Raw genomic sequence first — 72,089 nt, 5'->3', positions numbered from 1 at the left:
GAGGGCACAATTGTTGCCATGTGCTTCTTGGCAGACAGCCCAGACCTTCTCGGTGTCGACAGTGGCTCAGGGGCAGCATGCTTGCCTCTGGGTCAGAAGGTCGTGGGTTCAAACCCTACCCCAGAGACTTGAGCACATAATCCAGTCCGGTACTTAAGTGCAGTACTGAAGGATGAGATGTTAAACTGAGTTCCCGTCTACATTGTTCAGCGTAAACTCGAGGAACAACACCTCATCTTCCGATTAGGCACTTTACAGCCTTCCGGACTCAATACTGAGTTCAACAATTTCAGATCATAACCTCGGCCCCTATTAAATTTTTACTTATATTTTTTATCCACACCTTTGTTTTGGCCCTTTTCCCCCCCCTCTTTTTTCCTCTCTCCCACATGGCAGCTGTCTCTCATTCTGCCAGAACATTTCACACCTAATCTAGAGCCATCTTTTGTCTCCACTAGTCCTATCACCATCTCGTCTCGTTTTGAATACAGGAAACTTTGTTCTATCCGGCACCGACGGGACCGAGCTGTTGCCGTTCCCTCAAAACCGCCGGACACTCCAGCGCTAATGTTGAAAGATATGGAAGCTTTTGAGCTCCGTATCTGTCAACAAACCCTGCTTAGCAACAGCTTCTAAACAGTCCAAGTGTCTCTGTAGCTTAGCAACAGCTTCAGCAGGCCTTGCAGAGCTTGACTGTTGAAAAAAGCAACGAGAAGAAAAAAAACCTAATGAAAACAGCTCCTGATTTTTGCCGGTGGCTCGAGCATTCTGGACAGTTAGCTTCCGGATAACACAAAGTTTCCTGTACCTCTTAATGTCTCTTCATTTCTCTTTTGTTCTCTCCCAGCCTGGCCTTTCAATCTATTTCATTTCCTGTGCCTTTCCAGTCTTGACAAAGAGTTTGACTCGAAACGTTGACACTATTTCTCTCTCCACGGATGTTGCCTGGCCTGCTGAGTTTTTCCAGCATTTTCTGTTGTTATCCCGTCTACATTCTCAGGTGGGCGTAAAAGATCAAGTTGCGTTTTTTGAAGGACAGCAGGGGAGTTCTTCTGGTTTCCTATTATATATTTATTCTTCAACCAACATCACTAAAACAGATTATCTACACAAAGGAAGGTGGTGTTGAAGGCAAGTCATCTCAGCCCCCAGGACATTGTTGCAGGGGTTCCTCAGGGCATTGACCTACCCAGCCAACTTCAGCTGCTTCATCGATGACCTTCCCTCCATCATAAGGTCAGAAATGGGGCTGTTTGCTGATGATTTCAGTGTTCAGTTCCATTCGCCATTCCTCAAATAATGAAGCAGTCCATGCCCGCATGAACAATATCCAGGCTTGGGCCGATGAGTGGAAGTAATATTTGTGGCGCACGTGTCGGGCAATGACCATCTCCAACAAGAGAGAACATAACCACCTTCCCTTGACATTCAATGGCATTAACATTGTCGAGTCCCTCACTGTCAACATCCTGAGGGCTACCATTGACCAGAGACTGAATTAGAACAGCGACATAGAGCAGGTAAAGGCTGGTGCGAGTGGTTCACCTCCCAATTCCCCTAATCCTCTCTTGCCACCTACAAGGCACAAATAGCTCCCAAAACACTCAAGAGTCAACACTATCCAGGACAAAACAGTATCTTGATCCTCATTCCCATCCACTCCCCACCATCAGTGTACCCAGCCTGCAGTTCGCAGGTGTCCTGGCCAATATTTATCCCTCAACCAACAGCTGACGCAGATTGGCCCGTAATTTGCAGTTAGCGGTGAAGCAAAGGTGTTCACCACGGGCCCCAAAGTAAGCTTCGCACAAAGATCTCACGATCTCTGTGTCGGGAAGTTCAGGTTTTCTGACAGGTAATTCAAATCAACAGAGTATAGTATAGTGGGACTCGTATAGTGCGAGCTGCTGTGATGTCAACAAGCTGTGTAAGCAGCCAATCAAAATACAGAATTCTCACAGGCAGTGAACCAGGAAGTGGGTAAGCTCTTAAAATTCTAACTTTTTAAAAATGTTAAGAGAAAGCAAAACAAAGATTGGGGTTCTCGCATGGGGGAAAAGGCAAACCTGAAATAAAGATGAACAAACTTGGAAAAAAAAATTTTTTTTAAGTTTCTTAAAAACTTTAATATTTATTAAAATGGCTAAATTTGACACTGCACAAAATTAAAATTAGTTTGATTAGCAGTCAATATGCTGTTAAAACTCCAGTTACACCTAATGCCTTTGGGTCTAACTTTTAGTGGGGAATTTAACAGTGTAATTACAGCGGAAAAGCCGAAGTTTTTGTCAGTTTCCATGATTTGAGAGTATTCACCGATTGCCGGCCCTGTGGGTGGGGAGGGGGCACAGCGCAGCCTGTGGAGGAGCAGTGAATGACAGACTGCAACTTCAGGATTTCCGCATTCGGCTCTGCACGCGCTAGATCCTGAAATTGCAGTCAGTTTCAAAGGCGAAATGACAGTGAACGCTGCTAGTTCACTGTCATCAGGACCGCAAATCCCGGCCCAATTATCTGGTCATTATCACATTGCTGTCTGTGGGAGCATGCTGTGCGCAAATTCCTACATTACAACAGTGACTTCAAAAGTACTTCATTGGCTGTAAAACGCGGTGGAACGTCCTGAAGTCGTGAAAGATGCTATATACAGTAAATGCAAGTCTTCTTACAAGTAGGGCTGGGCTGCCTGGGGTTGGTCAGCTGGTTTTATTCTTCATTCTTTCTATGTAGTTCTATGTATCTACAGGATGCACTGCAGCAACTCGCCATAGCTTCTTTGACAGTTACTCCCAAATCCACCAGCTAGAAGCACAAGGGCAGCAGGTGCATGGGAACACCAACTCCTCCAAGTCTCACACCATCCCTCAACATTGCTGGGTCAAATCCTGGTGTTTTCTTATCTAACAGCACTGTGGGAGCGCCTTCACCACACGGACTGCAGCGGTTCAAGAAGGCAGCCACCACCACCTTCTCAAGGCCAATTAGGGATGGGCAATAAATGCTGGGCCTTGTCAGCGACGCCCATATCCTGAGAATTAATATTTTAAAATGATCTCATTGCTGTTTGTGGAACCATGCTGCGTGCAGATACACAGGGCAGTGCATGTAACACAGTATACAGCACCCAGTGTTAGGAGTGCATTTTTTTTCAACTATCAACGTAGAGATTTCAGTTCTACTTCTGTAGGCTGCAAGTTCTGTATGGGATGGGGTGTTTTGTGTAAATCTGTTTTGAAATGTGGCTGCTAAACAATTTAGAGACCCGTGTGACATTCCAATTGGTTGTAACCAGTCACAGAAATACCTTTAGATTGGTGTTACATTAATAGGCATGTGTAAGACTATTAACATATCTCCACGCATAGAGCTGGCAAGTAATCAGCCCTTCAGTACAGCAGTAATTAATGGAGAGGCTGAACAATGCTAGTGAAAGATCAAAAGTTCAGAAGCCAGTTTTATGGCTCAACTTCAGATACCTCACAGGTCACAGCAGAGAATTAATGCCTTGGTGGTAGTTGATTTAGAAACACAATTTGATTTTGAAGTTCAAATCCACATTACTCATTGTACTCGCTGTAAATCATTAACCTTTTCACTGAAAAGCTGCCTGAGTCTGTGTCTTTTTTTGTAGTGTAATTGCTGTTGTACAGTCCAGAACGATATTTAACGGGCTTCGGGATTCCTCAAGCGGTGGAAAGGTTTTTCTATTTACCTCTGAGTCTGTTGGAGAAGGCCATTCAGGTAAAGTCAAACATCACACAGTGGTTGCAGTAGTTGCTCAGCTGTCAGCCAGTGCCCACTCTCCAGGAATAAAAACAGAAAATGCTGGAAACAAGCGAGCGTCTAACCACTGCCCCTTGACATTCAACGGCATTACCATCGCCGAATCCCCCACCTTCAATATCCTGGTGGTCACCATTGACCAGAAACTTGACTGGACCAGCAACATAAATACTGTGGCAACAAGAGCAGGTCAGAGGCTGGGTATTCTGCAGTGAGTGTCTCACCTCCTGACTCCCCAAAGCCTTTCCACCATCTACAAGGCACAAATCAGGAGTATGATGGAATACTCTCCACTTGCCTGGATGGGTGCAGCTCCAACAACACTCAAGAAGCTCGACACCATCCAGGACAAAGCAGTCTGCCTGCTTGGCACCCCACCCACCACTTTAAACATTCACTCCCTCCACCACCGGCGTACCGTGGCTGCAGTGTGTACCATCTACAAGATGCACTGCAGCAACTCGCCAAGGCTTCTTCGACAGCACTTCCCAAACCCGCGAACTCTTCCACCTAGAAGGACAAGGGCAGCAGGTGCATGGGAACACCGCCACCTCCAAGTTCCCCTCCAAGTCACATACCATCTTGACTTGGAAGTATATCGCTGATCCTTCATCGTCGCTGGGTCAAAATCCTGGAACTCCCTCCCTAACAGCACTGTGGGAGTAGCTTCACCACATGGACTGCAGCAGTTCAAGAAGGCGGCTCACCACCACCTTCTCAAGGGCAAATAGGGATGGCCAATAAATGCTGGCCTTGCCAGCGATGCCCACATCCCATGAACAAATAAAAACACCCAGCAGGCCAGGTGGTATCTGTGGGGAGAAGGTAGGGTTATCGTTTCAGATCTACGACCCTTCGTCAGAACCAACCAACTTTGATCCCTACTGTGTGCTCAGTTTGCTGATCTCAGCTGGGGTAGTGGTGGTGGGGCTATAATTGGTCTCAGTAAACCTGGGCTAGTGAGGGGAACAAAATCAAGGTTCCTGCTCCTGGTAACAGTCCAATGACTCCTGCTAGAAAGTGAAGGTCTGTGACTGTCAAGATTCGATGGTATTCCTTTATATCTGAATAGATTTGAACAGCACCCCACTGACCTTTCTTCCAGGTTGCTTACAGCAGTGTCCAAGAGGTTAATCTTTCATTGCAGGAGACTCCGCGACAATCCGGGAGAGTTGCCAACCTTAGGATGTTCAGGGAAAGGATCCCAATCTTAGCTCAGGAGTGAAGTTAGGAAACACTTCTACAAGCAAAGGGTGGTAAAAGTTTGGAACTCTCTTCTGCAAATGGCAATTGATGCTGGGTCAATAGTTAATTTTAAATCTGAGCGTGATAGATTTTTGTTAACCAAAGGTATTAATGGATATGAGGCAAATGTGGATATGTGGAGTTAGGTCACAGATCAGCCATGATCTCATTGAATGGCAGAATAGGCTCCAGGGGCTAAATGGCCTACTGTTGTTCCTACGTTCCTATGAATTCAGACTACAGAAGGGGTCCTGATTTCAATGTATCTGCTAAAACCATTTTAGCAGTGCAGTGGTATGTTTATAGTCCAACATGATTAATTTTTCACCAAAAACATGAGAGATTTTTTTCTTTACACGGAGGGTTGTTAGGATACAGAATTTCATAAGAACATAAGAAATAGGAGCAGGAGTAGGCTGTTCAACCCTTCAATAAGATCATGGCTGATCTACTTTAACTCCACCTTCCTGCACTATCCCCATATTCCTTGATTCCCTTAGTATCCAAAAATCTATCGATCTCTGTCTAGAATATACTCAACGTCTGAGCCTCCACAGCCCTCTGGGGCAGAGAATTCCAAAGATTCACAACCCTTTGAGTGAAGAATTTTCTCCTCATCTCAGTCCTAAATGTTCGACCAGAAACAACAGTGTTAAGTAGGGAATTCCAGGATATTGATCCAGCTGCAATGGAGAAATGTCCAAGTCTGGATTGTGCACGACTTGGAAACACTGGTGCTCCTACGATGAGTTTTATTTTCTACACTACACTTCAAAAGTACTTCATTGGCTGTGAAACGCTTTGGGACATCCTGTGGTCATGAAAGGTGCTATATAAATGGAAGTCCTTTGTTTCTTTTTCTTTCATAGTTCCCAAGGGCAGAATAATCTGAACGCAGCCAAAGCGCAGCAACAGCCAGCTGCCCTGATTATGGCTTGCTTTTCAATGTGCTTGAGGGCTTTTATCAATTTTCATTCCACAGATAGCCTGCCAGAAGGTCAGATAGCAGTGATTGTAGAAAAGCATGTCCATTACAGGCACCAGGGCACTACAGTCCCCACAACTTACACCATCCACGCTGACCAGGCAATAGCGCTAACCATTTGTCACTACCACAGGAGTCAATTATAAAGGTGCCACTTATAACATATTAAGCACTCGGGCTATTTCGGCAGTTAAACAGGTTCTTCAATAAGTTTGCACCTCATTAATCCCCTGTATTTGTGAAATCAGCCTTTGTTTTGGTAACTGGGTTCATCAAAGGCATCAAGATAGAGCCATGAAGCGAGAGAGAGGAAGCGAGAAATGCACAATCGAAACTTGCTGTGAATTCATAGGCTGCCGTTTAATCCTTAGCACCTGAATATTGTTTGAGTTCAGCCTGTCGAGAATATGTTGGCTTCAGTCTGTTAGAACAACAAAATGAGGAGACTTATGAGGAGAGTTAACTTATTATGATTCAACTGCTTATAGCAGGCAACTCGCGGAACACCAACATGCCCCGTATAAGCAGTGGGGACTGTATATTCTTTCCTGCACAGCATCCCGAAAGAAGATGAATTTCAATTTTCCAGTTTTATTTATCTCATTAGGTGCTCATGAATTCTGCTAGACCCTACAATTCTTAGCAAAAACTGAGTAGCTTTTAAAATTAGTTGTACATAATCTTAAGAAGCTTGGATCAAAACCTAAAATAACAATTTGAACAATACTATGCCAGACAGGATATTCTGACTATTATTTTGATAAACAAGAACATCCTACTGCTTTATTTCATTAATATCTGGGCTGTAACATCTAATACCTTTAATTATTCATTCTCTAAGTACTATTCATTTTTATCAAACCATAAAAGTGGACACGTGCCTTTCTGCTTAAATTTAAAATTGAAGTTAATTAGGAAAGAAATAAAGAGGATGCATTTTTACAATACCATAACACATTCCTAGGACGTCTCAAAGTGCTTTACAACCAATGGATTGCTTTTGAAGTGCAGTCACTGTCGTTATGTAGGAAAATGCTGTAGCCAATTTGTGCACAGCAAGATCCCACAGGTAGGACCCTGAGACAATTTTGACATGCTGGTTGAGGGAAGTATGTTGGTCAGGACACTGGGAAAGCTCCCCGCTCTTCTTTAAGTAGTGCCTTAGGGCCTTTCACATCCACTGGAGAAACCAGATGGGCCCTCAGATTAAGGTGTTATCCAAAAGACGGCACCTCTGACAATATAGCACTCCCTCAGCACTGCACTCAAATAATGTAATATACTGATTATTAAACTGTGTTTGTAGATACAATGTCCAACCAGGTCAGTGACGAGGTTCTGGATGCCGACATGAAGTTAGACCCAGATGCTGGTGTGTTGTGGCAAGTGTAATGTGTACTACAGAAATGTAAGTTATGTCACGTTTGATAACAATTACTGCCAGACACTGCCGTTCTGTGGAATTATGTTGTCCTCAAAGTAAATTGTTTGCATACCTTTCCTGTTAGACCGGCAAGATATTATTGTGTGGGGAGATCATGTGCAGGGCTATAGTGGATTGTCAGAGGATTGTGTGAGACACCATTGGCAGATGGGCTATAATGGCTCCTTTAAAAGTATGCAGAATTTTTAAACTATGGCCTGGAGTTTCCGCTTTGGGTGCAATCGGCGATCCAAAATTGCACTCATTTTGAGAAGTGTTTTTTTTCTCTCTCAAGTTTCTGCTCAAATTCGTTTGCATATCGACAAACATAAACTCTGCCATGAACCAGTGCAATCGGGCAGCGTTTTAGAACATAACTTTTTTTTAAAGCATTTTTTGCTTTATAAAGTATTCCTTTATATACTTAAGAGTAGTAACCTGGTGCAGCTTGATTAATACAGCTCAAAATGGGTTTATCACAATAAAATAAGCATTTTTAATCTAGACAGTCTAGTTCACTACCTGTGAGTAACCTGATTTTAAATAACTGAAAATGACTTTAAAAGCTATACAGAATCATTTGCTAGTTACATTGATGCAAAGTAGTCAGTTTCATAGTAAATTTAAAAAATAAATTATGTTCAAAAGCTTTTAAAACATGCCTAAAAATCGAGTTTAATTTTAGAGCCTCCTCGAAGGCCCGCAAACAGGTGCAATTAACGGAAACTCACAATGGTGATTAATTCGATCTGGGGGCGTGGCCAGTTTTGTGGGCAAGGCAGGTTTGTAGCATGATGTTTTTTAAACTGGAGTAAAAGATCACGGAAACTCCTGCCCAAGGTATTTCCCTCACCATATAGCCCCAGCGGGTGATTCGGTGTCAAAGTCATGGGATACGCCCAACTTTACTGGCTGCAATGCTGCTCTTGACCAGCAAGTCAGATCAAGAAAGGACTCGAAGGTTAGAACATTAACCTACCATTTTGGGTGCAAAATTCCTGGTGTTCTCGCTAAAGCAGAAATAGTTAGGTTTAATAGTATGTATTTATAGCTTTATAAACCCAAAATGATCTTCAGATGACAATTTATTATCCAACTGTCCCCTATTAACCTTGGAGTCATCTCAGAGAGCAAGAAACAGAGTAATAAAGAGAGAGACAGAGAGTGTAAGAAAGAGAGAAAGAGAGAGGGCATTAGCTCTGGGTTTGTAAGATTGAGAACGAAAAATATTGCTGTGGTAGCTGGTATTTGAAACGAGGAGCAACTAGTTGAAAAGTAAATATATACTCAATGTTATATCTCATTCTCATGAATTTACTTTTTTTATATCTGATGTTTTTTGGTAGAAATATCACTTTTTGTTTACAAGTGTAATAATAATTGCTCATTTACTCCCTGTAGTCCAGCCAATGAGGATTTCCACTGGTTTAAAAGGATTTCATGATGCCTCTTGTTACTGAGCATCAGTTTGTCAATTAGTGAAGAGAAAAATAAAAACAGAAAACACCAGAAATACAAAGAAGGCCGGTTAGCATTGGAAAGAGAAACAACAACAATAATTTGCATTTATATAGCACCTTTTAAAGTAGTAAAACATCTCCAGGTGCTTCACAGGAGTGAAATCAGACAATAATTGACACCAAGCCAAAGAAGGAAACATCAGGACGGTTAAGAGGTAGGTTTTAAGGAGCATTTTAAAGGAGGAGGGAGGTGGAGAGATTTAGTGAGGGATTTCCAGAGCTTAGGGCCTAGATGGCTGAAACCATGGCTGCCAAAGGTGGGATGAAGAAAGTCGGAGATGCCCAAGAGGCCAGAATTGGGGAAACACAGAGTTCTCAGAGGGTTGTAGGACTGGAAGAGGTTACAGAGATAGGGAGGAGTGAGGCCATAGAGGGATTTGAACATGAGGATGAGGATGGAGCTCAGCAGTTCTCAGACTGTGTTTTGGTTCTTCACTGGGTGCGAAGATTCAGGCGAGGTGAAGAGAAGTGTAATTGTGGCTGAATTTGGGAGGAAACAATTCCTTCGAGAAGGCAAAATGTACAGAAATACAACCCCAGATATCTGGAGCTTGGCTTCACATGCCTTTCTGTCGAGAAAAAAAATCTATAACCAGCATGCGTGGTGTGTGATGATGTGCTAGCAAAGCAAAGCCTGAAACCTTCCTAGATAAGATGCAACTTAGAGATAGTTACAATCAATTTTAGCAGCTGTCATTACTTGTTACTACGTGTACATGGGGATTTTCTAACTTCATAGAAACTTACAGCACAGAAGGAGGCCATTCGGCCCGTCATGCCTGTGCTGGCCCTTTGAAAGAGCAGTCGTGCTCAGTCCCTTATACTTCAGGCTTTACTGATATAGTGGGTGCACGGAATGTTGAAAAATGCAGAGGAGCAGAGAGAACTTGGTGTCCATATACACAAATCCTTAACAGTGACGCTTGTTCTAAACTAATCCTTCACCTGCTGTGCTCCACAATGAGATAGATGACCATTTAATAATTTAAACAGGTTCCTTTTTAATAAGAATATGCATTGTGGACACATTTCAAACCTTGATCTTTCAACCTCTATTTTGTTTATATTTGCTATAATTTATGCAATTGAACCATTTTGTAACCATGTGCTCCCCGTTGACTGGTTGCTTTTTGTCCATAACCCTGTGAGTTCCTCATCCTCAAGAACCTGTCCACCTCCCTTTTAAAATTATTTATGGAATTAGCTTCCACCACCTTTTTTGGTAGAGCGTTCCAGATCCCGGCAACTCTCTGAGTGAAAACATTTCTCCTCATCTCCCCTCTAGATCTTTTGCCAATGATTTTAAATCTGTGACCTCTGGTTATTGACCCACACACCAGAGGGAATAGTTTTTCTCTCTCTACTTTATCAAAACCTCTCATCGTCTTGAAAACCTCTATTAGGTCACCCCTTAACCTTCTCTGTTCCAAGGAGAACAGTCCGAACATTTCCAACCTCTCCTCAGAACTGTCCCTCATCCCTGGTAACATCCTGGTAAACCTCCTCTGCACCCTTTATAATGCCTTTACATCTTTCCTGAAGTCTGATGCCCAGAATTGTCTGCAACACTCCAGCTGAGGCCTAACCAGTGGTTTATAAAGTTCTAGCAGGATCTCTTTGCTTTTATATTCTATGCCTCTAGTTATAAATCCAAGTAACCCATATGCTTTTTTAACCACCTTATCAACTTGCCCTGCCACCTTTAAGGATTTGTTTAAATGGACGCCAAGGTCCCTCTGCTCATCTACACTTTTCAAAATTATTAAAGGCATAAATTTGTGACGACATTAAAATTGGGACATAGTGAAGCATTAATGCAGTTCCTCTTTCCAGTCACTAGAGGACTGTCACTCCCTTCTAGCACAAGGGAGATGTGCAGTGAAAAGGGGGGAAAACAAAATAAATGGCAATTTGGTAAAAATAATGGCCCAGAAATTCGTGTCGGGGGCTTCCCGCGGGTGCAAGCCCCTGACCTACACTTACCTAGCGCGCTGGCAGTTGAGGCCTGGGCCTGCGTGGATTTCCTCTCTGTGGCCCGGTCCAGCTCCCGGCGCGCTGTGCTTGTGTGATCCAGCGGCGTACTTAGTGCGATGTGTCCACTGGGATCACGTGAGCACTGGGCAACCAATCGGAGGAGGGAAAAGCCCATTCATGAGATTGACAGAAAGAACTGTCAAACTAATGAAAACTCCGGCCCCCAAAACAGTACTTACCCTTCAAATAAATATTTTAAAAATCACACTTTTTAAATAAACTATAAATAACATTAAATAACTATTTTAAACAATAATTTAAATTTTTGAAAAAAATAATTTTATTAAAAAAAGGGCTAAAAATACACTTACCTTACTTTAAAGTATTTAAAAATAATAAACCTGTGGAAAAAAAATTCTAATTTTAATTAATTGACCACTTACCTTTTAAAATAAAGTCCTTACGCCTGGTTTTTAAATGTGTAAAATGTAGAGGCCTTCATGCACGGAAAAACCTGTAAAAATAAAAAGGAAGTTCAACGCGCACGCGCAGACTCCCGCGCGCACGCGTTCGACCTCTGAACCCCTTCGTTCAGAGGATCGGAAATGTCGGTTTCCCGCGCATGCGTAGTGCATGCAGGAAACCGGCACTTCCATCGGGTCCACGCGTGAGTACTCCGTGCTTACTCACGCGTTGGGACCCGAATTTCTGGGCCATAGACATCAGACTTTGGTAGCACATGGTTACAAAATGGTTCAATTGCTTAAATTATAGCAAATATAATCAAAATAGAGGTTGAAAGATCAAGGTTTGAAATGCGTCCATAATGCATATTCTGTGTAAATTATTAAATGGTCATCTATCTCATTGTGGAGCACAGCAGGTGAAGGATTAGTTTAGAACAAGCGTCACTGTTAAGGATTTGTGTATATGGACACCAAGTTCTCTCTGCTCCTCTGCATTTTTCAACATTCCGCGCACCCACTATATCAGTAAAGCCTGAAGTATACGCTAGTCTCTTTAGAGGGAATTTTCCGGGGGGTCAGCGGGTGCGATCGGTGGCAGGTTGGGTGGGAAAGTGTTTTTTTTACAGCGGGTCAGGACCCTGCTGTCAACCCGCCGCCACGCACCTTTACCAAATGTCGGGTCTGTCAGCGCTGAGCAGACCCGACATGCAGCAGCGGGGGGAGGCAATTCAGGTCATTATGACCTTGTTAACAGAGGATTAACAACAGTTTTGAGCTCACCTTTAGAATTTACCAGCTCGCCAACGGAGTCCACGCTGCTCGGGAACCACGTCTGTTAAGTTGAGTGGGAGTTGAATGGCCATGGAATCATCTCATTACATGACAACTTGAAATGTGCTATAAAAGCTCCCATCTCACAGCTGTTTACTTTACAAGCTCAGAAGCTGTTGCTTACTTCATTTGGAAGACAGATTGAGCTTTATGCAGGTTGCAAGTGTTTGGAGCAAACTCTCTATCCAATCACCTCATTGGAACAACCTGTCTCACCATTGACTGGTTGCATTTGTCATCTCAAGTTCACCTGCCATCTATTCCATCAGCATGGGTACGGTTTATATGCTCTCACCTTGGTCTTCAGAATCTGACCATGATCAGCCACAAAACCAGCATCACCAGGCACACCAGTAGCACCAACAACAACACCAACCTTCTCTGCAATCACCTGATGCTGCATAGGACAGATGGCATCAGCACCCGACCACATTGCTGCATGGGACGCCAGGGATGGCTTCACCATGGCCACATTTACTTCACTTGACACTGCACACCAACATGATGCACCAGGTTGGCACCACCCCACACCAACAACATAAAGCATCCCTACAATGCCCAAGCCATTCCTTTCACACTCATCACCATTGCGGGGGGTGCCATTATATCTCACCACTCACTGCAACTCACTAAGCCACTTCCAAAGGTGCACACAAACCTGTCCAAGAACGCAAAGTGTTGAAAATAAAGATTTCAATGTTTGACAGCAGATTAACAGAAACCTCATGTTAACATTGGCTAAAACACACAAGTGCTTACCCTTGTGTGTTGTTAGTTGGTATGATTGAACTAGGATGAGGGTGAGTGTGAGGGGTGGCTAGTGAGATGAGGAAGTGATAATGTAGATAGAGAGGGATGGGTGGAGGTGCAAGGTAAGTTGGTGTGAGTAAGGATGTGCAGGAGGAGGGTAGGGAAGGCAGAGTGAACGGGATGTGATGAGTGGCACAGCAGGATGAGGTTGAGTGTGGCATTGCAGTAACATTTCGTGATCTATTGCGATCATTGAAAGGTCTGCGCCACCGCAGCCTGGTCCTCCTGACGACATCCCTGCTTGTGTCCTCCTGTGCCATGTGCAATCAGACTGCGTTGGTCTCCTGGGGAGGTCTCTTCCACTCATTGGAAGGGAAGAGGACCTCCCTGTGTGCTATGACTTCCTCCATAAGCATATGGAGGGAGTCATGGGAGAGCCTGGGTGCAGTGCTTGTCAGTGTTTGCAGCAAATGACGTCATCGGACCCGCTTCCTTCAATTGGACTGGGAAACACGCTGGGCGGGCGTAACAAGCCCAATCAGGGGAAAGTCATGTCAGAGGCCGGGATGGAGCCAGCAATATCCAAAGAGCCTAACGCCTGTTTCAGGCGTGGGCTCTGGACACCTATACTTCAGGCTTTACTGATATGGTGGGTGGCGCACTTCTAGCACGGAATGTGCACATGTTCGTCGCCCGCCATATTGGATGCTCAGGCGCCGTAGGCATTTTAAGCCTGTAAAGTGGGCGCGGCATCATCGAATTTCTAGGCCGGCTCCTCTGGTTAACATCTCATCTAAAAGATGGCACCTCCGACAGTGCAGCACTCCCTCAGTACTGCACTAAAGTGTCAGCCTAGACTATGTGCTCAAGTCTCTGGAGTGGGGCATGAACTCACTACCTTCTGACTCAGAGAGGAGAGTGCTACCCACTGAGCCAAGGCTAACACCGGCTATACCACAACATATACTGCGACTGATAAAGCTGAAAACTAACTATATAGCGATTTCATTAAGAGATGTTTCAAAGAGTCAAACGGCTATCAATTACCTCTAAGCCAAGGTCTGGCGCCTTTTAATATCAAATCTGTAAAACAATGGGAACCCTATTTGTGAAAAAGAAGAGGGAGGAGAAACCTAAACATTACTGACCTAAACCACAAGGCCACAGGCCAGAGCCCAAGCAAAAGCACAACAGCACTGGGATGGAGCGCCTCAGCTATGAAGAAAGACTAAACAGGCTGGGGTTGTTTTCCTTGGAGCAAAGAAGGCTGAGGGGGGACCTGATTGAGGTGTACAAAATGATGAGGGGCATAGATAGGGTAGACAAAGAGGAACTTTTCCCCTTAGTAGGGGGGTCAATAACAAGGGGGCATAGATTCAGGGTAAGGGGCAGGAGATTTAGAGGGGATTTGAGGAGGAACTTTTTCACCCAGAGGGTGGTTGGAATGTGGAACTCAATGCCTAAAAGGGTGGTAGAGGCAGGAACCCTCACAACATTCAAGAAGCATTTGGATGAGCACTTGAAATGCCATTGCATACAAGGCTATGGACCAAATGCTGGAAAATGGGATTAGACTGGACAGGGATGGATGGGCGGCGCAGACACGATGGGCCGAAGGGCCTCTTTCTGTGCTGTAAAACTCTATGACTCTATGACTCACTGCAAACGCTTGGCCACAGGGCAGAGATAGACACACAGATACCAGGGCTTTTCTTTAAGATTATCTTTCTCACATTCACAATAAACCAAACCACAAAGAATACGACAGTTGCTGAGAAAGGGAAGTTGATCATGTGAAAACCCAACCAGAACTGTTCCAACCGCTTAGACACAGCTCACACAAACAAGGCAGAACTGCAGCAGAAGGCCATACAAACACCACAATCCAGTCAAATACTGTCACAGAACTGCAGCTGATGCTAAGCAGCGTGCTTTAGAAAGCACAAGAAAGTCTGTGCAAAGAACTCGACCAGATTATGGCCATGCTAGCTGGGGTCTTCACAAAGAGCCTAGTGCTAGGCTACATCTGCAGCTGTTGGACGTTGACAGTGACAATAGTGACAAAGATACTGAGCTAAACATTCCAGAGATTCCATAAAGCCTCACTCCATCAACTCACTGAGCAGTATGGGAAAGCTCCTAGAGAGAGTTTTCACCTGCCATCTCCAGCATATCAGCTTCCTCAATTCAAGGCTAGCAGATTTCAGGCAAGGTCGAAGCACAAGTGACAACTGCCTCCAACGGTTAGAGCATGTATCAATTGAAGGATGCACACTTGCAGTTTTCTTGGAGGTAGAAAGGGGGTAATTTTGGCTTTGGGCAAAAGTGTAAAATGGGCGATATCAGATCAGCCGCCCGTTATACATCTCTCCCGATTTTCATTTCCAGGGGCAGATGTATAACGGTCAGCTGATCCAATGTTGCCCGTTTTACACTATCGTTCAAAGTCAAAAATACCCCACAAAGTGTCTTGGACAAGAGATGGCAGAAAGGCCAGTGATACACAGCTCTCTGCAGCTTGATATCTTCAGTGAATTGATCTTCTGGATATCTAGGTTTCTGTTAAAGAGACAGCTGAGGGTAAATTTTACGAATTTGTGCTAGGGGCATGTGTCGGGAATTTGGGCACGGATGTCAGGTGGCCCTGCAGGATTTTCATAAAATTTACCTTGGGTATCAGAGCGTTTTAGGTGTTGATTGAGGGATAACTGTTGACCAGGACACTGGGATAGCTCCCCTGCTCGTTTTCGAATTGTGCCATGGGATCTTTTATGTCCGACAGAGAGTTCAGACTCAGTTTAAGGTCTCATCAGAAAGATCACCGACAGTGCGGTGTTCACTCAATACTGCACTGAAGTACTGCAGACAGAGGGAGACAATTAAAGCTGATAACATCACTACATTTTAAGAGAGAATTGGACAGGCATTTGGTAAGAAAAAGAATTACTCTGTGCAGGATATAGATAGTGAACAGTGTATTCTATTTTTGAAAAATGATCCTATCCGGTCCTGCCTGTACATTCCTATATTCCTGTGAGTTCAGTTCTTGCTATAGTTGGCAGGATGTTCCTGAAATCATCCCTTCATGTGGTTGAGAGGAACTTTTAACGCCCTCAACTACATACCTTAATGAGTTCATTTAACTTATTCTTGGATTTAATTCTGGTTAGTATCAGCAAAAGCTATTCCTGCCCAAAATAGTCACTTAAAAAAATAATTGGCATGAAAATAGCAATATTTTTAGCTAATTAGATGGATCACCTCAACTGTGGCTAGAAAGCAAGAACAGATTTTCAAAGCTAGATGAAAACCGGCAAAACGGACCTTTCGGACAACTATAGTCTAGCAAGCGGAGGAATGTTGCTCTTGGTTTTAAGACTTTGGAGAGTTCTTTAACCTTATTGGTATTATAAATATAGAACTAAAGACATTTGCAGAGAATTAGCAGCTGGGCAGATGAGAAGCAAATGCATAGTGATCAATTTGAATGGTGATTGGGACCACAACTGTAGATGGAGCAGGAGAAAAATGAATGAGGAAGAATAAAAGGAGGAACATTTGAGTTAGCTGTTGAAAACATTTGCACACGAAGCTATTGTCAAGTCAAACAGAATAAGGAGGTGTGTAGCTTTATATAAAGAACAGAATTCCACAGTAATATTAACCCTCTGAAGAACATTGGGGATAGTGATTACAGTTCCTTTGCCCTTCACCTAGTTGCTGCTTCCGCTATTGGGTCTCTGCTGCCATCTGATCTTCTGGGTCCTCTCTGCTACTGTGCTACTCAATCTACAAGTTAAACCAGCCTTTGGCAGGAGCCTGAAGGGCTACATGGGTGGCATTGAAGGCCCCCTGGACTTTTTGGAACCTTGCCACTTCGAGGAAGCCCAGGACTTGAGCCTATTGCTCCATGCAGTCTGAGAGGAACAATATAATTGTTGGCTCTTTGGAGAAGACATCAGCCACTTCTTGAATACAGTGATGCACTCCTGACTGACTATTGCTACTAATATCAGCAGTGGCCCATGGTGACTCTGGGGTACAATTTTTTTTTAGGCCATCAGTACCTTAATTAGCATTTGCAGCACTGTGCCTGAGCTGGAGTGTGGCTGCAGGTCCTCTTGCAGAATATTGCAGAGTGCCCCCCTGGGGAATCCAAGGCTTCGAAAGCACGACTCTTCTGTAAGGTTGAGAGAACTCCTGCTGAGTCAATAAATTAGTCCTTCTGGATAAGGCTGGTTAGATGTCCTCCTTCTCTCCTATGATACTTCACCTGCCTGGTGTCCAAAATTGCCTCCTGCTCTTCCTCCAAATAGGCTAAGTATAAGGGTGTGCTAAAGGGACCTCCACGGTGCTGGTGTCCTGGCCAACATTTATTCCTCAACCAGCAACACCAAAAACAGATTATCTGGTCACTTATCTCATTGTTGTTTGTGGGACCTGGCTGCAAATAAACTGGTTGCCACATTTTCCTACATAACAGTGACTGCATTTCAAAAAAGCAATTAATTAGCTGTGAAGCACTTCCTGAGAGCATGGAAGGCACAATATAAATGCAAGTTCTCTTTTTATTATTTACCACCAATTATTGTGTTTATATAAAGACTATGACATATTGCATACGCCTGTGATTTTACAATGCATAGAATAGGCCTTACAAATTCACAGACACTTTTTTGGAAGCTACAATGGAAATGTTGCCATAGAACAAACAGGTTTCTTCAAACTTGCTATCATTGATGCATGTGAGGTAAAATCTAACCTCTTCATATCTAAATTATAAAGCTTCATAATGCTGCCATAATATCCTACTTAATTCTGAGGGGAGAATTTATGAGTTCTGAAGTAGAAATTACACCAGGCTCGACTTGGGGAGCCTCTGGGCCCTGATAGATGTTGTCACTTATGAACATTGGCTGGGAGGCTAATTTGCTGCCTCCTGATCTCACTCCATTAATGTAAACAATGTCTTGGTAAATCTTGGTTGCATATCCAAATAAAAGCAAGGCTGGAGTGTATTTTTTGTCTGCTTAATGTAAGGTAGATCTTGCCATCATTATTAACAGGGGATATCCTCCTTTACATATGGAAAGTTGAGAATAACCAAGCAAGGAAATGTAATGAATAAAAAACGTTATTATAGAAAAAGAAAAATTGACGAGTGTTCATGGGTCAGAAGATAAGATCTACAATAGACGCCCAATGGTCAGTTTTAGCCCACCATTTCTCACTTGCCATTTTAACAGCTTTTCTTGCTTCAGTCTCACAAGATGATTACAGTTGAGGGAAATCATTCACCCTATCTTAAGTCATCCATCCAGAAATAGATTACAGTGCCCCCACTGCAGTGTCCAATTGTTGCTTAAATTATTCTAGGGTTTTTGTCTCCACTGCTCTATCTGGAAAGCTATTTCTCAAAACTGATAACTCTGTGTGAAGAATTTCCTAAATGTAACTTTTATTAGTTTCAATCTGTGTCCCCTTGTCCCACTTTCAAAGTTTAATTTAAAGTAATATTCCAGATTCATACTTTCCATTCCCTTAACTATCTTATATCCCTCTATAAGATCACTTCTCAGAACCTCCTTTCCAGGCTGAATAGCCCAAGTTTCCCTAGTCTTTTCTCATACCTCAGACCCTGACACTAGGGCTGTGATTTTATCGCGGGCGGGATCATTCTGTGCAGGAGGCCTGGGCGAGCAACAAGCTTGTATTTCGAGGCCCAGAGAGATTTTGACTCCTGGGCCTCATTTTCATATCCAGGCACCGACTCCCAAGTGAACCCAGCAGAAACCTCTGTCTGGCCAGCGGGAGGGATCAAGAATTCGGCTGGCAGGAAGCTGGGGAAGGGGGTAAGCTCGGGGCAAGGGAGGCCCAAAGTTTGCTTGTGGGGCCCAGAGGAGCACTTCTGGCCCTCAAGGAAACATAATTGTTTTTGTTTTACTTATCTTCTGGCGCCTGATCCAGCAGGTTTGACCCTGCGGGAAGCAGTCACTGCTCCCCCACTCAAGCCTCGAGTTAAAATAGCAGATTGGGCCCCGATGATGTCGGCTCGGAGTGGGCGCCTTTGCTGCCTGCAATTTAAAATTGCCCCTTCTGCCTTGTTTTCACCAGGCGGAGGTAGTTAAAATCGGGGCGTGTGGCTCAGCCTTATGACTCTACTCCGCACAGCCCCCAGCACTTGAATAACCTCTTCTATCTGGGTGACCAGAACTGGACACATTACTGAAGGCACAATCTGACCAGCTCTTGACTCCTTCAGACTTGATTCTGTTCTTTTGGCGATGTAGTTCAGAATTATACTGGCTTCATTGCCTGGTGCTCTGCAATTATTGGACACGTTGAGTGTTGAGTCTACCAAGGCTCCTAGTTCTCCTTCAGATTCATCCATCACGAATTCAGCAACATGCATGTATTGCCCATTTTTTCCACCGTTCCATACATTTACAACAGTGACTACACTTCAAAAGTAGCTCATTGGCTGTAAAGGGTTCTGGGACCTCCTAAGGTCGTGAAAGGCGGTATAGAAATGCAAGTCTTTTTTCCCCCCGCCCAATATGCAGTGCTGGCATTTGTCAAAATTACACTTGATCTACCTACGCAAATGTCCTATTGGTTGGCCAGGCACTCTTGCTCCTCTACCCAACCAATGCCAATTCCAGCTGCCTTGAGCCAGCCAGGCAGTCAAGCCGCGCCGCGCATGCGCAGCTTCAGCAACCGTTGCGTGCGCTTTGCCGCGCGAAACTCCGCCCCCTCCCCCCACAAACTGCGCAGGCGTGCGTTTGCGCACGGCACGAGCCCGGATCCCGCCCCACACTGACGCATACACACACAGCCTTGGCGCTCGGTCCCAGGCCGCGCAGGCGCAGACTTTACAAACCGGCCGGGGGTTTGGGGGTGGTGGGAAATCCGTTAGACACGCGCGCCCTGACCGTTCAAATTCCCCGCCACCAACTGCGCATGCGCAGCTTGGATTGCCGCGCAGCCCGGCGGCGGGTGAGGCGCTGATGTCCAGCAAAGGAACGGTGGTCGGCAGAGGTCTGGCAATCGCGGCGTTACCGCCTTCTCTCTCACCTCACCAGCCCCAACACACAGTCATATGGTTTTTTAAACCCCCCCCCTTCCCCAAATTTTTTTTAAATTTTTTAATTGCCCTGGTTATTGTCGGATTGGACGGTGTGAGGGGAGGAAGGGGCGGGGCAGTGCAGTGCAGTGCAGGTCCGAGTCAGACCGCCGCCATTGTTGGGTTGGGCTCTTCATGCCTCAGGTATCAGCATGGAGGTCAGTCATCTTGTGTCACTGCCAGATGTCAGTATTCTGAAAAAGGTACGGTAGCTTTAGTCGTATAATCTTGGCCCATGTGTTTAGTGACCATGGCTGGGGGGCTGTTTTCTTTGGAACAGAGGAGCCTGAGAGGAGACTTGATTTGAGGTGTATAAAATTATGAGGGACCCAGACAGAGTGGCTAGGAAGGACCTATTTCCCCTAGCAGAGAGGTCAATAACCAAAGGCCATAATTGGTAGAAGGAATAGAAGGAAGTTGAGAATTTTTTTCACCCAGAGGGCGGTGGGGGTCTGGAACTCATTGGCTGAAAGGGTGGTAGAGGCAGAAACCATCATCGCATTGAAAAAGTACTTGGATAGGCACTTGAAGTGCCGTAACCTACAGGGTTACGGACCAAGAGCTGGAAAGTGGGATTAGGCTAGAAACCCTCATCGCATTTAACCGATATTAGCTGTGGCTCAGTTGGTAGCACCCTCGCCTCTGAGTCAGAAAGTTGTGGGTTCAAATCCCACCCCAGAGACTTGAGCACAAAAATCTAGGCTGACACTCCAGTGCAGTGCTGCGGGAGTGCTGCACAGTCGGAGGTGCTATCTTTCGGATGAGAGGTTAAACTGAGGCCCCGTCTGCTCTCTTGGGTGGGCGTAAAAGATCTCATGACACTATTTCGCAGGGGAGTTATCCCTGGTGTCCTGGCCAATATTTATCCCTCAATCAACATCACTATAACGGATTATCTGATCATTTTCACATTGCTGTTTGTGGGAGCTTGCTGTGTGCAAATTGGCTGCCGCCTTTCCTACATTTCAAAAGTAACTACACTTCAAAAGTACTTCATTGACTGAAAAGCACTTTGGGGTGGCTGTGTAAGGTGCTTTATAAATGCAAGTCTTTCTTTTTAAAAAGTACTTGGATATGCACTTGAAGTGCTGTGGCCTGCAGGGTTACGGAGCAAGAGCTGAAAAGTGGGATTAGGCTGGATAGCTCTTTTTCAGCCAGCACAGACATGATGGGCTGAATGGCCTCCTTCTGTGCCATAAACTTCTATGACTGCGTTCTCAATAGTGCTTTCTAACCCTAACCCTAACCCCAACACCCTAACCACTAACCCTAAATTGTGCAGTGGTAATAGTTACTCTCTTAGTTTACACTTTTTTGGGGGGCATCACCGCAACATTAATTCAAATAATGACCACTCGCTTTAAAATGCCTTCTATAAGCAGGTTATCGGTGCAGTTTTCAAAACCCCAGTCAGAGGGCCGACTTGGCCTGCAGAATTCTCCATGTCTAGCTGGTAGTGGAGTGGTGGCTCGGCTAGTTTTCTCTCCTTCACCCATGCCTGGTTTTTTAAAATGTTCTCGGGATGCATTTATTGCCAGTCCTAGTTGCCCTGAGAAGGTGGTGGGCCGCCTTGAACTGCTGCAATCCTTGTGCTGATGGTGCCTCAAAAATCGTGTTAGGTAAGGAATTCCAGAATACTGACCCATCAACAAAAAGGAATAGTGATGTACGTCCAAGTCAGGATGCTGTGCGGCTTGGAGAGGATTCTGTGCGACTTGGAGGTGATGATGTTCCCACTACATTTATGCTTTTGTCCTTTTCGGTGGTAGAAGTCGCAGGGGAAGGAGGTGCAGTTGCGTCCTGCAGATAGTACGTACAGTAGCCACAACGTGCGGTGATGGAGGGATGGATTTGCGTTCAGTGGCAAGGGTGCCGATCAAGTGCTGTGTCCTGGATGATGGCGAGCTTCAAGCGTTTTTGCAACTGCAACATATATTGCGTTCCTTCCTACCTAACAGCACTGTGGGAGTACTTTCACCGCATGGACTGCAACGGTTCAAGAAGCAGGCCCATCACCACCTTCTCGAGGGTTATAAGGGTTAGGCAATAAATGCTAGCCTTGTAAGCGATGCCAGCGAAGGATGAATGATATTTTTAAAAATCCAGGTGAGTATTCTATCACACTTCTGACTTGAGCCTTGTGCTTTACGAAGACCACAACAAAAACAAATTAATATCTTCTGTAGAAGCCTAAGTGCAAATAACAAGAAAGGTTGAATTTTGAATCTTGACTGAAATTTTTCTCGTTAACTTAGCTGGAAAAACTTGTTTTATTCTCACTTTTTTTTGCTGAAGTTATCAACAGGGGAGCTTTGCTTGCATTGCATTTTTCATTTAAGTGATAAGTTTATTCCGTGCAAATTGTTTAGCCAGATTACTTTGAGTTTCAACATCGTTTATTGATAGTTGCAGGTTTGTGACGATGAGTTTAGAAGAGAGTGCAACAACATATGAAAAGATTTTTTACGATGTATTGTGTTTTGGTTTAATTACTTTTATTCTTAAAAGTTTGGTTACATGCCCCTCTGTGCAATTTAAAACTATAAAAAAAAGAGAGTTGTGTTGGGGGTATTCTGCCACTGAAAACTGTACAAATGCACGTGAAAATGTCCCGTTGCATGCCCATTGTTAATGTGAAGCTTCTATCTTTTCAGTGCAATCTGTGAATATATTGTGTAATATAACAGTAAGATAATGTTGCTGCTATAGATTGGGATTGTCAGAAATGTTGCTTATGACCGAGGTGAAAGAAGGCCACTGATCCTAGTAGTACTGACTTAAAGAATTGGGACTTCAGGCTTTTTTTTATAACCAAATGTGAATGCTATTGACATGTTAAAAGGTTCAGGATTGAACGTGATGATTTTAACTGTAGCAGAAAATAAAACAGTATACCAGATAAAAGTTTTCTCGCTTTTGCATCTTATTTCTGCACCAAACTAGTGAGGCTGCAGTTATATTACGCTATCATCTGAGATGCAGCCGTGGAGTACAAAGTGGACCCAGCAAGACCAGAGTTATACTGCAGACTGTGACTTGTACTCTGCCCAGCAAGGAGCCTGGACACAAGCAAAGAGCTTCACATTCCAGTGGCTTTTTATTTTAATGTTCAGTGGCTGGCATCAGTTGCTTTTTCATATGAAACATTAAAAGGACTCGAGCATATAGTGTCCAGGAGATTCAACTGAGCATTTAAAAAAAAAAAAAAACTTTTTTACTCCAGACTAGTGTAAGAGTCATGAAAGTGTAAAGAAGAAAGAAAATACTTCAAAATATTGGTTAAATATTATGGTACAGTATGTATGTACATTTGTTTATTATTGATGCATATTCTATATAATATAGTTAATTTACCTGACTGACTTATTGTATTGAGAAACCCCCTTGTTCCAATAGTATAGTCTGAGAGACCCCCTTTATTCTTGCTGCAATGGTACAGTCCTTAAGCTTGTCACATGATATCCAGCCATTTTGACAGTTCAAGCTCCACGAGGCTGGAAAAGGTAGAAGCTTTGAGGGCTGTGGTGCAATACAGTTTTTGACCTCGTGTGCGTGTTTAACGTGTTTTACTTTGAAATCCTGTTTAAAATGTACTACAGTAAACAGTTAAAAGACAAAGTTACGTTTTGGAACATAGAAACATAGAAGATAGGAGCAGGAGTAGGCCATTCGGCCCCTCGAGCCTGCTCCGCCATTCAATGAGATCATGGCTGATCATCCAAATTCAGTACCCTGTCCCTGCCTTCTCCCCATATCCCTTGATGCCTTTAGCCTTAAGAAATATATCCAACTCCTTTTTGAATATATTTAATGAACTGGCCTCCTCTGTGGCAGAGAACTCCACAGGTTCACCACTCTCTGGGTGAAGAAATTCCTCCTCATTTCAGTCCTAAATGGCTTGCCCCTTATCCTTAGACTATGACCCCTGGTTCTGGACTCCCCGGCCATCATAAACATCTTTCCTGCATCTAGTCTGTCCAGGCCTGACAGAATTTTATAGGTTTCGATGAGATCCCCTCTCAATCTTCTAAACTCCAGTGAGTATAAGCCCAATCGACACAATCTCTCCTCATACGTCATTCCTGCCATCCCAGGTATCAGCCTGGTGAATCTTCGTTGTACTCCTTCCATTGCAAGAACGTCCTTCCTCGGGTAAGGCAACCAAAACTGCACACAATACTCAAGGTGCGGTCTCACCAAGGCCCTGTACAGCTGTAGCAAGACATCCTTGTTCCTGTACTGGAACCCTCTTGCTACGAAGGCCAACATACCATTTGCCGCCTTAACCGCCTGCTGCACCTGCATGCTTACCTTCAGCGACTGGTGCACAAGAACACCCAGGTCTCTGCACTTCCCCTTCTCCCAATCTATTGCCATTCAAATAATAATCTGCCTTCCTGTTTTTGCCACCAAAGTGGATAACCTCACATTTATCCACATTATAGTGCATTTGCCATGTTTCTGCTCAATCACCCAATCTGTCCAAATTGTACTGGAGTTTCTCGACATCCTCCTCACAGCTTACCCTCCCACCCAGCTTTGTGTCGTCTGCAAATTTGGAGATATTACATCCAATTCCCTCGTCCAGATCATTAATATATATTGTGAACAGCTGGGGTCCTAGGACCGATCCTTGCGGTACCCCACTAGTCACTGCCTGCCACTCGGAAAACGACCCGTTTATTCCAACTCTCTGCCTTCTGACCGCCAACCAGTTCTCTATCCAAGTCAATACCTTGCCCCCAATCCCATGTGCCTTAATTTTGCACGCTAATCTCTTATGTGGGACCTTATCGAAAGCCTTCTGAAAGTCCAAATACACCACATCCACTGGCTCTCCCTTATCTATTTTACCAGTTACATCCTCAAAAAATTCCAGTAGATTAGTCAAGCATGATTTACCTTTTGTAAATCCATGTTGACTTTGTCCGATCCTGTCACTGCTTACCAAGTGCTCTGCTATTACATCTTTTATAATAGATTCTAGCATTTTCCCCACTACCGATGTCGGGCTTACCAGTCTATAATTCCCCGCTTTTTCTCTACCACCTTTTTTGAATAGTGGGGTAACATTAGCTACCCTCCAATCCATGGGTACTGTTCCAGAGTCTATCGAGTTCTGGAAGATGACCAGCAATGCATCTACTATTTCTAGGGCCACTTCCTTAAGTACCCTGGGATGTAGATTATCAGGCCCTGGGGATTTATCGGCCTTCAGTCCCATCAATATTCCTAACACTATTTCCCTACAAATACTGATTTCTTTCAGTTCCACCCTTTCATCAGGCCCTATGTTCCCCGGCATCTCTGGGAGGTTATTTGCGTCCTCCTTTATGAAGACAGAACCAAAGTATGAATTTAGTTGGTCTGCCATTTCTTTGTTTCCCATTATAAATTCCCCTGATTCTGACTGCAAGGGACCTACGCTTGACTTCACCAATCTTTTTCTCTTCACATATCTATAAAAGCTTTTACAGTCAGTTTTTATGTTCCCTGATAGCTTACTCTCATATTCTATTTTCCCTTTCTTAATTAATCCCTTTGTCCTCCTTTGTTGAATCCTAAATTGCTCCCAATCCTCAGGATTATTGCTTTTTCTGGCCAATTTATATGTCGTCTCCTTGGATCTTATGCTAGCCCTAATTTCCCTTGTTAGCCATGGTTGAGTCACCTTTTTTGTTTTATTTTTATGCCGAACTGGGATGAACAAATTCTGTAGCTCATCCATTCGGTCTTTGAATGGTTGCCATTGCCTATCCACCGTCAACCCTTTGAGTGCCATTCCCCAATCAATCCTACCCAATTCGCTCCTCAGACCATTGTAGTTTCCTTTATTTAAATTGAGGACCCTAGTTTCTGAGTCAACTACTTCATTCTCCATCTTAATGAAGAATTTGATCATATTATGATCGCTCAGACCCAAGGGGCCTCGTACAACAAGATTGCTAATGAATCCTTTCTCGTTACATAATACCCAGTCTAAGATGGCCTGATCTCTGGTTGGTTCCTCGACATATTGGTCCAGGAAACCATCCCGTAAACACTCCAGGAATTCCTCCTCCACAGTATTGTTACTAATTTGGTTGGCCCAATCTATATGTAGATTAAAGTCACCCATGATGACTGCTGTGCCCTTATTGCACGCTTCTTTAATTTCCCTTTTCATGCCATCCCCAACCTCCGCCTTACTGTTAGGAGGTCTATATACCACTCCCACTAATGTTTTTTTCCCCTTCATATTTCTCAATTCTACCCATACAGATTCCACATCATCAGAGCTAACATCCTTCATTACAATTGTATTAATCCCTTCTTTAACCAGTAATGCTACCCCACCTCCCTTTCCTTTTTGCCTATCTTTCCTGAATATCGACTACCCCTGGATGTTGAGTTCCCAGTCTTGGCCATCCTTGAGCCACGTTTCCGTAATCCCAACCAAATCATATTCGTTTACCTCTATTTGCGCAGCCAATTCGTCCACCTTATTACAAATGCTCCTCGCATTAAGACACAAAGCCTTCAGGCTTGTTTTTTTAACGTTTTATTTCGACACGCGTCTACTCGTTGCTAAAAGCCTCAAATCTCAGTGGCTGCATATTAGAAACTACGGAGCACCATTACATTAGTCAAAAATTAGCTCCCTAAGAAGGAAAGGACGGAATTGTCGGCGAACGTATATACAGGAATGGTCACGGAGCCAGACGGCAATATAAGAAAGCGAAGGTACAGTGATTGTTACTTGCCTTGTTCATTCTATTGAGAAGCTAAATAAGAGCTGCGGGCAAAATGGCCGAGGCCTTATGGAGCCGTGAGGAGCTTCCCCCGGCTGTACGAAGGATTGTTGGCCAAAAGAAGGAAGTAAAGCTCACCCCAAAGGCAATGGAAGAGAAGTTAAATAGAAGCATAAGTGCAAGGAGGGCTAAATTAGCTCAGATAACTGGAAAAATGAAGATAATTGATTGTCTCATGGAAGATAATGCTAATATTAAGAAAGTTGAAGACATAATGCATTATGATTTCTTCAAGTTGTATGAAGAATTTACTGTACTCAATGAAGATGTATTAGCACTTTTGTCTGAAGAAGAGGGAAACGCTGATCGGCACAACTGGTTTGATCTTAAATCATCTAACATTAAGGACTATGTCAAGGCCACAGAACAGTGGATGTTAAAGATTCGTCAAGATGCTGATACAGCAGAGAAAGATAAAGATGACGATGAAGTCAGACCAGATGATAGCATTTCAGAGACTTCAGCCAGACTGAGCAAAAATCGAAAAGAAGGTAGCTCTGTTTCTGGACACAAGTCAGTCGCTTCTACCACATGCTCGTTGTGGCGCATGAGAGAAGAGGTTGAACGGGCAGCGTTGATGGCGCGCGCAGCATCTTTATTGGAGAAGCGAGCTCTTGAACGGGAAGAGGCCCAACTGAAGGCAAAGAAAGAACAGCTGGAGCTAAAAACAGCTATTGCGGTCTCAAATGCCAAGTTGAGTGTGTTTGAAGATTATGAAGGCTCACGGGATGGCATGAACGAATACTGCCAGTCAATGTTGTCACACACAGTTGGATCCAGGGCACCTTCAAGAGTTAAGAGAGTCTGAAGAACATCTCCTGGCATTACAGCGTGGAAGAGAGGCCTTTCCACTAACGGGAGCACGTGATGCTACCCCAGACGTCAAACGGTCTAGACTAGACCCTGCTGATGACCACCAGAGGCCTGAAGACCCAGAGAGAAGTCTATATCGAGTGTTGCAACATCAGAACGAAATTACAGAGATGCTTGTAAAACAACAGAATCTGTTTCGACTCCCTCAAAGAGACATACCAGTGTTCCAAGGTGACCCACTCAAGTATAAGCCCTTCATCAGATCCTTCGAACAAGCCATTGACTCCAAAACAGAGAGCAGCAGTGATAAGTTGTACTACCTGGGACAGTACACCAGTGGTAAACCACAAGACCTGGTCAGAAGCTGTGAACACATGAGACCAGAACGGGGATACATAGAAGCCAGGAAGTTACTGCAGGAGCACTATGGCAATGAGCTGAAGATAGCCACTGCATATATTGAAAAGGCTATCAAGTGGCCACAGATCAGATCAGAGGACGGGGAGGCATTGAACACATATGTTCTTTTTCTCATAGGATGTTGCAACACCATGGAGGATGTTGAATTCATGGAAGAGATGGACAATCCTACGACTATGAGAATCATCATCTCTAAGCTTCCTTACAGGATGAGAGAACAATGGAGAGGAAAAGCCTTTAAGATAATGGAGAGACGGAAAGGTAGAGCCAGGTTTGCAGACTTAGTGAATTTCATAGACAAAACAGGCTAAAATTGTTATGGACCCATTGTTCGGAAACATCCAGGCTGTCAGCCCAACTACTGATGGAAGAGTGAAAGCCAAGCCTGCTGAATCAAAGACTCTCAGGAAAGGTGGTTCCAAGGGAAGCAGCTGTGCAACTATTGTCACTCAAGCTGGGGAAGAAAAGTCTCAGAACTCATCTCCCAAAAAGAGCAGCACAGTGACGCCTGCTAATGCCTTTCAGAAGCCATGTTTATTCTGCCAGAAGAATCTCACATTGGATTTCTGCAGTGACATCAAAGCACAGCCACATAAAGACAGAATTGAATTTCTGAAGTACAATGGCCTATGTTTTGGATGTCTCTCTCAGGGGCACCTGAGTAGAAACTGTAAGCAAAGAACAACATGCAGAGAGTGCACTCGGAAACATCCCAGTCTGCTGCATATCCATAAAGAAGAACAAGTCTCTAAGAAGAGTGAAGAAAACAATACCGACGAGAAGGTTGTTTCAAGTGCTCTGGTGTCGCTAGAACCAGAGACTTGTGGATTCACTGGGGCCGGTGACACTGATTGTATTCTTGCCATCGTACCTGTAAAGATCAAGTCTAAGAGGAGTGAGAAGTTTGTGGAGACTTACGCCTTCATGGATCCAGGTAGTTCAGCAACGTTCTGCACAGAAACACTCATGCGACAGCTGAACGTTAGAGGCAGAAGAACAGAAATCCTATTACGCACCATGGATCATGAGAAGTCAATGCAAAGTTATATCCTGTCAGACTTAGAAGTGTGTGGACTTGAAGAGAAGGACTTCATAGACCTGCCTAATGTTTTCACACAGAGGGAGATTCCTGTTAAAATAGGGAACTTAGCCCTGCAGAAGGATGTGGAGAGATGGCCTTACCTGGAAAAGGTGCATCTCCCATGCATTGAAGCAGAAATTGGCCTATTAATTGGAACCAATGCCTACAAAACTATGGAGCCATGGCAGGTGATAAACAGCAAGGATGACGGACACTACGCTGTCAGGACAGCCCTTGGATGGGTAGTCAATGGACCGGTAAGGAGAGATGATGGCAACAAGTCGAACAAGGAGCAACGACAAAATGTCAGTTAATCGCATCTCTATCGCAAGCATTGAAGAGCTGTTGATACAGCAGTTCAACGCAGACTTCTCAGAATGCAGCTGTGAGGAAAAGACAGATGTCACTAGAAGACCATCGGTTCATGGATTTGATGACAAGGTCTACACAGTTCATTGATGGCAACTATCACATTGGTTTGCCACTGAGAAGACAGACCGCGAAGATGCCGAATAATCGCTGCATAGCAGAGCAGCGCGCCATCAGTCTAAAGAGAAAGCTGAACAAGAACCCCGACTTTCACGAAGACTACAAAGGCTTCATAAGAAACATCATAGCGAAAGGCTATGCTGTAAAAGTGCTCGAGGAACAGTTGAACAGAGAAGATGGAAGGGTCTGGTACATTCCTCATCACGGTGTGCATCACCCAAAGAAGAAAAAGATCCGTGTAGTGTTTGACTGCACTGCTTCATTCAGAGGAACTTCACTGAATGACCAGCTGCTTCAAGGTCCTGATCTTACTAATACCCTCATTGGCATCTTGACGCGGTTTAGACAAGAGCTCGTTGCCATGATGGCAGATATAGAATCAATGTTCTACCAAGCCAGAGTCCCTGATGAAGATGCTGATCTTCTGCATTCCCTTTGGTGGCCAGATGGCGATGTTAGTCAAGCTATGGTGGAATGTAGAATGGCTGTACACTTGTTCGGAGCCACATCATCTCCCAGCTGTGCAAGCTACACTCTCAGAAAAACTGCAGAAGATGGCAAAGGCAAGGCACCATCAGAGGCTGTGGAGACAATCTTCAGAAACTTTTACGTTGATGACTGTCTGAAGTCCGTGTCAACAGAAGACGATGCCATTGCACTGTCAAGAGACCTTAGAACTCTGTGTTCGAATGGAGGATTCCATCTGACTAAGTGGATAAGCAACAGCAGAGCAGTTCTAGCTTCTATCCCAGAAAAGGAAAGAGCCACTGAAGTCAAAGATCTGGACCTGAGTCACGATGTCCTTCCTATCGAGAGGGCTCTTGGTGTACAATGGTGCATTGAATCAGACACGTTCAACTTCAGAATAATGGTGAATGAAAGACCATCCACAAGACTAGGGATTCTCTCCGTGGTCAGTTCCATCTACGACCCTCTTGGATTCCTGGCACCACTCATTCTGCCGGTGAAGCTGATCCTACGAGAGCTGTGTAGAGACAAGAGAGGCTGGGATGAAGATCAAATCAACTTTTATTGTCATTGTTAGTGCACAAGTGCAGTACAACGGAATGTAGGCTTGCGGCTCCCGAGAGAGTACATTTGGATTAAGACATTTAAACATTCAACATACATTTGGCTTGTAGTATATTAACATAAATATAACCATAATAAAGTGCATTGGCAGATGTGCAGGCTTTAGAGTTTATTTGTGGAGTTCAGTAGGATGACAGCCCTGGGAAAGAAGCTGTTCCTAAATCTGGTCATACGAGTGCGAATGCATCTGTAGCGTCTCCCAGATGGCAGGAGGGTGAACAGACTGTGGCTGGGGTGGGTAGGGTCTTTGATGATGGACCGTGACCTCCGTAGACAGCGTTTCTGGTATATGTGCTCTATGGTCGGTAGCCGGGTGCCGGTAATGCGTTGGGCAGTTTTGACTACCCGCTGCAGGGCTTTCCGGTCATAGTAGCTACAGCTGCCATACCATACTGTGATACTGTTTGTCAGGATGCTCTCTATTGTGCAGCGGTAAAAGTTAGAGAGGATCAGGGGTGACAGGTTACATCCCTTCAGCCTCCTTAGGAAATATAGGCGCTGCTGGGCCTTCTTCACCAGAGAGGAGGTGTTGAGGGACCAGGAGAGGTCTTCCGTGATGTGGACTCCGAGGAACTTAAAGCTGTCCACCCTTTCCACCACAGCCCCATTGATGTGGATGGGGGTGTGACTTCCGCCTTTGGACTTCCTGAAGTCCACAATGATTTCTTTTGTTTTCTTGGTGTTACGGGCCAGGTTGTTATCGGCGCACCACTTCACGAGATGCTGGACCTCCTCCCTGTAGGCTGACTCATCGTTGTTGGTGATCTGGCCTACTACCGTGGTGTCATCCGCAAACTTGATGATGGTGTTGGAACCCTTAACAGCCACACAGTCGTGGGTGAAGAGGGGGCTCAGCACACATCCTTGTGGGGCCCCCGTGTTCAGGGTCGGGGGGGGCAGGTGTGGTTACCTAATTTGACAGACTGGGGTCTGTTTGTTAGGAAGTCCAGGGTCCAGTTGCAGAGGGAAGTGTTCAGGCCAAGAGTTTGGTGGCCAGCTTGTTGGGGACGATAGTGTTGAATGCTGAGCTGTAGTCTATGAACAGCATATCCTAGAAGGTCAAGCTCAGAGATGGCTCAGATGGTTGACAGATTTGCAACAACTTTCTAGCTTCAACGTCAGTAGCTGCATCAAGCCTGTGAGTTTTGGAGTTACAAAGACGGCTCAACTACATCATTTCTCGGACGCCAGTGAGGACGGCTATGGCACAGCTACTTACCTCTTGCTGACAAATCAACAGGGCCAGAAACATTGTTCCTTCCTCATGGGGAAATCCAGGGTGGCTCCGCTGAAGCAGGTCACCATCCTGAGACTGGAGTTGACGGCAGGGTTTGTTGCAGTTAAAGTTGACAAGGTGATGCGGAAAGAGTTACAGCTCCCACTAGAAGAATCTGTCTTCTGGACGGATAACACTACAGTGCTGAAGTATATAGAAAATGAGAAGATACGCTTCAAGACCTTCGTAGCAAACAGAATCTCATCCATTAGAGAAGCTACCCAACCATCTCAGTGGAGGTATGTAAACACCTCATTAAACCCAGCAGATCAAGCCTCACGGGGATTGAAGGCTGAAAACTTCATGAGGAGCGAAACTTGGATACAAGGCCCAAGTTATCTGCTGGAAACAGAGAGATCCTGGCCAGAAAGACCCGATATGCCAAGTCAGATTGCTGAAGACGACGTTGAAGTTAAGAGATCAGTCACAGCAAATCTCATAACTACGAAAGAGAACTTTGACACAGTGAACAAGCTTGTTAACCATTTCTCAGGATGACACCAGTTGAGGAAAGCAGTTGCATGGTTTCTAAGGCTGAAAGAGTTGCTGCTACACCTGAGCGGTAAGAGAAAAAAGTATCGAGCCACTATCAGTCAGTCTGAAAGTAACCCTGATTAGCAGAGAATGCTTCTACAGCAGTATATGCACCAGCACAAGACCACATTGGGTAAGAATTCATTGACCGTGGAGGATTTGGCTAAGGCTGAGATGGAGATAGTTTGCTTCAGTCAAAGACAAAGATATCCAGAAGAAATCGAAGCTTTACAGCGACATACTCCAATCAAGAAAGGTAGTCATATCTACAAGCTGGACCCTACACTCCAAGATGGAGTACTGAGGGTGGGAGGGCGACTAAACAAATCTGCTATGTCAGAGGAGGCCAAGCATCCTGCTATCCTTTCGAAGAACCTCCGGGTTGCTGCTACTCATTCTTCAACATATACAACAGAGTATTGGACACAGTGGGAGAAACCACGTGCTTGCGAAGCTAAGAACAAAAAAAAGGGGACATTTATATTGTAAATATGTTGAACTCATTAGTTTATGACTCTTAAGAATGTTTGAGTAATTGCTATGCTTCATGTGCCTAGTCAATTAGGGGCCTGAATGTAAGAGTCATGAAAGTTTAAGAAAGTGTAAAGAAGAAAGAAAATACTTTAAAATATTGGTTAAATATTATGGTACAGTATGTATGTACATTTGTTTATTATTGATGCATATTCTAGTATAATATAGTTAATTTACTTGACTGACTTATTGTATTGAGAAACCCCCTCTTTCCTTCCAATAGTGTAGTCTGAGAGACCCCCTTTATTCGTGCTACAATGGTACAGTCCTTAAGCTTGTCACATGATATCCAGCCATTTTTACAGTTCAAGCTCCACGAGGCTGGAAAAGGTAGAAGCTTTGAGGGCTGTGGTGCAATACAGTTTTTGACCTCGTGTGCGTGTTTAACGTGTTTTACTTTGAAATCCTGTTTAAAATGTACTACAGTAAACAGTTAAAAGACAAAGTTATGTTTTGGAATGTTTAATTTTGACACGCGTCTACTCGTTGCTAAAAGCCTCAAAGCTCAGTGGCTGCATATTGGAAACTACGGAGCGCCACTACAACTAGAGTTGTACTCCACCAGTGCCAAGCTCAAGTGATATTGACTGTCTCCACCCCTGCCTCACCCCATCTGTTGCTGAAACCCTCATCCTTTGTTTTTGTTACCTCCATACTCGACTATTCCAATGCTCTCTTGGCTGGCCTCCCGTCTTCTACCCTCTGAACTTGAGCTCATCCAAAACTTTGCCGTACCATGTCCCGTTCACCCATCACTCCTGTGCTCGCTGACCTACATTGGTTCCCACTCCAGCAACACCTCCAATTTATCATTTTTGTTCCATGGTCTCGCTCCTGTCAGCTCTGTAACCTCCTCTGGCCCTACAATCCTCTGAGAGCTTGGCATTTTTCCCATTCTGGCCTCTTGCGCATCTCCAATTTCCTTCGTCCCACCATTGGAGGCCATGCCTTCAGCTGCCTAGGCCGTAAGCTCTGGCATTCCTTCCCTAAACTTCTCTTTCCTTTAAGACCCTCCTCTTTGACCAAGCTTTTGTTCACTTGTCCTAGTATCTTCTTAAGTGGCTCGGTATCAAATGTTGTTTGATATTGCTTCTATGAAGCATCGTGAGATGTTTTACTACATTAAAGGTGCTATATAAATGCAAGTTATTGATATGAGGCAGTCTCCTGGACAGGTGTATCATTGCTTGACTTTATCGCATTCTGGAATTTGATTTACAAGGAATATTGCTTCAAGGCAACTTAGAGTAGGACTAATTTAAAATAGCAAACAGTAAACTTGTATACATTTCTGCTTCCTACAGGGCGATAAATGTTAGGGATAACCTGCAAACCAAGATAGTCATGCCAAAGATATTTTTCCAGATGCAGTTGGATGCTGGACAAGATAAATTGAAGAGTTGAGCTTTGATGGGTTAGATGTTTGTATTTTGTCTTTGACTGTTGCGAACATTCTTGATTCTTGCATTTCCTGCTTCGTAGATTTCAGTTGAAGAGAATAAAGGATTATCGCAAGAGCTTGAAGAGTTGCACATTACATCAGTTTGCCAGAAAAATGGAAGACCGATATGGAGGCCTAAAGTAGGTATGCTGCATTTTCTCGATGATCATTCATCTTTTCTGTCAGTTTTGACATCTACTAATTAAACTTGTTCCATATGCAGCCATAGGAGTACTTTCCATTTGCAGACAACATTTTATTCCTTATTAAGGCTCTCTATTTTGTTTTTAGAACTTGAGTAAGACCTTTCTATCAGCAAGATTAGACAAAATCCAATCCCCCAGCCTAACAAGTGTTAGAAATTTGGCAGGCATAAGAGGTGAAATCTGGAGGTGACAGTGAAGGGCGAGTTGCAAAATGAATACAGTCCCAGATGTGTATTCTCTAACCTGTTTCATATATAAAAACATACAGGTGGCACACTTCCAACATGCTGTGCTATTCGTACCAGGATAAATTAAGAGTCACATTTGCCCATAGGATGAATTACTGGAGGGGACAGATTAAAAACTTATCCTGTGTCTGTGACAGAGTAAGCTTGCTGTGTGGTGACCTGTACCATAGTGTGCTAGAATTGTGGCTTCTGTAACAGTGGTGGCAGAGTGGTTTTGGAGTGCGAGAGCACTGGGATAGGGGTGGGAGTGGAAAAAACAGTGGAAATTACTGCTGCTTTGCTAAAAATCTTGGCTTCTCTCTCTCTCTTTCTCCCTTGCTCCCCTGCCTCCCTCCATTATATTTGGCAAATACAATACAAGCTTAAAGCTGGTTCCAGTACTGTTCTGGGAAAACAGCTTTTCAAACTTATGGGGAGGTGTGGATGAAAGCTGACGGCTGTAGGAGAATGGACCTCACCACCACCCCCCCCCCCCCCCCACCCCAAAATAAGATATTGCCAAACTCTCTCTGTTGTGGCTCAGTGGATAGCACACTCATCTCTGAGTTGGAAGGTTGTGGGTTCAAGTCCCACTCCAGAGACTTGAGTTCAGATATCTAGGCTGACACTCCAGTGCAGTACTGAGAGAAACATAGAAACATAGAAGATAGGAGCAGGAGTAGGCCATTCGGCCCTTCGAGCCTGCTCCGCCATTCAATGTGATCATGGCTGATCATCCAAATTCAGTACCCTGTCCCTGCCTTTTCCCCATATCCCTTGATCCCTTTAGCCTCAAGAAATATATCCAACTCTTTCTTGAATATATTTAATGAACTAGCCTCCACCGCCCTCTGTGGCAGAGAATTCCACAGGTTCACCACTCTCTGGGTGAAGAAATTCCTCCTCATCTCTGTCCTAAATGGCTTACCCCTTATCCTTAGACTATGACCCCTGGTTCTGGACTCCCCGGCCATCAGAAACATCCTTCCTGCATCTAGTCTGTCCAGACCTGACAGAATTTTATAGGTTTCAATGAGATCCCCTCTCAATCTTCTAAACTCCAGTGAGTATAAGCCCAATCGACACAATCTCTGCTCATACGTCATTCCTGCCATCCCAGGTATCAGCCTGGTGAATCTTCGCTGCACTCCCTCCATGGCAAGAACGTCCTTCCTCAGGTAAGGTGACCAAAACTGCACACAATACTCAAGGTGCGGTCTCACCAAGGCCCTGTACAACTGTAGCAAGACATCCTTGTTCCTGTACTCGAACCCTCTTGCTATGAAGGCCAACATACCATTTGCCTTCTTAACCGCCTGCTGCACCTGCATGCTTACCTTCAGCGACTGGTGCACAAGGACACCCAGGTCTCCCCTTCTCCCAATCTATTGCCATTCAAATAATAATCTGCCTTCCTGTTTTTGCCACCAAAGTGGATAACCTCACATTTATCCACATTATAGTGCATTTGCCATGTTTCTGCCCAATCACCCAACCTGTCCAAATTGTACTGGAGTTTCCCGACATCCTCCTCGCAGCTTACCCTCCCACCCAGCTTTGTGTCGTCTGCAAATTTGGAGATATTACATCCAATTCCCTCGTCCAGATCATTAATATATATTGTGAACAGCTGGGGTCCTAGGACCGATCCTTGCGGTACCCCACTAGTCACTGCCTGCCACTCGGAAAACGACCCGTTTATTCCAACTCTTTGCTTTCTGTCCGCCAACCAGTTCTCTATCCCAGTCAATACCTTGCCCCCAATCCCATGTGCCTTAATTTTGCACGCTAATCTCTTGTGTGGGACCTTATCGAAAGCCTTCTGAAAGTCCAAATACACCACATCCACTGGTTCTCCCTTATCTATTTTACCAGTTACATCCTCAAAAAATTCCAGTAGATTAGTCAAGCATGACTTACCTTTTGTAAATCCATGTTGACTTTGTCCGATCCTGTCACTGCTTTCCAAGTGCTCTGCTATTACATCTTTTATAATAGACTCTAGCATTTTCCCCACTACCGATGTCAGGCTTACCGGTCTATAATTCCCCGCTTTTTCTCTACCACCTTTTTTGAATAGTGGGGTAACATTAGCTACCCTCCAATCCATGGGTACTGTTCCAGAGTATCGAGTTCTGGAAGATGACCAGTAATGCATCTACTATCTCTTGGGCCACTTCCTTAAGTACCCTGGGATGTAGACCATCAGGCCCTGGGGATTTATCGGCCTTCAGTCCCATCAATTTTCCTAACACCATTTCCCTACAAATACTGATTTCTTTCAGTTCCTCTCTTTCATCAGACCCTATGTTCCCCGGCATCTCTGGGAGGTTATTTGTGTCCTCCTTTGTGAAGACAGAACCAAAATATGTATTTAGTTGGTCTGCCATTTCCTTGTTTCCCATTATAAATTCCCCTGATTCTGACTGTAAGGGACCTACGCTTGACTTCACCAATCTTTTTCTCTTCACATATCTATAAAAGCTTTTACAGTCAGTTTTTATGTTCCCTGCTAGCTTACTCTCATATTCTATTTTCCCTTTCTTAATTAATCCCTTTGTCCTCCTTTGTTGACTCCTAAACTGCTCCCAATCCTCAGGGTTATTGCTTTTTCTAGCCAATTTATATGTTCTCTCCTTGGATCTTATGCTAGCCCTAATTTCCCTTGTTAGCCACGGTTGAGTCACCTTTTTTTGTTTTATTTTTGTGCCAAACTGGGATGAACAAATTCTGTAGCTCATCCATTCGGTCTTTGAATGTTTGCCATTGCCTATCCACCGTCAACCCTTTGAGCGCCATTCCCCACTCAATCCTACCCAACTCGCTCCTCAGACCTCAGGGAGTGCTGCACTGTCGGAGGTGCCGTCTTTCGGATGAGATGTTAAACCGAGGCCACTTCTCTCTCAGGTGGATGTAAAAGATCCCATGGCACTATTTCGAAGAAGAGCAGGGGAGTTATCCCTGGTGTCCTGGCCAATACTTATCCCTCAATCAACAAAATATAGACAGATTATCTGGTCATTATCACATTGCTGTGCGCAAATTGGCTGCTGCAATTCTGACATGTCAACAGTGACTACACTTCAAAATTACTTATTGGCTGTAAAGCGCTTTGGTATGTCCTGTGGTCCTGAAAGGCTCTATATAAATGCAAGTCTTTTTCTTTAACTAAACCCAATGCTGCAACATCATCTGACAGTTCCAGACTCTACCCCCTTCAACACTCCTGCACCCTAATCCTCTCAGATCCTCTGATTTCTCACCCTGGGACTACACAGCCTCCAGATCAATAGTCCCAATCCCCAGCAGCTCCTCCCAGTAGTTGCACACCCAGTAATCCCTTTCCCCAATGCTTCCATCCACTGCTCCAACTATCCACCTACTCCTGCTGTTGCTCTGAGGTACTGCTCCCAGATCCTGAAGCGCGCTCCCACTACTTCCATACTCCAGTACCCCTCCTATTATCAGTCCTCACAGATCCCTAATCCCAGTGCCCAATACCACCCTCCATACTGTTGCACCCTGATATCCCCCTCCTACTACTGTCACATCCCCAAGATATTAATACCAGTGCTTCCACACACTGCACCCCTATCCCAGTGCTCTCGCACTCTGCCACCACTGTTGCAGCCCAGCTACCCTTTCCCGTTAATTGTAGACTCACACTTGGGAGTAATGGAAACCTCTGAACACATTCTCCAACAGTCTGCCACCCTTCCCACACCACAGTCCTTGCTGTTGGCCCAAGACCATTCTCAACAATAGTACAAAGCTTCATGCCCCCCACCTCAATACTGCTACATGCCTCCTACCTGTGTCAGCCGTGGCTCAGTGGGTAGCACTCTCACCTCTGAGTCAGAAGGTTGTGGGTTCAAGCCCCACTCCAGAGACGTGAGCACAAAAATCTAGGCTGTGCAGTGCAGTGTTGAGTGAGTACTGCACTGTTGGAGGTCTTTTGGATGAGACGTCTGCTCTCTCAGATGGACGTAAAAGATCCCATGGCACTATTTCGAAGGGGAGTTATCCCCGGTATCCTGGCCAGTATTTATCCCTCAATCAACATCACTAAACCAGATTATTTGGGCATTATCTCATTGCTGTTTGTGGGAGCTTGCTGTGTGCAAATTGGCTGCCGTTTTTCCTACAGTGACTACACTTAAAAGTATTTTGTTGGCTGTAAAGCGCTTTGCGATGTCCTGAGGTCGAGAAAGACGCTATAGAAATGCAAGTCTGTCTTTCTTACAATTTGGAACATCTTGTTTACTACCTTCCAAAAAAAGTGAGGGACGAGTGCATATTGTACTAATGAAGGCCGCTGATCTACATTTCAACAAAAATATGGGCATAATCATAATATGAACCCCAAAATACTGTGAACATTCCTTTGATACTGTAATAACAGCGCAATTTGATGCTATCAGTAACCCATATAATCAATAATGTGTTACGTGGCATAAAACTGCGTGCTAGCTGATACAGTCTGAGCAATGCCATGGAGATCCACCAGTATATTTAAAAAAAAACAAAGTGCGCATTTCTTGTCTGAAGTGTCACACAAAAAGTACAAAGCAACAGGCAATTATCTGGAATGTACAAAGTCTGTCGGTAACTAAAAATACTGTGATTAACACCAAAGCCAGAATTACTAACCTGACTGACCATGCCAATCACTTTTTTTTTAGAAAATCAGGGTTCTGATGCACAGCTTGAAGAACAATTAAACTTTCCATCCTTGGGAAAGGACACAGCCTCATCTTGGCAACAGAATAATACATTGTAACAAAATATAATACTCCTGCCCTTCTGAAACAACAGGGCTACAGTGCCACTCGTCTGCTGATACTGCCGCAATGCCACCTCTTGTGGCTGCTGCCTCCCCTCACCCATCATGAGAGGAATAGCGGGGTGGGTGACTTTTTGGGAGGGTAGATTTATTGCAAGTAGCGGGAAAACCTGCATTATTTAAAATCCAGTACTAAGCCAGGATGTCCTCTATTTGAAATGTCTTAAGGAGGTGTTGCCTGCAGTACTTATTCCTGTGAATGAAAATGAGGAGTTCCACTTTAAAGGAAACAGTCTTTTTCGTTGCACACTCTTGCCCAATCTGATCCTATCCCCCTCCGTATTAACAGGATTAATAGGTGGAAACATGCTACCTGGGGAAGTTGCATAGATAGAAAATAAAGAAAACAGTAATGCCAACACTGGTCCCAATGGTATTTTCTATGAGTCAAATTATGTCCGAAGCCGTAGAATGTAAAATTAGCCACACAAATTCAGAACCTTTAAATTACTTTCAGGTATCTTATTTTTCATGTGAGGATAGCATTACTTAAACCGTTTTGTTTCCAGCAGCTGTTGTGATGGATGCAGAGTGTTTAATATGTCTCGTCTTCCTTCTCTCTTCAACCTGGTAGACCTTCACCGAGGCCACTCAATATAACAATTCAAAAAAAGACTCTTTCATCTGTTTTATACATCAGATGTCATTGCATGTATCATGTGATAACCACGGTTAATTATAAATAAATAAGGCTATCTGTCTATATTTTAACTGGTGGTAGGATTGGACTATTTGTGATGGTATCCCTCATCGCCTTGGCGAATGAGAGTAGCAATTTAATGTCAACTGGTGCTGAACTTTGGGAAGTGTCCATGCCCATAACAAACTGGTTTGAATGTGCCCAGACGTACTTAAGGTCATTCTATCCCTCCAGGCTGGATTTCAATGCAAGTCCAAGCGGTGAAAGGCCAGTGTTGTAAATCACGATGCCACTACCTCTATATAAAAAAAATATATATTTATTTGTCATAATCCTGTTAATTCACGGTAATTTATTTCTAAATGTGCTATATTTTCATTTTTTTTAAAAATAGGACAGACAAAGAAAGAACAGGATAGTACTCTTGATTCAGATTTGCAGCATTTGGAACTGCAGAGCACCTGCATCTCCTCCAGAGTAGAGGATGAAAATGAGCTTGAGGATGAAGATGGAGCTGATTACCACGATTATTTGGGTAGTGACCTGAGTGACGATGACCTGTCTCCGCCCCCAGCGGCCACCCAAATATCTGGAATGGATGTTGAGCTATTTCCTGCGACAGAGGACTGGGAGAAAGAACTCGATGAAGCTTGCCCTTATGGTAATGTATTTGTGAAGGGTTCAGAGATCAGCTGTTTTTTTTTTACTTTTGTAGATCTTCAAAATCGTTTGTACATTGTGCACTGCACTTTCCGCTTGTGCTCTTTCTTGCATGTATGTTTGTAATTTTTGGCAGTTTTGAGTGGAAAACCAATTTTAAAAACTATTCCAGCACAGTGCTTCTCATTAGCCAGTTTTGTTGTGCTGTATTATGTTGGAGACAGCATAAAATGTCAAACGCCTAAGTTTTTAAAAAAGGGAAAGCTTGGCTTGGGTTTTGGGAAATATACCAATTCAGAGATTATAGAGGTGAAATTGGTCTGGGGCGGTAGCGAATCGGCAGCTGGTTTTACACCCCACCCGATTTTGAAATGGCCAAATTCACACCCCCATGCTTTGGGATGACTCATTCTTGGTCAGGGGTGAGGAACTGAAAGAAGAGAGATATTCAGTTAACCTTTCTTGAAGACATTTATGGTGCTGTTCCTTGTCAACCGTTGCTATTCTAACAGTTTACATCAAATGTGGATGTGTTTCTGCCAAAGCATTCTGGAAATTTATACCCGCCTTGAGTGGAAGATCTGACGTTTTGTCCATTATGTGTATTTGTCGGGCTTAATGGTTTCAACAATTCAAATTAAAAATCGCAACTTACATTTGCATAATTGGTACAAATAACTCTCTTGAACTATCTTGGGTTAGATAAACTTTTAAATGAAATTAAAATGAAAATCTCATTTTACATGTAGAATATACCATGAAATGCTTGCGATTTACCAAAAAAAAATGAATGAGTAGTTCGTGTATCAGAAACCATCTCAATTTGGAAATCACCGAGTTTCATTGTGTATCTTAATACTACATTTGTTAAACATATATTGAAATTAAATCTTTGGTAGACTTTTTTTTTTAAATCGTGTGATTGGCTAGATCAGCGGAGTTTTGGTGCAGTTCAGCTATATTTAGTGAGACATCTGCACTTGACTTGTATAGGTAGGTGTTCTGTTGGGATGCTCCAAAGAATACAGCTGATCAGCTACGGTTTCAAGCAAGCCCCGAATTTGTGATAGAGGCTAAGGGATCGGGCAAAGCAGGCTAGGAGGTAGACTTATAGTAAGTGAGTAGACACTTCAGGAATAGAATCTGTATGAAAGGCTAGTTAGAGCTGAAAAAAAGTCCACCTGTTTCTCTCTGCAGTGTTTAGAATGAAATTGTTTCTAATTAGTGGGGCCCAAGTGGATTAAACTAGTGCCAGGAGAAAGCTAACCTGCCACATATAATGATAGATAGATATGAAGGTGGCAGGACTAGTTGAGATGGCTGTTTAAAAAAGCATACTTGGCTTTGTAAACCAAGGCATAGCATACAAAAGCAAGGAAGTTAAGCTAAACCTATATAAAACACTAGTTTGGCCCCAGCTGGAATATTGGCCCAGAAATTCGGGTCGGGGGCTTCCCGCAGGTGCAAGCCCCCGACCTGCACTTACCTAGCACGTTGGCCGTTGAGCTGTGGGCCTGCGTGGGATTCCGATCCTGGGCCGCCTCCAACTGCCGGCGCACAGTGCTTGTGTATCCCAGGGGCGCAGTTAGTTCGATGCGTCCCCTGGGATCACGTGGGCCATGGAGAGCCAATGGTAGCAGGGAATGCTTCATTCAGAAGTTTGACAGGAAGAGCTGTCAAACCTATAAATACTATAAGCCCCAAAACATTACTAAAACTTCAAATACATTTAAAAAAATCACATTTTAAAAATAACTATAAATTACATGAAATAACTATTTTAAACAATTTAGATTTTTGAAAAAATTAATTACATTTTCTAACGGGGCTAAAAATCAACTTACCTTTCTTTAAAGTATTTAAAAATAATAAACCTGTGGAAACAATGTTTTAATTTTAATTAATTCACCACTTACCTTGTTAAAAGCAGGCCTTGCGCCTGCTTTTTAAAAGTGTAACTGCTGGAGACTTGCCCTCCCGGAGAAACCTGCAAAAAAAACATAAGTTCAATGCGCACGCGTTCGACCACTGAACCCCTTCTTTCAGGGGAACGGAAGTGCTGGTTTCCCGCGCATGCGCAGTGCATGCACGAAACCGGTACTTTCGTTGGGCCTGCGCGTGAGTACCCCGTGCGTACTCACCCGTGGAGACCTGAATTTCTGGGCCATTGTGTCCATTTCTGGGCACCACACTTTGGGAAGGATGTCCAGGCCTTCGAGAGGACGCAGTGTTACTAGAATAGTACCAGGGATGCAGGACTTCAGTTATGTGGAGGGACTATAGAGAAGCTCGAGTTGTTCTACTTGGAGCAGAGAAGGTTATGGGGAGGTTTAATAGAGGTGTTCAAAATCATGGAGGGTTTTGATGAGTAAGTAAGGAGAAGCTGTTTCCAGTGGCAGGAAGGTCAGTAACCAGAGGACACAGATTGAAGGTAATTGGCAAAAGAACCAGAGGCGACATGAGGGGGGGAAATTTACGCAGCGAGTTATGATCTGGAAAGCACTGTCTGCAAGGGTGGTGGAAACAGATTCAAAAGGGAATTGGATTAAATACTTGAAGGGGGAAAATTGCAAAGCTGTGGGACTAATTGGCTAGCTCTAAGAGCCAGCACAGGCACGATGGGCCAGATATTCTCCTCCTGGGCTGTATTATTCTACGGCCATAAAGTTCAGTAACTATACAAATTGGATGGTGAGATAAGAAAGGATACCACTAATTACAAACAGCAGGACTTCATGACAGGGAGAGGAGGATAGAATATATTACATTTAAAGAGTATAAAAAGACAAGGAAAGTGAGAGAACTTGATGTTTAGCAGCAAAGGGTTAATTCAGTAACCAAACTCTTCCTGATGGTTTGAGTAACTGTGTACTTTGCAGTCCTGTGGTGAATGACCTTACTAAACTCTGGCTAGGGAGATGCAATTTCCTGGAAACTGCAGGCAATCTAAGAGTCTGGACTGTTCACAGTATTGTATACAGTCCTCCACATTTAAAGGGAACAGTGCAACTCCAGGAGCGCAACACATCTCGCAAAGAAGCTATATGGTCTTGCTCTGAAAAGTATAGGACTGAGGGAGAGAGATTCTGTGGTCCATCTGGCCAGTCCCAGTGTACTGTCATGTTCTCTGACTAATATTGATCTACTTTCCCTTGACTTTGTCCACAGTATGTGCCTCCCCACACAATCCTTTGATACATTCAGCATCTGTGTAAAACAGTTGAATCAAGACTGTCTCTTCATCTTTCCTTTTCTAAGTTTAAATCCATTGCCTTTTGTAGAGTTTGGTTGTCAAGCTGATTAAGGTTCAATTTATTTATACCCTTTCAAATCTTAAATACCTGAATAAGATTTCTGCTGAGCTTCATTTCTCCTGTGTAAACATTCCTTCTGTGTAAACATTCCCAGCTTCAGTAACCTTTTGGTTTTATGCTGCTGCATTTTCTTCCTGTTTTTTAAGATGGTCTCATTTTCTTAAAAGAAAATTATAGTTGCATGTTTTCTTACTGGCTGGTCTGGCCAGGACCCCTGAGGAGGAGGCCATTCAGACCCTCGAGTCTGGTCCGCCATTCAATTAGATCATGTCTGATCTGCATCTCAACTCCATTTACCCGCCTTGGTTCCATAGCCCTTAATACCATTACTGTGTTAAATCTCATCACCATAAAGAAACGACTCATGAAATAACGCTGGATGGTGGCGCCGTCCAAGGAGTATAAATACTCGGGCATGGGCCCAGCTTGCTCAGGGACATTTTGTAAGACAGGAACTAGTGAAGTACAACTAGACCTCCATGTTCTGAAACAAGTTGATTTAAAGCCTTGCTTTATACTCAAACCAAGTGTGTCGTGAGTTTTATTATGTCAATTAACTAACAAAACCTATCAATCTCTGTTTTGAAATTTTCAATTGACCTAGCCTCAACAGCTTTTTGGGGACAATTCCTGGGGGGAACACCACTAGTTACATCCTGACAATTGGAGTTCATACCAATTATCCTTGCTCTCTGCCGCCTGCCTCTTAACCAATTCCCAACCCATGTCAATAGGTTGCCTCCAATTCCACGTGCTTTCACTTTTGCCAACAGTCTCTTGTGTGGAATCTTAGTGAATGCCTTCTGGAAGTCCATATAAATAACATGCATAGACACTTCCTTATCTACCACGTTAGTAATTTCTTTAAAAAAATTGAACTAGATTAGTTAGACATGACTTTCCCATTACAAATCCATGCTGGCTCTCTTTGATCAGCTCATATTTGTCCAGCTCATATTTGTCCAAGTGCTCAGTCACTCTGTCCCTAATAACAGATTCTAGTAACTTCCCCACAACAGACGTTGGACTAATAGGTCTATAATTTACTGGTTACTCTCTCTCGCCCTTATATAATGGAGTGACATTGGCAATTTTTCAATCCAAGGGAACAATTCCTAAATATTCCATGGGGTATATGACACAGATAAAGGGAGGAGAGAGGTAAGCTAAAACAGTACTGTAGTATGCCAATCTTGGATCAATCTTGGATTCATTGATTGTGCTGCTAGTGGGACCTGGTGTGCAAATTGGCTGCTATATTTGCCTGCTTAAGTGCCACTGGTTCAGAAAAGGTCCAGAAGTATATTACAGGCCAGTGAAAAATACATGGTTTAAAAATGTCTTCTCTTTTCTTTGTAATTGAGTTTTGTGATTTCAGAAATGTTCAGTAAAATTTCCACTTGAGAAAGGTACTTTCACCCGCCAGCATCAGATTCCTGTGGGAGAGGGAACAAAGGGAAAGTTTTAGGAGGATTATTGCCTTCAGTGCTGACAATTTATCTTAATTCATGTTAAGATGCTCCCGTTAGATTCCTAACCTGTAAATCATTTTTTTTTTAAAAAAAAGATAGCTTCTCTTTTAACTGTGATGTGTTTTCTTCCAGATGAGGATGACCTAGTAATAATTGTTAAGAAAGATTGTTGCGAAGTGCAGCTTGTTTGGCAGGATGGCGGGACTTACAACCCGAGCTGTGAGCATGCTCCCTCATCAAGGGCAAGTGCAGTAGAAATTCCCACTGTGCAGGGACAGTTTGATGATGCTGATGAAGAATAAGGTCTGGAAATCTCATCCTGTTGGAAGAGAAAAGGTAGACGTTGCTTTGTAATTTGAAATTGTTTTCTTTTTAATTTCTCAAAGTGGCAATGTCCTATAAAAGGAGGCTGCCTTTTTGTGCTGCTGTTCATCGGCTTATCAGGACTTCACCAAGGAAACTCAGAATTTTCACTGGCGCAATTTCTTTTTGGAATTCTTTCGACGGATGTGGAAAATCTTTCAACATGCCAACAGTCAGAATGGAGAAATAAGTGATGTGATGTTTCCCTTATCAGGAATTTACAATTAGTGAATAGGAATGAATGTGATGGGCATTTTTTTCCATTTGCCAAGATTGTTTTTAAAGACATTCTATTTGATGTCTATTTTATTTTTAAATAACTTATTTTGAATCCCTACATGCAGTTGTTTTATTTGGAATTTTAGCAGATAAGTGCTTCTTCATTCTATATAAACAAGTTAATCTGTCATTATAATGAGGAGAGGGAAGGGAGATATTGAATAATCGTTTTTTATAATGGAGCAGTATTTGTCTTGGGGATTTCGCCACACTACCCTATTATGCACAAGGAAATGCTAGCTCAGTGCTTATTTGTGTATCATGTTCTTTTGGCATGTTAGAAAAATGTTCCATCTTCGTTGTCACAACCATTATTTTACATTTTTATGATGTCTTATACATTCAAGCTTTTGTATAAATTTAGTTAAGTATTTTTGAAGAAGCATACAAATAATGTGTTGAATTGGTTGATTGAGGGTCTTTTGTTTATCCTGTAATTAGAAGAGCCGTACAATCCAGTGAAACACTAGGTTTGATTGCTGCTCTGTCCTGACTGAAATCAGTTAACTCCGCACAAGAGTTCGGAGTTCTACAATGCCCTCCGCATCTGGGGCTATGGAGGGGAAAATTGACTACTCTTCACCAGTAACCCAAGTTGGAAGTGGTTGCGTTCAGGAATAGGCTTGGCTCTGATGCCCCTTTGCAGTCAAATAGCATGTCCAGGCTCACTGATGAAGAATGACCACTTTGGCAATGAACTGAAAGGTGCCCATAAGAAATAGGAGCAGGAGTAGGCCAATCGGCCCCTCGAGCCTGCTCCACCATTCAATAAGATCATGGCTGATCTGATCCTAACCTCAAATATACTATCACTCTCCATCCCACCCGAACCCATGTGATCTCCCGGGAGAGGCGAAAAACCAGATTTTAAAAAAAAAACCAATGGCCAATTTGGGAGAAAAAATCTGGGAAATTCCTCTCCGACCCATCTAGGCGATCGAAACTCGTCCAGGAGATCACTCTGTCCCTATATTTTCTACAGTACTTACCTTCTCTAAAGACGATCTCCACCCCAGCCAGGAACAGCAATAAAACCATCTCCTGAAATCTAACAGAATTAGAACACAAGAAGTAGGAGCAGGATCAGGCTACACGGCCCCTGGGCCCGCTCCACTACCCACAGGGCCACGACCATTCCGAACCTGGACTCATGTCCAATTTCCTGCCCGCTCCCTGTAACCCTTAATTCCCTTTACTTCTAGGAAGCTATCTATTTCTGTTTTAAATTTATTTAATGATGTAGCTTCCACCGCTTTCTGGGGCAGCAAATTCCACAAACCTACCACCCTCTGAGTGAAGAAGTTTCTCCTCATCTCAGTTTTGAAGGAGCAGCCCCTTATTCTAAGATTATGCCCCCTAGTTCTAGTTTCACCCATCATTGGGAACATCCTCACCGCATCCACCCGATCAAGCCCCTTCACAATCTTATATGTTTCAATAAGATCGCCTCTCATTCTTCTGAACTCCAATGAATAGAGTCCCAATCTACTCAACCTCTCATCATATGTCCACCCCCTCATCCCCAGAATTAACCGAGTGAACCTTCTTTGTACTGACTCGAGCGCAAGTATGTCTTTTCTTAAATATGGACACCAAAACTGTACGCAGTATTCCAGGTGCGGTCTCACCAATACCTTGTACAACTGCAGCAATACCTCCCTGTTTTTATATTCTATCCCCCTAGCAATAAAAGCCAACATTCCATTGGCCTTCCTGATCACTTGCTGCACCTGCATACTAACTTTGAGTTTCGTGCACCAGGACCCCCAGATCCCTTTGTACTACAGTACTTTCCAGTTTCTTGCCATTAAGATAATAACTTGCTCTATGATTTTTCCTGCCAAAGTGCATAACCTCACACTTTCCAGTATTGTATTCCATCTACCAAATCTCTGCCCACTTACTTAGCCTGTCTATGTCCCTTTGTAGGTTTTTTATGTCCTCCTCACTCACTACTTTCCCTCCCATCTTTGTATCATCAAACTTTGATATGTTACACTCGACCCCCTCCTCCAAATCATTAATATAGATTGTAAAGAGTTGGGGACCCAGCACTGACCCCTGCGGAACACCACTAGTTACTGATTGCCAGTCTGAGAATGAACCATTTATCCCAACTCTCTGCTTTCTGTTAGAGAGCCAATCCTCCACCCACGCCAGAATATTACCCCCAATCCTGTGATTTTTTATCTTGAGCAATAACCTTTTGCATGGCACCTTGTCAAATGCCTTTTGGAAGTCTAAATACACTACGTCCATTGGTTCCCCTTTATCCACCCTGTATGTTACTTCCTCAAAGAACTCAAACAAATTTGTCAAACATGACTTCCCCTTCATGAAACCATGCTGCGTTTGTCCTATTAAATTATGTTTATCCAAATGTCCCGTTACTGTCTCCTTAATAATGGACTCTCAAATTTTACCAACCACAGATGTTAGGCTAACAGGTCTATAGTTTCCAGCCTTCTGCCTACTACCCTTTTTAAATAAGGGTGTTACATTAGCAGTTTTCCAATCTGCCGGGACCTTTGCTGAGTCCAGGGAGTTTTGGAAAATTATTACCAATGCATCCACAATCCCTACCGCCACTTCCCTCAAGACCCTAGGATGTAAGCCCATCAGGTCCAGGGGATTTATCCGCCTTGAGTCCCATTATTTTACCAAGTACCACTTCCTTAGTGATTTTAATCGTATTTAGCTCCTCCCCACCCCCCCCCTAGAGCTCCCTGTTTGTCCAGTGTTGGGATATTCTTAGTATCCTCTACCGTAAAGACTGATACAAAATATTTGTTCAGCGTTTTTGCCATCTCCATTTTCCCACCATTAATTTCCTGGTCTCATCCTCTAAGGGACCAACATTTACTTTAGCCACCCTTTTTCTTTTTATATAACTATAGAAACTTTTACTGTCTGTTTTTATATTTTTTGCTAATTTACTTTCATAATCTATCTTCCCTTTCTTAATCATTCTTTTAGTTATTTTTTGCTGTCTTTTAAAGACTTCCCAATCTTCTATCCTCCCACTAGATTTGGCTACCTTATATGCCCTTGTTTTTAGTCGGATACTATCCTTAATTACTTTACTTAGCCACGGATGGCTATCTTTTCTTTTACACCCTTTTTCCTCAGTGGAATATCTTTTTTTTGGAAGTTGTAAAATAACTCCTTAAATGTACACCACTGATCATGTACCGTCTTACCCTTTAATCTATTTTCCCAGTCCACTCTAATCAATTCCGCTCTCATACCTTCATAGTCTCCTTTATTCAAGCTCAGCACGCTTGTTTGAGATCCAGTCTTCTCACCCTCTAATTGAATATGGAACTCAACCATGTTATGGTCACTCATTCCAAGGGGATCCTTTACTAGGACATTTTTAATTAATCCTGTCTCATTACACAGGACCAAATCTAAGGTTGCTTGCCCCCTGGTCGGTTTAGTTACATACTGCTCAAGAAACCCATCCCTAATACACTCAATGAACTCATCCTCAAGGCTGCCCTGCCCAATTTGATTTGTCCAGTTAATATGATAGTTAAAATCCCCCATAATTATAGCTGTTCCCTTATTACAAGCCTCAACTATTTCCTGATTAATACTCCGTCCAACAGAGTTGCAACTGTTCGAAGGCCTATAGACTACGCCCACTAGTGTTTTTTTCCCCTTATTATTCCTTATCTCCACCCAAACTGTTTCACTATCCTGCTCCTTTGACCCAATATCATTTCTCTGTATTATAGTGATTCCATCCTTTATTAACATAGCCACCCCACCTCTCCTTCCTTCCTGCCTGTCCTTCCTGCCTCAGCAAGGAATCAAGGCCTCCAGAAGGAGAATGTTGGTGAGAGAATAAAGGAAGAAAAAAAATGAAGTTGGTCAGTTGGTTTAGTCCATGGGCTGCCATTGACTAGTGAACCGCAAGATTTGCCTATCTTACTGCGGATCTTTTGTGGTAATTGACAACCACAAAAATAATACTTCCATTGATCTCCATAACCATCATCCCTCTACTTTTAAAGTTGTCCTCATTGAATCTCGGATGGACTCTCTCGCCCCATCATTTCCCCCAGTACAGTAACTACCTCCATTGCCTCAAATCGAATGTACATACTGTGCAATCAGTCTGGCAATTCACTGAGCTACTTTCAGTATCCAGACCTGGCCCATACACTTCATCTTCACTCTGTTCCTCACCAAGATTTCTTGCTGTTTTACCCAGACTAAATGTTCCTACTACAACAAAAAAAATTATTTTGGAGAGTAGAACCAACTCTGAACTATTTTCCACTGCTAACCATCTTCCACGTTCTAATTTCAAGAAATTAAGGGACTTCATGCCCAAAACTGAGACCATCTGCAACATTGGGGTAGATTTTGCCGAACCTGTCGGGAAGAAGGCGGGACTTCCCCTTTCGGGTTTTTGACCCGCCTACTTCGACGTCCGGCCAATCCGCGCGATTTTCCCTTAATTGACCTTGTTGAGCCCGCCCAGCGGGCTCAGCGGGCCAATTAAGGGCCACCCGGCAACAGGTGACGTCACAGACTGAAATTTCATCTGTCAAGAGTTTTTGACAGATGAAATATCAGTGTTTTACAGCTGTTTGAAGCTGTCAAACACTGACGGTCTGAGTTCTGACATGAGTCATTCTGCACAGACTCAGTTAGAACTCTTACCGGCACTCAAAGCTGAAGGCTGTCACTTTTGACAGATCGCAGCCGTTCAGCTTTCAGTTCTGGCTGAGTGATGGGCTCCCGACGGCTACAGGAAGAAAGGCTGTAAAGGTAAGTACAGGTAAGTAAAAGTTCTTTACACACTTTAGACACACCAAACACACTTACCTTTACACTCATGCACCCATCACTCACCTGAGCACCGATATCGCGACCCTCCAACTCCTTCAACCCGACGGCCCGCCTGCTCTAACCTGGCGTGGTTTGGAGCCGTCGGGAAACCCACACGAAACCCCTCAAAATAGGGATTAGGCTAAAAACTGTCTGTTAACTACCTGTTAACAGGCAGTTCATTGGCACTAATCCCTTCCTGCCTGGTTTCGGCGGGTCCCAGTGCGGGGTGGGTACCTGCTGCCCCTGAAATTTACGTGGGGCGGGGTTTTGGGCGGGATGGTGTCGGGACCCCCAAATTCGGGATTTTCAGCCCCCGCCCGCCTGAAACCCCGCCCGACGGCTGGGGGAAAGTCGGGGCCATTGTCTTTGTTCCCAACCTCCTGTTCCCATAACTGCTTCCTCCTTCCTTCCCTCTTCCAAAGAACCTGCCACCTCCCTTTACTAAATACTTTTTCTCCATTCTCCTTCCATCCATCTCACCAAACCCATCTAGTGCATAAAGCCTGGCATCTGCTCCCTCGACACCCACTCCCCTCCAAGCTCCCGATTACCCCTGCTTAGACCCCTGCTCAAAAGGGACATCATTACTCCCTCTCCAAAAAAATAATTCTGCTTCGCATGCAACATTTTGATCATGATTATGATCATATATGCCTCAACTTCTATCCAGCGATTTGCCACTAATGATCTGTTTTTCCTTTGTATTTGTCTTGTTACTGTTTGTGCGTACTAACCTCTGTAATAGGGTGGGTCGGGACATCTGATGACAAGATAAGAATTAGGATTGGAGTAGGCCATACGGCCCATCGAACCTGCTCTGCCATTGATGCTGATCTTCTACCTCAATGCCACTTGCCCGCCTAATTCCCCATATCTCTTGATTCCCCTAGAGTCCAAATATCTCTCTCTCTCAACCTTGAATATATTCAACGACTCAGCATTCGCAGCCCTCTGGGGTAGAGAATTCCAAAGATTCACAACCCTTTGAGTGAAGAAATTTCACCACATTTCAGTTTTAAATGGCCGACCCCCTTAGCCTGAGACTGTTCCCCCTAGTTCTAGACTCTCCAGCCACTGGAAACAACCTCTCAGCATCTGCCCTGTCAACCCAATCAAAACAATGAGGTGTCCCCCCAACCCAGCTGAATTTACAACCCTAGGGTCACTTGCATATAAGAGGTGGGCTCCTGGCCTCTGCTGGGGAGTACAGGAAACTCTCGATTTACCGGCACCCAAACAACCGGACATCTCGGTTAACCGGCAAAATTCAGGAGTAGGTTCAGTTAACTTTTTCTTCATATTAGTGGCCGTTTCTTGATTCTTGGCTGTGTAATCGGAGGTTCCTGCACTTGTTGCTAAGCAACAGGGACGCTTGGTCTGTGGTCGGGCTTCTTGCAGCTGTTGCTAAGCAACAGGGAAGCTTGAATTTGTTGCTGTGTACGAGCTCTCGTACCTTTTAACTGTAACTCTCTGTAATCCGGACTTTTTGATAAACCGGCACCACGCCGGTCCCGTCGGTGCCGGATAAAAAAAGAGTTTCCTGTAGTGCTGAAACTGGGATGGGAAATTGCTGCAGCAAGCCTGAGGCCTGCCACAGCAGTAACAAGCAGGCAGTTTCTGGGAGAAATTTATCTCCACAGTCTGTGCTGGCTAATGTTCTGATTGTCCTATCACGGGCCTTTGCTGCCGGCTCCCTTCATTCATTCCCTCCACAGATTGCTAAACACTAGGCGCTTGGACCCAACAGTCAGCCCTTGCGTACTGCGTCCAACTGCTTCGAATGCCAAGAAGTATGCAGAGGACACATATCTCCGATCTGCAGATGGCCGGGTGCCAGGACAATGGCCTGGGAAATGGGGGGAGGTGGGGGTGTGACGGGTGCGTCCCTAAGCAAGGTTTAAGTGTCCTCCACTCCAGATCTGCTGGAAAAATCCAGGCCATATATTCTTACAAATTGTGATCATGGAGCCTTGCAGCGCAGAAGGAGGCCATTTGGCCCATCATGTCTGTGCCGGCTCTTTGAAAGAGCTCTCCAATTAGTCCCACTCCCCTGCTCTTTCCCCATAGCCCTGCAAATTTTTCCTGTTCAAGTATCTGCATAAAACAAAGAATCAAAGAAGGGGGGGGGGGGAAGCATGTTCAGAAAAATAAAACATTTTACAAGAGCAACAGTTTAGTTTTTTGAAGTTTCATTTCAACATTCCTTCATTTACTGTGGCAATTATCCCTAATGAACTTAATAAATCTCCCTTGTTGCTTCTTTGGTTTGCCGTAACATTTTGCTGACTGATTTATTATTTCCAGTTTTAGGACATTAATTTGGGATTTGGAACATTCCAGTTCTAATTAAATAATCAGCTGTCTCGTGGTGCTGTTCTTTTGACTTCCATTGCTGCTTGGGCGGTGCCAAATCCAGTATAATTCAGGAGTGTCGGTGATTTTAAACTGGAAGGTGCAGTAACTTCAAAACTCATAACTAAATTGAGCATTATTTCAGTTATAAATAAATAAATAACGAGCTCATATCTATTAGACCCGTGTATATCAGCTAATGAGTTAAACAATGTATTTTTGTCAGGAGCAGTAAATGTGCTATATACATGCAAGTTCTTTTTATTTGAATATATATTTGGAGGCATGACCATCTTCACCATTTCCTGTAATTAATGTCAAACATAAGATGCCCATTTGCGATCCAGGGCCATTTGGAAATCGGCTGTGGTGGAAGGTGAGTTAAAGGGACCATGGGAGTGCATGCAAAACGTTGGGCAGAAATGAACCTTGCCGTACTAAGAGAGCGGGGAGAGAGATTAGGAGAAATTCCTTTACACTGGATTGTCGGAGCATGGGATGCTTTGCCATGAGGAATGGGTGAAGCAGAAGGCGCTGCATCTTTTAAGAGAAAACTGGATAACTGAAGCAGAGGGTGATGCAGGACTATGGGGAGAGGGTGAGACAGTGTCATTAGCTTTCTTTGCTCTAGCGAAGAACATACTTGGTGCGCGTAGCCCCAGCCGGGGCCCCGGCTCATGGTCTGCCGATGCACAGGAAGCAGCTGTGCTGAGTCTCCTTCAGACCTAGGTAGTACGCAGGGTTCTCTCTGGCCAGGTATTCGCTGTAGCAAAGAGTCTGCACAGAGGCTGAATGGCCTCCTTCTGTGCTTGGAACCTCAATGGTTGTACAGTTCTATTTTTGCATATAACACTAAAAGCACTCTCCGCCCCGGTGTAACTCCAGTGGGTGAGGAGCTATTCCACCAACTGCCTGCAGAACCCCACCCCTTCTGAGATTTTCCACCAAAAGTGATGGAAGATAGATTAAGGCCCACCATAAAATGGGTTGGCATAAAGAACATAAGAAATAGGAGCAGGATTTGGCCCCTCGAGCCTGGCTGATCTGATCTTGGGCTCAGCTCCACTTCCCTGCCCGCTCCCCATAACCCTTGACTCCCTTATTGTTCAAAAATCTGTCTATCTGCACCTTAAATATATTCAATGACCCGGCCTCCACAACACTCTGGGATAGAGAATTCCAAAGATTTACGACCCTCTGAGAGAAGAAATTCCTCCTCATCTCTATTTTAAATGGGCGACCCCTTATTCTGAAACTATGCCCCCTAGTTCTAGATTCCCCCATGAGGTGAAACATCCTCTCTGCATCTATCCTGTCAAGCCCCCTCAGAATCTTTTATGTTTCAATAAGATCACACCTCCTTCTTCTAAACTCCAGTGAGTATAGGTCCAACCTGCTCAACCTTTCTTCATAAGACAACCCCCTCATCTCAGGAATCAACCTAGTGAACCTTCTCTGAACTGCCTCCAATGCAAGTATATCCCTCCTTAAATAAGGAGACCAAAACTGTACGCAGTACTCCAGGTGTGGTCTCGCCAGCGTCCTGTATAGTTGTAGCAAGACTTCCCTACTTTTATACTCCATCCCCCTTGCAATAAAGGCCAACATCCCATTTGCCTTCCTAATTACTTGCTGTTCCTTTACTGCTAACTTTTTGTTTCATGTACAAGGACCCCCAGATCCCTCTGTACCTCAGCATTTTGTAGTCTCCCTCCATTTAAATAATTAGCTTTTTTATTTTTCCTACCAAAGTGGACAACCTCACATTTTCCCACATTATATTCCATCTGCCATATTTTTGCGATTCTTTGTGTCCTCTTCACAACTTGCTTTCCCACCTATCTTTGTATCATCAGCAAATTTGGCTACATTACACTCGGTCCTTTCATCCAAAATACGCTTGTGACACAAATATGTTATACGTCCTATATCCTCTCATTTGTGCTGTACTGATGCTAGAACTATAGCTGTGTTCCTGGTGTTTAGGGTTGCTATGGGGCAGAAGGGGGACTCTCTATTTTTTGCAGCCACAAGAGCTGGGAACTGCTGCAGTGATGTGTGCATACAGTCAGCAAATACAGTATTAAAATGCAAAAATGCTTTTAAAAAGTCCATTCTCTTTCTTTGTCTAACATGGCTGTGATTTATTAGAATGTTTATATTTCCTAATTAGCAAAGTGCAGGTGACAGAATTAAAGCCTTGACGAGCTTTTTGATTTTTTTTGGAAACAAGATTTCAAATTAGAATGAGGAAAGACACTGGTGTGAAATTTCCAATCTTGAGTATGGAGCAGGTGCTAATTGGTTTTCCATCCATTGGAACAAAAGAGGGCTGATGCCTACAGATGGGCTGTTTATCTGGTGCTGCTGCTATATGTATCTGTTCTAAAAATAGTAACGGGTTCTAAACACGGTCTCGCATATGAATCTGTTCTGCACACAGTGGCAAAGCGCACTTAAGCATCATTGCTCGTCGCCACTCTATATCTGATTGGTGTTTTGTGTACTAAAATGTGATATCAAATGAAAGCTGTATATGGACTTAAAGAAATTAAATTCCTACCAAATGGCACAGTGAGTTTGTGCAGTAGGTACCTGAGCTAAAAGGATGCTAGGTTTTATTCATGGTCTGTGCAGTTAGCTGACTGTAACCAGAATGCTGGTAGGAACACTGCAATGGGCTTTGGTTAAGGAGGGGAAAAAATGTGCCATGGTTCCTGACTTCATTGGCATCCAGTGCCCCTGCTAAAAGTACGAATGCGTGGATGCTCTGGTGAGGATACTATCCACATTGGCTAGAAAGGAGTTGATGCTTTTAAGATGTAACAGGAAGGGAGCAAAAGTAGCAAGAAAAAAATGGGCTGGATTTTTTTTTCCAGTGGCAGGATGGGACTTCCGGCCCACCCCTCTCACCAACATGGCAACCCTGACCCATTTTGCTGTGCCCAGATGGGCACCCACCAGTTGCCAAGAGGAGCCCTGCCAGGGCACAAGAGGTGGTGATGCAGCAGGGATAACTTTAGAACTAGAAGAGGTGTTGAGAGAACTTTTAAAGGAGCAAGAGAGAGTCTGGAAGGAGACACAGCTTTGTATGCCTTGGTATGGCGGAGGCCAAGGGCTACAAAGGTAGGGCAAGATTCAAGGGAAAGTAGGCCTCTACTAGGCCCACTGCTGGCTCTTCGGAGCTATTCCTGCCACTGAACCAGAACTACCATCACCCTTCACCAGGTAATCCCAGGGAGTGAAGCTGAAAGGGATTGGCAGGAGGAAAAGGGGTCAGGAAGCCAGGCATTTATATGGGGCGGGCAGAGAAAGTGGTACCAGCGGTCCCAGGAGGGGAGGGAAATCAAGTTTGGCTTTACCTGCTGTTTCCACTGCTAGAGGAGGAAAATCCAACCCCCAACATGTTTAGAGTAAAATAAATTATGAAAGAATTGAGCCTTCCTAAAGAGAGAAACTAGATGGGCAATTAAAAAAAAAGCAGCAAGTTGAACCGTAAACACTGTGTTCAGGAATGTAGTCACAAGGTGCTTCTTGTAATCAAGTCGTCAACAGTTCAGCTGCCAAAGTATAGTTGATTCTTTCAGGATCTCACATGGACATGTGATGTCTGCTCAGATGACAGGCTCTGAAACAGCATGTGTAATATCGAGAAGAGTCAGCTGGGTGGACAGATCTCATCACAAAGTCCCAGTGCTACTGCAATTTTGTTGTTGCACAGATTTTCGATGCCTTGCCAACTTTTTTTAAAGAAACTTTCAGGGACATTAGCAACAGTCAGCTGCCAGCCTACGTGTACAATGTTTATTATCCATGCAATTTTTGACGGGCGTTTTTTTTAAACCAAAAGCAACCTGAAAGTAACTTGAAGTGCAAACTTTTTTTATTGTCCACTTGCTTAAGGGAACTGATAAATGTATCATTTTAGCTCCACAACGTCGATGAGGACGAATTCCCTTCGTCGCCGTAACTTTGATGGAAGTTCAACGGAAACCCTGTTTACGTACCTAAGTGGGATTTCTACCGAAGTTACAGCGGTAGAGTGGGGAAATTCAACCCCCATGGAATTTTCAAACTTTTGTAATTCTGAGTCTACTTTCTAATCTATCTTTCTTCCGAAACTGGTTCATTACTAAAAATGCAAAATTGTCACGTCAGTAACTTGAAAATGTTTTACCAGATCTTTAACAAGCCCCTCTCCTCACCATGTAGATACTTACCCTCGAGGAACCATTTTTGCACTGAGACTGGAGTTGGCCCTTAGAATTCTCCAAACAGAGAGTTTTCATTCTCAGAGGTGACGCTGTGGGAGGAATTGAGCAGAGATTGTTCTTGGCAGCAGAGGAAAGGGAGATTAACCGGATTGATTGAGTGCTGGAAGTAGTTTTAGAAAGAAGCATTAAAAAGCAAAGATGTTGGAAATCTGAAACAGAAGATGAGGGAAAGACTTAGCAGGTTAGGCACAGCATCTGTGGAGAGAACAGATGAGTTAACATTTCAATTGTGTGACCTCTTGGTTGGAACTGAATGAACAGTACTTTAAAAGAAACCGGACAAGGGGAGAAAACACATGGAATGACCTGTAAAGCGGGATGTGGTTAAATGGCGGAATTGATAAGACAATAGGTGGCACAGAGAGAAATCAAAAAAATAAAAGAGACAGAATTCTAGAATCTTACGACACAGTGGGAGGCCATTTGGCCCATGGTGCCTGTGTTGGCTCTTTTGAAAGAGCTATCCTACTTTTTTCTATAGGCGTCAGCCGTGGCATATGCAAAGGGCCTGCTTCAGGCGTGGGTAAGGGTCTCGTTTGTCGTTACCCAATATGGTGGCTGTAGCACTTCTGGCCAGTCCTGACCCCCATTTTGGGGCCTTGGGAGCTGCATAGCGCCTGAAAAACTGATGCTAAGTGGCCCAATTTCTAGACCCTTGTGTCCTGGCCAACATTTACCCCTCACCAGCACCACCAAAATAGTTAATCTGGTCATTTATGTCATTGCTGGTTGTGGGACCTGGCTGAGTGCAAGTTGGCTGCCGTGTTTCCCTATATTAGCACAGTGATTACAGTTTTTTTTTTTAAAAGTACTCCATTGACTGTGAAAGTGGAAGTACTTCACTACTCCTGTTGGAAGTTCATTCCAAATGTTGATCACTCTCTGTGTGAAGAATTTCCTGATAGTCCAAAAATGACCTTTTAAATGAGTGAACCTGTGTCCCCTAGCTCTACTCTCACAGTTTAATGCTGCCTATTGGTGCCTCTGTAGGTATCACTTGAATTCATTTCTGGGAAATGTTTGTGCTCATCAAGGTGTGTGATGTCAGCGCTATTCTTGGTATACAGCATCAGGCCACACATAGCACAAGGTTAGATGCAGAGTGAAGTTCCCTCTACACTGCTCCAAGTATTTGTCTGAACTCTTGATCTCACACGAACCCCTTCTGCACCAAGGTGAATTTTTCCACTTTTTGCACCAGCCAGCCTCTGTCCTCTCTCTGAGTCTGCTAGTTTAGTGTTAACTTGTGTCCAGTGGTCAAAAGTTTTTTGTGTTGTAGACCTATATCTACTAAGAATTGGGTGCAGACTGGCCAAACTCCACTGGTGCAAAGAGACTTTCATCCTGTCAGTCCGGGCTAAATTTGAACCTGAGGTGAAGAGATAATCTGCCCTGCCGACTCACTCAGCCACTCAATCCACCTTTCAAAACAGCATTGTTTTCAATCCAACAGGTAGTCCTTAATTTTTAAAGGAATATAAAATTAACTATTTTGGGAAAAAATATGGCAGCAATTTTATTTTGATGAACTAGAGATCAGACCAGAGGATGAACAGTCACAATGGCCTCACCTTGAGCACATTGAATCTCATTGCTTCCAATTGCCAGCACGCCAAGTCAGGAGACTATTGCATGACTGTCGACAGTGTTGGGTTTTTCACTGCAGCTCAGATGCAAACTACAGTTGTTGCCTGTGGCAGCAGTGGAAAAATCCCGGCACAGGCACGATGGGCCGAATGGCCGCCTCCTGTGCTGTACGATTGTATATGATTCTTGCACTCATTGGGGTGGATTTTGACTCTGGGCAATCGACCGGCGGGGTCAATGCCCGCGGCAAAGAGGCAGCCACCATTTTGAGGCATCGGTCGCCATTTTGAGGTATCGAGCTGTGGGGGCGCCAAACGGCACTCAGCTGGACAGCAGAGCAGTGTTAGAGGAGAATAGTGTGGTCAGCCGTGTCCAAGGCTGGCAGACCGATCGAGAAGGTTGAGAAAGGACCGTGCACCATGGTCACAGACACCAATAGCTTGATACTGATACTAAGCTGATAGCTTGGTGTTATGCAGCAAATATATTTCCCCCCAATTCTGTCTTTTATTACTTTGGACTGCACTTGAAATTGTGCCAAAAAAGCAATTATCTGCTAATAAAAGCTGGACTGTATTTAATAAAACAGTCACATTGATTCAGATAAGCACTAGTGAAGGATGCATATTGACCCATTCACTGCGCTAATTGGCAGATGTGCCCATTCTAAATGTGACACAATACATTGGAATTTAAACAAGTCACTATGACCCACTGCGGGAAATGTAAGCTTTAAAGGTAGCTTCACTCCTAAGTTATGGGGTGTGCTGTTGCCTTTTTTTAAAAACATTACTGTAAAAGAGTTTGTGAACCTAGAGCATTACACTCTGCATGTTGAACCTTTCTGGGAGAAAGACTTTATATAGCGCCTTTGACGTCCCACAGTGCTTTACAACCAAAGTACTTTTTGAAGTGTAGTCACTTGGTCATACAGCTTCTCTTTTGCTTGAATTCAAATTTTAAGCTCCCTATCTGTCAGTGTTTGTGAACCTGGAGCATTACACTGTGTCAGCGGTGGCTTAGGTTGTAGCACTCTCGCCTCTGAGTCAGAACGTTGTGTTCAATTTCCACTCCGGCGACTTGAGCACAAAAATCTAGGCTGATACTCCAGTGCAGTGCTGAGGGAGCGCTGCACTGGTGGAGGTGCTGTCTTTCGGATGAGATGTTAAACCGAGACCGCGTCTGCCCCCTCGGGTGGACGTAAAAAGATCCCATGGCACTATATCGAAGAAGAGCAGTTGCGTTATCCCCGGTGTCCTGGCCAATATTTAACTCTCAATCAACATAACAAAAACAGATGATCTGGTCACTTTCACTTGCTGTTTGTGGGAGCTTGCTGTGTGCAAATTGACTGCTGTGTTTCCTATGTTACAACAGTGACTCCAAAATGTACCTCATTGGCTGTAAAACGCTGTGGGACATCCTGGGGACATGAAAGGCGCTATATAAAGTCTTTTTAGTTGCTGTATTAGTGGACCAGTTCATTACATCTGTTGGCTAGGGAGAATTGTTTTATAAGCCACATATTACATAGAATCTAGCCTATTAACATATCACTAATACATTTTCATGTTGCTTACCCAGCCTTGCAACCCCTCCATGTGACCTCTCTGCTACTCTCACTCTAGATTCTTGCGCATCCCTCCCTCCCATTGCCCCAGCATTGGTGGCCGTGCCTTCAGCCGCCTAGGCCCCACTTTCTGGAATTCCCTCCCGAAACCCATCTGCCTCTCTACCTCTCTTTCATCCTTTCAAACCCTCCTTAAAACCCACCTCTTTGATCAAGTTTTTTGGTCACCCCTCCTAATATCTCCTCCTTTGGCTTGGCATCCATTTATTTTGATCACACCTCCATGAAGCACTTTGGGACGTTTTCCTACCTTAAAGGCGCTATACAGTTGATGTCGGATTACGTGCTTCGCTTCTGAGGGCTTGTTTTGCAGCATCTGACAAACCACCAGCAAAGTAAATGGCAAATGGTAAATGATCACTTGGGTTTCTATTTACTGTGTTACAGTGAGCCATCTGAAGGTTGAGATGACATTTTAATAAACCACTCACATTTTATGAGTTAGTGTTCTCTCATACACTGCAGGCTGTGCGTTGCCCTGTATCCCAATGCAATATTTTATTGGCTTATAGTAAACCCTTTGACTTTTCACTCAAATAAATGACAATAAACATTTCAACATGCAGAGAATGTGATACAAACTCATAAGCCTCGGAATTACTGTTCGTGGTTTCAGAGGAACAAGACTTAACACGTTCAGATCACATCCTCTCGCCTATTCTAGTGGAAGAATATGAACGTTAATACCGATTGTCATTTCTCAGCTGCAGTTTAGCACCATAACATCTCGGTTTGTTTTAAAAAAAATATGGGGGTGATTTTCAGCCTGGTGGTCTACACTGTTATTTGACATGTTTTCAGTTACCACCTAGGAATTCATCCTTTGCCTATAAAATGACTACATTCAGCTGATAAATCACAGTTGAACACCACAATAAGGCAATTCAACCCTATTGGTCACCAGGTGTGCTGCTCTGTTGATCCAAAATTTCAACCTGGTAGTGCAAAAAGTAAATGTTACTAAGGCTTAGGTGGCCTTGAGTGTAGAGGAGGTACTGGTGGGGGCAAGCTGACAATCGGCAGCATCGCAGAGCATCTTCCTCCAGCCCAATAAGAAATCCACCCACAGGAAACAAGCCTGGAGAAATTACAAGGAGATTGAACATTATGCCAAACCACAGAAGGACTTGGCAGGAGGTCCAAAAATGATTTAATAATGTCAAGACGACAAGTGTTCAGTCATCAGATCAAGAAGAACGCTGGGAGAGACTCACTGCAAGTCCTCACTGTGCTGAGTAAGCTATGTCCTAACTAACCTAAATGTCCAAATCAATAGTTACATTTGAGAAGAATCATACAGTTCACAAGTCAACTGAGGGTTGCTGTCCTCTGAATCCAATTATGTTGCTAAAGTCCTCTGTGGCATTTTGAAATGTAACAATGTTAACATACTAAATTTATTGTACATTGGACTGTTCCTCTATTTGTTTTAATCTTGCATTATCTGGTTGATTAACTGTCTCTGATAGAAATTGAGTTCTGTTTCCAATCCTACATTAGTCTAAGGGTACGAGGTATTGGGATATCAACACGCAATACCACAAAGTCAGAGGACCTGGCACAATTCTTCATATGCCAAGTTCCAGGTCTTGGCTGGCTCGTTAAGGGAAAGTCCTTGGGACCTCCATCAAACCGTGAAGGAAAATCAAAAAGCAGATCAATTCAGGCCAATTTCGCACAGCGCTGTGCATCTGGCTCAAATGAATGTAGACCGTGGCCTTATACGCACCATTTACATTTCATTTTAAGAAAATGACACTCAGTTTGAATCTAATCTGTGTGTAGCTAATGCCATTTTAGATGTTACACCGAAGTTTGTCTCCCTGTTTGGCAAATGGAAACCAGTGACCTTGTAGACTGTTAACGTAGGCTCCTTCTTACGAGAAATAATTTGTGTAAAAGAAGCTCTGTCAGTTCTCTGTGTAGCTCGGTGACTATCATGTTGAGTCCACTTCCTTTCTAGTCTAATGCTCTGCTTCCTCCAGTCTAATATATGCTCAACTCCCTTAATGGTCTGTTCGGGTGCTAGGGGAGAAATAATTTGAATTCTCTGACTGTCTAGTGAGGATACCAATCCAAATTTCCCAGTGGCTGGTTCCTCTCTCTGTCCACATAGCAGCTATGATGTAGCATTGAGGAGTGACATTAGAGAGAGAGAGAGAGGATTGTAAACATATTACGGGATATAGAATGCAGCAATTGCAGATCTTCATAAAGTAAACATTCCCAGTGATCATTTGGAGAGCCAGAGCTTGACAGCTCAAACCAAGAATCTTAGAAACAGGAGTCGGCCATTCAGCCCCTCGAGTTCCCACCAATGTTCCCGTTGAGCTGTGTGGCTGCGCAGCGATCTGGACGTCCTGCGCAGCATGCTCCCCGGCTTTTAAATGGAAAAAAACGCACATGCGCAAAAATATGAATGGGTTGCGCAGCCAAAAAAAGAGAGGGAACATTGCTTCCCACCCTGCTCCCATATCCCTTTATTCCTTTCTCCCTCATGTATGCATCACACCCCCATCCACATCCATGGGGCTGTGGTGGAAAGGGTGGGCAGCTTTAAGTTCCTCGGAGCCCACATCATGGAAGACCTCTCCTGGTCCCTCAATACCTCCTCTTTGGTGAAGAAGGCCCAGCAGCGCCTATATTTCCTAAGGAGGCTGAAGGGATGTAACCTGTCACCCCTGATCCTCTCTAACTTTTACCGCTGCACAATAGAGAGCATCCTGACGAACTGTATCACAGTATGGTATGGCAGCTGTAGCTCCTATGACCAGAAAGCCCTGCAGCGGGTAGTCAAAACTGCCCAACGCATTACCGGCACCCGGCTACCGACCATAGAGAACATCTACCAGAAACGCTGTTTACGGAGGTCACTGACCATCATCAAAGACCCTACCCACCCCAGCCACAGTTTGTTCGCGCCCCCCCTGCCATCTGGGAGACGCTACAGATGCATTCGCACCCGAACGACCAGATTTAGGAACAGCTTCTTTCCCAGGGCTGTCATCCTACTGAACTCCACAAATAAACTCTAAAGCCTGCACATCTGCCAATGCACTTTATTATGTTTATGTTTATGTATTACAAGCCAAATGAATGTTGAATGTTAAATGTCTTAATCTAAATGTACACTCTCGGGAGCCGCAAGCCTACATTTCGTTGTACTGCACTTGTGCACTAACAATGACAATAAAGTTGATTATTATTATGATTATTAAGCCTCCCCTTAAATGTGTAGCTTCCCTTAAATCCGTCAATAAATCAATCAAGATCTGTTTTGGGTCTTGATTGGTTTATTAACAGATATAAAGGAATTTCCCTCCGAGGAACGGAAAAATGAAAGAGCAGTTCAATTCTGGCCACCTTTTGGGCAGCGAACTCGAGCAGCATCAGTAAAGACCAATCGCAATATACACAAGTCGTCATGGGGCGACTGCGGAACAGTAAGAGCTCATTTATCTTCATTTTACTATTTTCTGTGCTGCTACGACCTATTGTTCTCACCATTCATCATCATTGTTCAGTTCATTTACCCAAGGCTCGCCAAAAGCAATAGCCTAACTGCTGACACATGACAAAAAAACTTTTATGTTTTGCAATTAATAGGTATTCACGATCACTCTGGTTTGCTGAGCTACTTTTGTCTCAGAACTGCAGGGTAGTGACAATGCATAATCATAACCATTAATAAGATGTTGCTCATAGTTTTTAGATTTGCTGAACCCGAGAGTGATGGCCAGCCCATCTGTTTCCAATCGGCAACAACACTCAACAGCTAAGAGTTTCACTTTGGACCCTAGGCCCATGATTAGCAAGTCAACACTTAAACTGCTGATTGTGTATTGGTAGATGTTGGCAAGAAGCAGCTTAGTAGAATTCCATTAAAATTACCACATAGGGGAGGAAATGCTGTGTAGAAAAGAATGCTGATAGAATATTAATTAACTCTTAACAGAGTGAGGAGAGGGGTTAGGAGAAAATTTATTATGCAGAGGGTTGGTGCATGGGATCCTTTGCCACAGGGAATGGTTGAGGAGGAGATCATTCCATCTTTTAAGGGAAAATTGGGTAAATATTTGACTACGGGATTATGGGAAGAGTGGGATTAGTTTTAGATTGCTCTAAGAGCTGACACAGACACAATGGGCCGAATGGCCTCCCTCTCTTCACTAAACATCTATGGTCTAATTCAAACTGGTGCATTTCTAAAGCACTTAATTTATTAATCATTAAAAGTGATACAGGGTTGAAATTTCTGCAGCTTTGTAAAATCTAATGGTGTAGTTTAAAGCTTGGGACATTGATTTTATCTCAAATGCTGTAACTGCCTGCATATATTTGAATCCACTCAGTTTCTGAATCCCAATATTCCCTAATGAGGAAGTGATGCTTCAGTTGTACAGAGCCTTGGTCAGAGCCCATCTGGAGTTTTGCATTCAGTTGTGGCACCTCAGGAAAGATATGTTGGCCTTGGAGGGGTACAGTGCAGATTCACCAGAAGGATGCCAGGCCTTAAAGGGTTAGAGTATGAGGATAGATTGCATAAATTTAGTTTGTATTTAGTTTAGATGGTTGAGGGGTGATCTAATCGAGGTGTTTAAAATGATAAAGGAATACGATAGGGTAGATACAGAGAAACTATTTCCTCTGGTGGGTGAATCCAGAACAAGGGGGCGTGATCTTACAATTAGAGCTAGATCAGTTAGGAGTGAAATCAGGAAGCACTGTTTCACACACAGTAGTGGAATTCTGGACCTCTCCCATAAAACTGTGGATGCTGGGTCAGAAACCTGGGAGTGTATGTGCACAAACCTTTGAAGTGGCAGGACAAGTTGGGAAGGCTGTTAAAGAGGCATATGGGATCATTGGCTTTATAAATACAGTACAAAAGCAAGGAAGCTATGTTAAACCTTTATAAAGCACTGGTTAGACCCCAGCTGGACTATTGTGGCCAATTCTGGGCACCAGACTTTAATAAAGCTGTCAAGGCCTTGGAGAATGTGCAGAGGAGATTTACGAGAATGGTACCAGAGATGCGGGACTTCAATTATGTGGAGCGACTAGAGAAGCTGGAATTGTTCTCCCTAGAGCAGAGAAGGTTAAGGGGAGATTTGATAGAGATATTCAAAATCATGAAGGATTTTGATAGAGTAAATAGGGAGAAACTATTTCCACTTGCAGAATGGTCACTAACAAGAGATTTAAGGTAGAAGAGCCAGAGGCAACATGAGGAAAGAAATTATGCAGCGAGTTATGATGATCTGAAAAGCTCTGCCTGCAAGGGTGGTGGAAGCAGATTCAATAATAACTTTCATAAAGGAATTGGACAAATACTTGAGGGGAAAAATGTGCAGAGCTATGGGGAAAGAGAGGGGTAGTGGGACTAATTGGATAACTCCTTCAAAGAGCCGGCACAGGCACATTGGGCCGAATGGCCTCCTATGTTCTGGCATTCTATGATTCTATAATTTAAATTTTCAAGACTGAGATTGATGGATTTTTGTTGGGGAAGGGTATCAAGGAATATGGAACAAAGGCGGGTAAATGGAGTTGAGGTACAGATCACCATGATGTAATAGAATTGCAGAATAGGCTCGAGGGGCTGAATGGCCTCCTCCTGGTCCTATGTTCTTAAGTGTTATTACTCATTCCATTCTGATAACTGTTAAGTCTGTGTGTTCTAGTTGTATTTAAGATTAATTACTGACACAGACTACAAGAATAACGTTTCAACAGGTCTTTACTAGTTGGAGGTCAGGGCTATACTAACAGCAATATCACTGCACAGTACTTATATACCGGTGGTCACCACCGGTATTACGTATACAGCAGCCAGAGAAAGTAGTACATCTCTTAAGGTGGAACAGGCTTAAGTTCTCTTAGGGTGGAACAGGTTACATACACCACAATCCTCCCTTTTTAGCTTAACAGTCATATCCCCATTTAACATAACATAACATATATAACTTCAGGTATAAACAGTTCAAAGGTTCAGTTTCTCAGGAGGCCTTCTGATTCGGGTTGGATAACGCCTTTCAGTGGTCTCTGATTCTTGTTGCTGAGGTGACTCCTCTAGTTGGTTTCCTATGTTATTGGATGTCATCATCAGGTACATTCCCTGCCGAGGTAGATGCTTCAGGTTCATTAACGTCTTCCACAGTTGTCTCTGTCGCAACCATGGGTTCGACCCTTGCTCTCGATTCTACCAGTTGATCCGCATGACGCCTTATCACATTGTTACCAATATCTACTGTGTACATCAGAGGTCCTTGTCTGGCCCGAATTGTTCCGGACTGCCATTTTTCGTTTCCATAGTCCCTTGCCAACACTGGTTGTCCTACGTCGAAACTTCGAGTGGTCTTGTTATTAATATGCCGGAACTGTTTGTTTTCCACTTCCCTCCGCACATTTGGTTTTAACAAGTCCAACCTGGACCGCAACCTCCTGTTATAAAACATCATGGCAGGACTTTGGTTAGTTACTGCATGAGTGGCGTTTCGATATGCCATTAGGAAATTGTCCACCTTGTGTTGTAGCGGAATCTGATCATCGTTCATGGCCTTTATTGCCTTTTTGAATGTTTGGACAAATCTCTCGGCCAACCCGTTTGTCGCCGGATGATATGGGGCAGAGGTATAATGTTTCACCCCATTCTTCTTTAAGAATTTTTGGAATTCTTCCGACACGAACTGTGGTCTGTTGTCCGAACATATCTGTTCTGGCAATCCGTTCCTTGCGAATATTGTTCTTAACACCGCAATTGTCTTTTCTGAAGTAGTGGTATTCATCTTGATCACTTCTGGCCATTTGGAATGTGCGTCCACCGCAATTAGGAACATGGAGTCCATGAATGGACCAGCAAAGTCAATATGTACGCGTTGCCATGGGGCTGAAGGCCATTCCCATGGGTGTAGTGGTGCGATCGGAGGTGCATTTTGCACTTTTTGGCACCCAGCGCAGCTTTTCGTCAACTCCTCTATCTGTTGGTCAATACCCGGCCACCATACATAAGCCCTAGCAAGACTTTTCATCTTAACTCCCCCCAGATGACCTTCATGCAGTTCCTTTAGAACTCTTTTCCTTAACTTGGGAGGAATAATCACTCTTGTCCCGTACATCAAAGTACCATGGCAGACGGACAGCTGGTCTCGCCTTGCCGAGAATGCCGGTAACAGAGGATCACCATGTGTTGGCCATCCCTTCACTGTCACCTCGTAGACTCGGGACAGTGTCGGGTCGTTCCTGGTTTCTCTTTCAATACTTGCATTGGTGACTGGTAAACACTCGATGATGGTCGAATGAAATAACTCAACAGGGTCAACTTTCGTCGTCTCCTCTTCTTCAGGTAGTGGCAGGCGCGACAGCCCATCAGCATTGCCATGCTGCTTTGTACCTTTGAATTCTATTTGATATTGATGTGCCCCTAGGAAAAGGGACCATCTCTGGAGTCTCTGTGCTGTCATCACCGAAACACCCTTCTTAGGGTTAAAAATGGATACCAACGGCTGATGGTCTGTCAGAAGTGTGAATTTTTGGCCCTGCAGGTAATGATTAAACTTCTTCACTCCCCATACAAGGCTGAGAGCCTCCCTATCGATCTGCGCATAGTTGCGCTCAGCGGAGGTCAATGATCTGGATGCAAACGCGACTGGCCTTTCCGTGCCATTTGGCAACTTGTGTGAGAGTACTGCCCCAATACCATATGGAGAAGCATCACAAGCCAACCGAATAGGCAGTGTCGGGTTGAAGTGAGCCGAACACTTCCTCTGAGGTGATCAATTCTTTGCTTTTGCGAAATGCCTTCTTACAGTTTTCGCCCCATTCCCATGGTACCCCCTTCTGTAAAAGAGCATTCAGCGGGTGCAGTACCGTGGATAGATTCGGTAGAAACTTATGGTAATAGTTAATCAATCCTAGAAACGACCTCAACTGAGAGACATTATCCGGAGCGGGAGCCTTTACAACTGCCTCTATCTTGTCAGGAGACTTATGAAGCCCCTCCCGGTCAATGACATGACCACAGTACGAGATCCGCTTCTGAAAGAACTCACATTTCTGCCGATTAACTCGAAGTCCATACTCTTTCAGTCTGTTGAGCACCAGTTCCAAGTTTGCGAGGTGTTCTTCATCACCATCTCCTGTAATCAGAATATCGTCCAGGTAACATTGTGTGCCTGGAATTCCCTGTAATACCTGCTCCATGGCCCTCTGCCAAATTGCTGGAGCCGATGCCGCTCCAAAAACCAGCCTATTATACCGGTACAAACCTCTATGCGTGTTGATCGTGAGGTACTGGCGTGACTCTTCTTCAACCTCAATCTGCAAGTACACCTGCGCCAGGTCTATCTTGGTGAAGTGTTTCCCGCCAGACAACGAAGCAAAAATATCCTCAATCCGTGGAAGCGGATACTGCACCGTGTGAAGCACCGGATTAACGGTGATCTTGAAGTCTCCACAGATGCGAACCTTCCCTGGTTCTCCTGGCTTGTTGCTCGACGGACGTTTCATAACGGGAACAATGGGCGTAGCCCACTCACTCCAATCTACCTTAGACAGTACACCTGAACGTTCTAGCGCTTCCAGTTCCGCTTCTACAGCAGGTCGTATTGCATAGGGTACCGGTCTGGCTTTGAAAAATTTTGGGTGTGCATGTTCATCAATCTTGATGTTTGCCGTAATTCCTCTCAGTGTTCCCAGTCCCTGCTGGAACACCTCTTTAGCATCATCCAATATTCTGGACAATCGTTTAGGTTTGACATCTGTTTCCCCGGAATCTACCGTTAGTGCCTTTAAGGAGTGCCAGTCCATATTCATTTTCCTAATCCACTCCCGTCCCAGTAGTGGTGGACCTCCTTCAGGTAGCACATATAAGTCCATTACTTGGCTTTCTTTGCCCTTGTGGACCACTTTTACCTCTATCTTTCCGATGGGGTACACTCTTTGCCCCGTGTATGTTTTCAATATAATCTCCGTATCCCGTAGGGGAATATGTTGGAATAACCTTTTGTAATCTTTCTTATTCATGACCGTCAATGCCGATCCAGTGTCCAATTCCATCTTTACTTGGACTCCTGCTATCTGAAGAGTGACCCAAATTGTCTGGAGATCTGCATCCTTACCAATGTTGTGTACTCTTAAGCTACCCAGTTCATTACTGCTGGCGTCTGAATCTGACTTCTGTTCGTTCGAACTGTTCTTTGTCACCTTGTGTACCTTTATGTATTTTCCTTGCGGTGATTTTTTGTTGCTGGTCTTCTTTCCTGACCGGCATACTTTAGCTATGTGGCCAAGCCTGCCACACGTTCTGCATTCTTGGTTTTTAAACCAACACTGGTTCTGATCGTGCGTTGTCTTTCCACAACGATAACATTTTACAGTACTCAAAACCAATTGATTTGTACTGAGTTCCGGTGACCGTAGCTGCATTACTGCCGTGCCTCTCGCTGCGGCTTCGTGTGATGCTGCCATAGTGACCGCTTTCTCAAGCGTCAGCTCATTCTCCTCGAGCAGTCGCTTTTGTGTATCTTCTTTTAATAATCCACACACAAATTTGTCTCTTAGCGCATCTGTTAGTCCCGTTCCAAACTGACAGTACTTTGTTAGCTTACGCAATTCCATTAAATATTCAGCATTGCTTTCATCTTTCAGCTGCTTTCTGCTGTAAAATTTTAATCGTTCCGCTAGCATCAGCGGCGTGGGGTTTAGATGATTTCTCAGGACAGTAACAATCTCCTCGAACGTCTTCTCCGCTGGTTCATCTGGTGATAAAAGGTGTTTCAATTGCCCGTATGTCTTCGCACCCATTAAGTTTAATAAAGTTAGTGCTTTCTCATCATCTGGGATTTTATTTGCTTTACAATAATTTTGTATGCGTTCTACATACATGGCCCAATCTTCGATGTCGCTATCAAAGGTATTAATGTTCCCATGTTTAGGCATCGTTGCAATTTTTTTTAGTGATTTCCCTTTTTCCAAGATGGCGGCTTCCCGCTCTTGTCTTTGTCCTCCGCCTACAAAATGGTGGTTTCCCGCGCTCGCCTTCTTCACCCGCTGGCTGCAATGGCGTTTGGCGTGCCGCTGCTGCTCCCCTTTCCCAGCGGTTAGTAACTCCCCCGACGCTGTCTCCGCTTCACCGCGGCTCCCTCAGGCATTCGCGCTTCCCCGATGTCGCGCCTCGCAGCCCGGCTATTAGCACCGGCTGCGTTCGCCTTCACCGTGGGTCTCGCGCCTTCAGTCGCCCCAGACGCTGCGCCTTTTTGGCCTGAATGCGGCCCAGCCCTTATCACCAGCCGCGATCGATGTCCCCGCGCTGCGCCTTTCGGCCCGAATGCGGCCCGGCCCTTATCTCCGGTCGCGATCGATCTCACCGCCCTTATTCCACCGTCTTCCCTCCCTGTCTGTACAGCCAACGCGGCCGACTTTCTGCTCGCGTTGCTGACCGGCTTACCCACCACCGAGGTAGAAGGAAGATAGCTGACTGCCGCTGATGGAGACTTCGAGTTCAGGATATCTTCTGCACTCCGGGTTCTCGATGCCTGCCGCGCGACGTGTCTTCCAGCAGGGTGATGAGGGTGGATGCCTCTCTTCGACGCCCGTTCTGTGGACGAAGCCGCCGTGGATATAAACTGCCGCAGGGTAAGAATCGGACTCGTCGCCACTGTTAAGTCTGTGTGTTCTAGCTGTATTTAAGATTAATTACTGACACAGACTACAAGAATAACGTTTCAACAGGTCTTTACTAGTTGGAGGTCAGGGCTATACTAACAGCAATATCACTACACAGTACTTATATACCGGTGGTCACCACCGGTATTACGTATACAGC

At 44.1% G+C, this 72,089-nt stretch overlaps 1 protein-coding gene across 1 annotated transcript; it reads left to right on the top strand.

Moving 5' to 3' along the window:
* Positions 1–19,886: 19,886 nt before the first annotated feature.
* LOC147122578 (uncharacterized) lies at positions 19,887–55,882 on the top strand. The gene is made up of 5 exons (XM_086007170.1): positions 19,887–20,304; positions 34,614–34,716; positions 40,883–41,149; positions 46,067–46,270; positions 53,726–55,882. Exons 1-4 carry the CDS (start codon positions 20,254–20,256, stop codon positions 46,234–46,236), a joined length of 591 nt encoding a protein of 196 aa, XP_085863296.1. The 5' UTR covers positions 19,887–20,253; the 3' UTR covers positions 46,237–46,270; positions 53,726–55,882.
* The last annotated feature ends 16,207 nt before the right edge of the window (positions 55,883–72,089 follow it).

This window comes from Somniosus microcephalus, chromosome 2 (genome assembly GCF_052327205.1).
Source record: "Somniosus microcephalus isolate GS21.2 chromosome 2, FLI_Smic_1.0, whole genome shotgun sequence".
Classification (NCBI taxonomy): Eukaryota; Metazoa; Chordata; class Chondrichthyes; order Squaliformes; family Somniosidae; genus Somniosus; species Somniosus microcephalus.
Note: the sequence above shows the minus strand (reverse complement) of the source record. Positions and strands in the feature narration are given on the sequence as shown.

Bases quoted from the DNA above. Each gene is read 5' to 3' on its own strand.
- LOC147122578 (XM_086007170.1), top strand. From the start codon at position 20,254: ATGGAGGTCAGTCATCTTGTGTCACTGCCAGATGTCAGTATTCTGAAA. The intron at 20,305-34,613 runs GTACGGTAGCTT...CCTGCTTCGTAG, and splicing joins ATGTCAGTATTCTGAAAAAG to ATTTCAGTTGAAGAGAATAA. The intron at 34,717-40,882 runs GTATGCTGCATT...TTTTAAAAATAG, and splicing joins GATATGGAGGCCTAAAGTAG to GACAGACAAAGAAAGAACAG.